The sequence below is a fragment of the Conger conger genome, chromosome 5 (genome assembly GCF_963514075.1).
Source record: "Conger conger chromosome 5, fConCon1.1, whole genome shotgun sequence".
Classification (NCBI taxonomy): Eukaryota; Metazoa; Chordata; class Actinopteri; order Anguilliformes; family Congridae; genus Conger; species Conger conger.
This window is the reverse complement of record NC_083764.1, coordinates 8,432,334-8,504,422: the sequence shown is the minus strand read 5'-3', so window position 1 is coordinate 8,504,422 and position 72,089 is coordinate 8,432,334. Positions and strand designations below refer to the sequence as shown.

At 46.1% G+C, this 72,089-nt stretch overlaps 1 protein-coding gene across 10 annotated transcripts; it reads right to left on the bottom strand.

Moving 5' to 3' along the window:
* Positions 1 to 19,421: 19,421 nt before the first annotated feature.
* Positions 19,422 to 70,225, bottom strand: scml4 (Scm polycomb group protein like 4). Of its 10 annotated transcripts, XM_061243309.1 has the most exons (11): positions 69,521 to 69,959; positions 67,724 to 67,805; positions 65,205 to 65,312; positions 59,966 to 60,218; positions 42,100 to 42,329; positions 38,271 to 38,400; positions 31,282 to 31,482; positions 29,645 to 29,821; positions 21,536 to 21,754; positions 20,714 to 20,859; positions 19,422 to 19,592 (listed from the first exon to the last, which is right to left on the bottom strand). In XM_061243309.1, exons 4-11 carry the CDS (start codon positions 60,180 to 60,182, stop codon positions 19,467 to 19,469), a joined length of 1,446 nt encoding a protein of 481 aa, XP_061099293.1. In that variant the 5' UTR covers positions 60,183 to 60,218; positions 65,205 to 65,312; positions 67,724 to 67,805; positions 69,521 to 69,959; the 3' UTR covers positions 19,422 to 19,466. The 10 variants fall into 10 exon arrangements, with proteins under 10 accessions (XP_061099293.1, XP_061099295.1, XP_061099297.1 ...); XM_061243311.1 differs by lacking the exons at positions 67,724 to 67,805; positions 69,521 to 69,959 and adding an exon at positions 70,105 to 70,225; XM_061243313.1 differs by lacking the exon at positions 31,282 to 31,482.
* Positions 70,226 to 72,089: the final 1,864 nt, after the last annotated feature.

Genomic DNA, 72,089 nt, shown 5'->3' with positions numbered 1-72,089 from the left:
ACCAGCTCATACCCAGCTAGACCAGCTCACTGTATGACCAGCTCATACCCAGCTAGACCAGCTTCATGACCAGCTCATACCCAGCTAGACCAGCTCACTGTATGACCAGCTCATACCCAGCTAGACCAGCTTTATGACCAGCTCATACCCAGCTAGACCAGCTTTATGACCAGCTCATACCCAGCTAGACCAGCTTTATGACCAGCTCATACCCAGCTAGACCAGCTTTATAATCAGCTCATACCCAGCTAGACCAGCTTTATGACCAACTTGGCCATGCTGGTTGACCAGCTCATACCCAGCTAGACCAGCTCACTGTATGACCCGCTTGATCGGCTCAATTTACAAGCTGGTAAAGCTGGCATAGCAGGATCTTACACCGGGGAGTGTCTATGATAGTTTGATGAATGTGTCCCAGAACCGTTAGATGGAAGCAGTGCCCCCGGTCCTTCGAGGTAAAACCCGCTCTCCCGCTGTTTTTCACTGCTCTCCTCTCCTTTTAATATTCCACAGCTGCTCCCATCCCGCACCTATTATCCTCAAGCACAATTCCGAGCAGAATTCCGTAGCCATTCCACATCCATCAATCAAAGCAAATAACAGTTCATCTGGGGCCCCCCCAAAATCCCTTGGAGTGTTGGTGGGGGGGGGCGGGGGGGGACAGCTGTCCCCAGCAGACCTAGTAGAGTAGAGGTAGACTATAGCTGCAGAAATTGGGCGGGGAAAAGTAAAAGAAGAAGAAGAAGAAAGAAAAAAAAAAAAAGGCCACCATTTTGTTTTTTTATCTTGTTGTATGACCATTAGGAGCAAGGCACTGGCGAGCTACCTCTTTGCTTAAGTAATATCCCTGTCTGCTGAGATCAGCGAGCAGGGTTGCAGTTGGGGCGCTACATAGAGTGCGTAGGGTATAGAGAGGGATCCATACGGCAGCTTTTCCAATGTATTTTAAATGTCTCGGGTTAGCAATTCTATTAGCACCGTAACATAAATTAGGCCCACTGAAGAGAATGTTAATTAGTTCTGTGCGCTGCCCGGGACATTAACAGGGGCCTGGCAAACCACCAGCTTGGCTGCTTTCACGGCTCATAAACGCTAACCTTTACACATTCATTTATTAATCTTATCACCCCGTGATCAATATGCGGTCAAACTTCTGCGGGCAGGGCGCGGATCTCGGCGCTGTCCGGCGGGGAGGCGGATCGAACGTTCCCGTGACACGCCGTCGAAGGGGTGACATGGCTCAGGCGGTAAGAGCAGTCGTCTGGCAGTCGGAGGGTTGCCGGTTCGATCCCCCGCCCGGGCTGTGTCGAAGTGTCCCAGAGCAAGACACCTAACACCCAAATGCTCCTGACGAGCTGGTCGGCGTCTTGCATGGCAGCCAATTGCCGTCGGTGTGTGAGTGTGTGAGTGTGTGTATGAATGGGTGAATGAGAAGCATCAATTGTACAGCACTTTGGATAAAGGCGCTATATAAATGCCAACCATTTACAGTGTTATATCGACGTAGGTTTTGTCACGGCTCGAGGATGCGGGTGTGCAGCCGTCGATGCAAACGACACATCTGCCCTGTTCTCTCCAAAACACAGGAGCTTCACACAGCCCTATATCAGTGTAGCCGTAACATAACACACGGTGCATACATACTGGATCCATCCATCCATCCATCCATCCATCCATTATCTTAACCCGCTTATCCTGAACAGGGTCGCAGGGGGGCTGGAGCACACCATTCACTCATATACAATTTAGACTCTCCAATCAGCCTAACCTGCATGTCTTTGGACTGTGGGAGGAAACCGGAGTACCCGGAGGAAACCCACGCAAACACGGGGAGAACATGCAAACTCCGCACAGAGAGGCCCCCGGCTGACGGGGATTCAAACCCAGGACCTCCTTGTTGTGAGGCGGCAGTGCTACCCACTGCACCATCTGGTGCCGCCCCATACTGGATACACCTACACAGAAATGTATGGATGTGCAGTACTGTGGCAAAAGTCTTAGGTACACGTAAAGCAAAATCAGTAAAGATGCTTTCACAAATAATGAAATGAACTGTTTTAAATATTGACAAATGTACCAGAAAGAACAGTGAACAGTTAAAACGAAATAAAATCAATATTTATTCTGACCACCCTACCTCTTTGAAACTGCACTCTCTTCAGTACACAGTGTTGCAGTTATATAAGAAAATCAGCTGGTAGGATATTTCAAACATATTGGAGAACTTTCCTCAGTTCTTCTGCAGACTGCCGTCTGGCTTGCTTCTGGACCTCCAGGTAATCCCAGACAGCCTCAAACTAGTTTTGTTTAGCAGAAAAGTGGTTCATTACTTCAGGTTACTTTATTTAACAAAATCCAAACATATCACTGCAACATAAAATGGTCTGGAAAACGAATGTTTGGAAATCTCACATTTGCCATTTTCGACTGACAAAAAAATCTATATATCTATAATAATATATTTGTAAAAATCTAAGGGTGCATAACAGTACTGTATAGTCCAGGAGGGACCAAATGTACTCTTCTGGAGTAAAAACGTACTCAGAGTTGATAGCTGATATCACCCTGGACATTTCGCTGTGCATAGCCGATACACACACATTGATCCTACACCAGCAGAAGCAGAGAGGAACAACACAAGATATATTAAGTAAAGCCAAGTCAGGTAAATATCCCGATTCATCATTCGCTTCAGAGAATCACTTCAGGGTAAGAAGGCTTTCAGAAGTACAACTCGGTTATCGTATATTAATGGATGAAGTAATCCTACGGGGCGAAACGCATGGATAAATTGATCGGGCATTGAATCATGCCAAAAACTATTGATGGGGTTAGATAAACAATCATATGTCATTACGGGGGAGACAGCCTGCGGGAAGGAGGCGGCAACAAAGAGTAATTAGGGACGCTGAAGCTCCTTTGATACGCCCCGCTGCGACAGGCTCTGTCATAGTCACTTCCCCGTTGATAGCGGATTATATATCTTTTTTTTTTTTGTATTTAACAGAAACTGCTGAATCCTTAACCTTTTCATCTTCTCGCGCTTCCCACGGAATCCCCGAAGCCGGGGAAATAATTCAGCCTCGTTAAAAATGCAAATGCGTCGCGGCGTGCAGCAGTCTTTCCCGCCGAAACCCGTTTAATATTCCGTCAGTGCGGCTCGCCGGGACGGTCCGCAGGAAGCCGTCGATTGGTATTCTTCATTGTCGCACTTCTGTTGAAAGTGAAGACGAACAGACTGGAGTTACGGCAACAAATATGATATAGTTTATGATAATGTCACATTACATTAATGGCATTCGGCAGACGCTCTTATCCAGAGCGACGTACAGTTGATTAGACTAAGCGGGAGACAATCCTCCCCTGGAGCAATGCAGGGTTAAGGGCCTTGCTCAAGGGCCCAACGGCTGTGTGGACGTTATTGTGGCTAGACCGGGGATCGAACCACCAACCTAGTCATGTATCTTAACTACTATGCTACAGGCCGCCTCAGCATAATGTTTTATATTATACCGTAAAATCATGATATTATTTATTATAATGTTCTGCCTGTGGTGTGTGTGTAATTGTAATTGTAATTTTATCGCGTTTAAAAGCTCCGTATTCAGCCGTGGCTGGGAGCGGAAGGGCCGAGCTGACACGTGGTCTTCCACCCTCCCCTGTTAGCTGTCAAACCGCGTTCGATAAGACGAAGTGACTGGAACTCGCCCCACACCGACGCGAAGACACAGAGGTGGTGCTCTGTCTGGAAAATGCCGGCTCGCCTGGGAGCTGGCAGGAGATAGCGTGTCTGAGCCGTGGCGTTAGCCGGCTGTGACAGGGCCGGCCGGAGCGACGGCACGACACAACCTTCATCGCGCCACACGGTCGGGCGGTTACCGCCGGAGAGATACTGTCGGCCTCTCTCATCCGTGCCGCGCTAACTGTCCTGTAGCGCAGCGTGTAGCCCGTACGGTGTCTGAGCCGTGGCGTTAGCCGGCTGTGACAGGGTCGGGGCCGTGACACGACTCAACCTTTATCGCGCCGCGCGGTCGGGAGGTTACCGCCGGAGAGCCGCTGTCCGTCTCTCTCATCCGTGCCGTCCTAACTCTCACCCACCGTGTAGCCTGTCTGGTGCAACAGACACCTCTGAGTGCATCAGAGGAGTGCTTCAGCTGCAGTCCTCCCTCCTGCACAGGGTATTACACAGCACACTGCAAAAAAATGACTTAACGTCTCAAGTGTCTTAGTAATAAGACTTTTAATAAGAATTTTTTTCTCTCTCACGTAGAAAATATTCACTTGTTTTAAGTTACTGGTTGCTTGACATGTGACATTCTCTTACCCCATTTGCAAATCATGAAATTATTTCAATTGCAATATTTTTGTCTTATTTGACAAAAAAAAGTAAAGGAAAATAGGATTTTAAGTCTCAATATAAGACTAAAATACTTATTTTTGAGATGTACTTTTTTTTTTGCGTTTGCAGTGCAGGTTATTCTGAATGGGAACAAAAGTGTTAAATCATGGTAGCACAACCTGTCATTGCATCTGCAACAAAATATTTTAATGGGGAAATGTGACAATATTGGTTCTAGAAGGGCACATTTATGACTACTGTTATATTTATCACAATTTTTGGCAGCTCGAGGATGCATATCTGATGGTTTTGGCTATGGAAGAACACGTCTGACATTGTTCACCAAGATGAGCTGCTTCTGGAGTCTGTCTGACTGGTGGGCCTGGAACGAGAACACAACTTCCACAGCTTGTCTCTTTCCGGTCAACATAACCATCTGCAAATGAAACTCGAAATATCTTCTGACTAAAGCACACACACACAAAAAAAGGCAATCATACGATTTAGGAAGGTTATCCAGCTTCATTACTTAATCTTTGCTGAGCGAAAATTCAGCACACTAATTACCAAGCCAATAATCGGCACACTCTCACTCTTGGCTTTATTTCCATATACGGTCCTAAATGCTAATGTCGGCGTACATCCATTTAGAGACTCATTTTTGGGTTATATTCAGACGAACGTTCAGCTTATTGCGCACATTCTGTCCGAGCCTCGTTGTGGGATAAAATTAGGAACGTAATCAGCAGTCCGCAGCCCAATCCCCGCTCGTTAATTGCCATATTAGAGGCATTTGCACACCGCTCAGAATTGGCCCGGGCAGTGTATGCACATTTATATATTCCATTTTAACATCCAGAAAAGCCACGACGGGGGGAAACCGAAGCATTTGAACCGAAGAAAGTAGGGGAAATATAAAAGAAGAAGAAGAAGAAAAAAAAAAGATCTTGGCCGTGTTCGAACGCAGGCTGGCAGGTTCTAACACGCTAGTTAAGGGACTGGGCTCGAAACCAAGAAGTGCGGAGATTGATTCCAAGATGGTCACTCCAGTGGAGCCTTGGACTACTTAATATCATCTGCTTCAGTAAACACGCCGCTTCGCAAAAGGGGTAACGTGGGAAATGTAGGACGCGGGGGCCACCGAGGACCACGGCGTCTGCCAGGCAGGATGAACGATACATTATTAGACTGGCGCAGGATCTGAGTAACGAGACGTGCATCCCGGAAATTTCAGGTTTGAGTCCCTTACCAGCCACGGCGGTTATTCCGTAACGGTGTTTAGTTATGCCTGGAGAGCCTGCATTTCAGTGTTCGGCATAAACGCCGTGGCTGTAATCCTGATTTTGGGTGCTATCCAGGGCACAGCACATTGTGCTTAAACTATTTTCAACTTAATAAATAAATAAACTAAATAAAATGCCATGAAATTTGACATTTTTCTGAAATAAGACAAAATAAGAAATTTAACACCTAACCACTTAAGGTTGTTTTTTTTTTTTTTACTGTTGCTAATTTGCAGTTAATTCTTGTAAATCTACTCCTCAATACTTCACATTTTCAAATATAGTGTAAAATAATTCTACATTGAATTACTTTATAGATATTTTTTTATGTCACATTGGGGTGGTTTGTTTGTGTGTGGACCTTGCAGATACAGTATATTTTATAGAAGAATTCTCTTGACTGTCTGGAAAAGCTGTGAACAGTATATCCTTACAGTACCATACACTAGGCAGATCTCTGATTAGCATTCTCCCTCCTGGTGCATGCTGGGAACTATGCTAATTTCAGAATGCAATTCCTCAAGTGTCCTCAAGGTGACTCCTCACTTGGAACATGCATAATGCAAATTGTCACAAGTCTTGCTGTATGTATGTAATGAATGGCCTCTTCTCGCAGTGTGGTTTGATTAGTATTCTGAAGTACAGCTGCAATTTTTCTTTTATAGCCCGGTGAAGGGTTTTCTGGAGCTACTGTCAACAAGGGGTTTCAAACTCGGTTCTTAACACCTCGGGTTTAAGCCTCATTAAGACTCTAATCTATTCATGCAATAAATCTGTTTTTCCGGGAATATAGGGCCCATTCATTTGTGTGAATCCACAGTGTTATTCTTTATTGCCTGAATACAGACAAAGTCAGGGCTGGAGTAAGGGCCTTCTGAACACATCTCCTGCAGGTACATGCGCTAAATGAGTGGAATCGGTTGGAGGTGCTGATATTAGTCTTCAAAGACAGGGAGCGATTTCTGAGAATTCACAAAAAGCCCAACAAAGACCGACGCAGCGGTGTGGATCACAAAGCCGAGCGGCAGATGCCATGATTCAGCTGTGCGAGCTTTTCGCCTTCTCCGGGTCAGAGACAGCTCCGGGTCAGAGACAGCCGAGGAAGCAGAACCGGGCTCTGGGCCCTCGTCGAGAGAGGAACGACAAGGGAAGGAGTGAGGGATGAAGATGTAATGGTGGGCGGCCGTGTGGAAGAGACACAGCGATAAAGATATGCAAGGCACTGCCTCACGGGGGGGGGGGGGGGGGGAGAGAAACGCTCCGAGACAGTTTTCCGGATCTTTCCACCACTGTGTGCTGCTCAGACAGCACACCCTCTCTCCCTCCCTCTTCCTCTCCCTCTCCCTCTCCCTCTCTCCCTCTCCCCCTCTCTCCCTCTCTCTCTCCCCCTCTCACCCTCCTTCTCCCTCCCTCCCTCCCTCCCTCCCTCTCCCTCTCTCCCTCTCCCTCCTCCTCCCTCTCCCTCCCTCTCCCCCCTCCCTCTCTCTCTCTCCCTCTCCCCCCTCCCTCTCTCTCCCTCTCCCCCCTCCCTCTCTCTCCCTCTCCCCCCCCTCTCTCTCTCTCTCTCACCCTCCTTCCCTCCCTCTTCTCCTCCTTTGACCTTCTGTCGAGGTCCCCGCTCCAGCCCGGCAGCAGCTTTCAGGCGGGCGGCTCCTCAGCCGGAGAGCGCAGCGGACCGTTGCAGGATGCGAGATTGTGATATCACGCTCCTCTGTCCCCACGTATGTAAAAATCCGCCGTTTTTTGGCGTTTCAATTAACTTCCGGATATTACTCCTCTCCACGGATCTCAGCGGACGCCGCCGTCTTCCCGCCCTGGATGTGTGGGACGGACCGTGAGAATACAATTTTCTCCCGATTTCTTTTACAGACCCCCTCAGTCTCCAGGCTCAAACAGGCCCACATGGACATTCTGGAACTGTACTCAATACAAACTTAGCAATTATTAAGTCCCTGGCTCACAAAAGGGACTACAGCAACCAATCAACGTGAAGGACGTTACCAGACGTACTGAAATGATGATCACATCTTTTTAACGACTAAATCTACAACTCATGTGTCTCTGATCATATCTCAAGTTGATCATATTGCTATATTAAAATTTGACAACAATGATATCTGACATTCTCCCTTTGAAAGGCATGTACAGAAAATGGATATATCCACAGAGGTGTCATACTGACATTCCACGTCCAACAGCAGTAAATTATTTTTTATTAATACGCACATAGTTCTGCATGCAAATCTATACTGACCCACTCAGCAAGAACAGTGGTGCTACTATGAGTCAGGGTATGGGGGTCTATGCAATAGCAAATTTTAAACAGAACCGATTGATTAATTAATGATCCCAAGGCTTTGTGTTGTGAGTGAAATAGCATCAAAGGCAACAACAACAAAAAAAAGCCCCCATCCCTACAACCAATATAACAGAAGTTTGATACATTTGTGTTGTGTGCTGGCATTAAAACACAGGCTCATTTCTCTTCTCCCCCAGTGGGTGGGGATGCTTAGGAAAGGTGGGCGTTTGAAATTAACTGCCATTTCACCTGCATTTCCTGCAGGGAGTGAACTGTAAATGTCAAGACAAACTTTTCTTCTTTGCGAGGTGATACATTCGGCATTGTTTGAGCTGCCTTTTTCCTCGCTTGAATCAGGTTTTTTTTAAATGAAAAAACAAGCACAGTCCTGAAAGCACAATTGTAATCATAAACCCTAAATGCCAATCTAAACTTTAAACTTGTTCAAAGCGAAAGAAATAGAAAATGAGCTTGATATAACGTGGGCGGAAATGTAGTCTGACCAATCAAGCTGTTGAAACGAGCCCGTTTTAAAAGCCAGAGCTTTCTGCCTCTCCTTCCCTTTGTAGTTGCTGCACAATCAACAGTCTTAGAAAATAAGGTTATGCATATGAAAAGCTATTTAAATGCAATTTCTCATGGTACTGGGCACATCTGAAAAATATCTTCTTAAAAGAAAAACCAAAAAAACGTTGCCCAAAGAGGGATTTATGCATTCTACATTGAAGGTACAGTATGACATATTTCCTGTTTCCCTCTCGGTCTGCCGGATTCGATAAGCGACTCCTTGAGCTTTATCTGCGGGTTTTTGTTCCCCAGTAAATCAGTCAACATAATGTTCAAGTAAAATTAAACATCTGAGAAAATAAACACAGCCATGAATACCACAAGAAAAAAAAGCCCAGTGAGCTGGATTTAGAAATTAGGAGCCATTTCATTTTTATGGTCTACGTTGTGAACATACCTCATTTTAGCTTACTGTAGGGTGAGTAACTGCACCAAGGGCCAGTTCCACAAAGCAGGATTACTGAGTTATCTGAATAACTGCACTCAGTAAACCCCACAAAGCATTATCACTCAGTTAGCCAGATAACTGCACTTAGTAAAACCCACAAAGCAGGAATACTGAGTTATCTGGATAACTGCACTCAGTAAAACCCACAAAGCAGGATTACTGAGTTATCTGGATAACTGCACTCAGTAAACCCCACAAAGCATTATCACTCAGTTAGCCAGATAACTGCACTTAGTAAAACCCACAAAGCAGGAATACTGAGTTATCTGGATAACTGCACTCAGTAAAACCCACAAAGCAGGATTACTGAGTTATCTGGATAACTGCACTCAGTAAACCCCACAAAGCATTATCACTCAGTTAGCCAGATAACTGCACTTAGTAAAACCCACAAAGCAGGAATACTGAGTTATATGGATAACTGCACTGAGTAAAACCTGCACTGAGTTTTACTTTGTGCAGTGATACAGCTATCTCTTTGAGGAACTGGCCCCAACAGTCCTATTCTAACAGTCTGCATAGCACAACGACAGTTCGCTTAAAGACAACCTGACTAAACTTCTCCAGGCTCGGGAGATGATGTCATCCTACAGACTGGATGCCCATTGGCTGACTCGCGTTTCAGAGCTGTGCGTCATGTCTCACCTCGGCGACAGCCGAGGACAATCGCTCCGCCGCTGTCGCCACTGTTTGTGATGGATAAGTTACGTCTGAAACGCTGTCTGCTCACATCTCACACTAACCAGGTAGTTCAATCATAAACACACGCTACAATCCAGACCCAGTCAGCAATCGTCAGAGAAAATAGGGGACGCTTCACCGTCAACATGGCTGCCGGTCCCCTCCCACCCACTGAGCCGCCACCTCGGAACTTCATTAGTGTGAATATCGACTGATTGAACGCGTCGGTCCCTTGATTAAAAACCCACACCCTGAGCCAGCCAGAGGAGGTTGAGCTCTCTCCTTGATTCTGGTTCCTCCCAAGGTTTCTTCCTGAGTCCCACCGGGGAGTTTTTCTTTGCCACTGTTGCCCAAAGCTTGCTCTTGTTGGGGTTTAGGTCAGGGCTTTCTGTAAAGCGTGTTGTAACAAATTGCTTGTGAAAGGCACAATACAAATACCTTTGGATTTGGATTTGATAAATAGAGCCGTTTACCTTCCTGCACTACAAGTCCTCTTCGTGAAACAGTGGCTATGGAGCTTCTAGGCGTCTCGACCGGTCCAGGCACAGGGTTTTTGGTGTAATGTCCCACCCCATTGTCTGGTACCAAAAACTGCCCTCACCAGTGTCAACTGCAGCTCCGCAGTTCAGTGTTGAATCGGCTGTATTGTCACTTGGGGATTAATGCTGCTTTCAAGTGGTGTGGGATTCACGGTCTGCATGAGTTTCTCACCGGGAAGGTCCACATGAACACCTTATTATGTCGGATGATCAAGTTGGGGGAAATTGGGATTCCGGATGCAACGTAAATTGGTCGAGTTGTCATGTAATCGCTCTTGCCAACATGGTAGCACAAACAGTCTTGTGTGTCCCTTAAGAGGTGTCATTACATTGCATTACATTAATGACATTTGGCAGACGCTCTTATCCAGAGCGACGTACAACAAAGTGCAAAGTGCATACCCATACCCAAGGATAAGTGCACTGAAAGACCCTAGAGGGAAGTACAATTACAACTGCTACCTGTACAACTAAGATAAGAACCAGGGCGTATTTGATCATCAGAATTTTTATTTTCTTTTTTTTATTATAATTTTTTATCGTAGTACCACAACATGCAAATGTATGAATAATGTATGAACTGCTTACCTAGCCAAACAATGCTTACTTAATCAAATAAAACATCCTAATACACAAGTAAATATCACAGGTAAAGACAACAATTCAGGTTTACAGGGAGGTATGGAGGGACAGGGAAAGGTGCAGCTTGAAGAGGTGCGTCTTCAATCTGCGCATGAAGATGGAAAGAGATTCTACTGTTCTAACCTCCACGGGGAGTTTGTTCCACCACCGTGGAGCCAGAACAGACAGTAGTCGTGAACGGGAGGTGGAAGTTCAGAGAGGCGGAGGTGCCAAACAGCCTGTGGAGGCCGAACGAAGAGGGGTAAGCTGGGGCAGACCCCTTAACCGCTTGGAAGGCTAGCACCAATGTTTTGAATTTGAAGCAAGGTTTCATACAGTAAAGCCATAAGTGACCCACAGCTACAAATTTAAAACACACAGACATTCTTTCATAACTATAGTTCTGCAGCAGTCAATTCCCGGTGGTATTTTAAATAGTCAGAGAATGCTTGCTGTAACTAACTAGAAGGTAAACAGCCCAACAGGATCTGAATATAATTGATGCACAGCCACACGTAAGGCACATAATCAATCATCTCCTTCTCTCTTTCAATTGTCCGACCATAAAGCATGTGACCGCGAATGAGCCGGCGGGTCGAGTCGTGATGTATTACTGATCCAGAGAAAACCATGACATCACTTAACAGCCACAAGAACAATCTGATTGGTCAAGCAGTTGACTGGAACCTCTCTGTGGGAACTAGGCAAAGATTTGACGTTTTGCAGATACTCTTATCCAGACCAGCAGACACAGATTATTTTTCTGTTCATACATACAGATATTTCGCTGAAACAGTTCCGGTGATGTGCCTTGCTAAAAAGCTACAACTGCAGCAATCGAATTGGAAATCAAACCCACAACATTTGAGTTACAAGCCTAATCCCCAATTCCAGGGTTGTCCAATCTTTTCTGAAGAGGGTCAACGTGGGTGCAGGTTTTTTTGTTTTCTCCAGCGGTAAGACACCCAATTCCACTTATCAAGGTCTTGACTGAAGACCATGATTAATTAATTGGTTGATATAGGTGCTGTGGTCAGGGCTAAAACAAAAAACACCTAAAACAAACACTCTTTCCCCCCACTCTAACTACACATATATTACAGTCCCTGCCAAATGGCTGCAAAAATGCCTCTCAAGAGAAAAGCATTTAAATCACGTCAAAGCGGCAAACCACAACATTTTTCTTTTCTTTTTTTTGTCAAAGAAATCCAAGTCCTTGATTATTTATTTATTATTTAAGATTTGATTACTTTGGACAATTTCTTGAGTGTGGGAACCAAGTTGCCTGCGCATGAGGCTTTTAGGCATCCTCGCTATGCGCGCTCATATCCTGCAGCTCCGCGTGACATCCAGCGCGGTTGTGGGTGGTGCGGGGAAATCTATAATGAGCGCTCAATCAAAAGTCGGCTTTGCTTATCTGTGTGTAACCAAGGCCGGTCTCTCTGCACTAGCCCCGGGACAGCTCACGGTGAATTCTTCTTCTTTCTTTCTTTTGCGTTCAAGATCTGTAAATGTCCTCTTCTACGGTTCCGTTACACCCAACCGTTTCTATTATGATTCTTTCCATTGCCTGAAGACAAACATCTGTGCGGCACAGTTATGCCTTTATGTTCTTTGAAGCGAACAGCGTCGACAACAACGTGAACAATCGTGTGTATGGCGGAGCTAGCTGACCCGGCGATCAAAATGCTAAATTTAGCAGAGGAAGACGTGGAAGGGGGCAGCCCTGTTCTTATGTGCAAGCAGACTGTGTTGAGCGTGACACACAGTGGTAAAGTGGAATGTTTTCTTGGCAACTTTCTATTAATATTGCAACCCCTGCGCTGTTTCCTTTACTCCCGAGGAGACGTCTCACACAGACTTTTTAAGGTTTATTTATTTATTTACTGTACGGTATTTTGATTCGAGATGAAACCCTCCTACAGACTGCTTTCATTCCGGCTTTGCAGATAAGGGGGAAAAATCACAGTTATGTTCTGCTGCTTTAAAAACGAGAGGAGGACAAGTTAACGGTCCATGATTTGCATTCAAAGAGTGTTTGGTTATCTTACTTGCTGTGCCTGTCTCCAGATGTAATTGCGCTTTTTATTTAAATAAAGCCCACTTACAGTGGAAACAAGCGGCACTAAAGTGCCACATCATTCCTCACAAAAGGACAGATATGAGAGATCATTTACTTCCTTGATCTGAGTGAGGGATTGAAAAGAAAAAAAGAAAAAGAAAAAAGATTTCTTATTCTATGGTATGGCAACTGGATTGCGGTTATTAAGGAGCAGGTTTGGAGGTCCATGGGCCAATGTTGAGTCCCAGTGGAAACGCTGGCAACTAATAGTCTACCCTTGACTGTAAGTGAAATACTGCGAAACGAAGCCGGTGCTAAATGATTTGAATGCGACAGTGCTGCATCCAGTCAAAACAATATCATTTCACTCTGTCAACAAATACATAAATACAAATTGTCGCGTTTTCGACTTCGGAAAGGAGATGGGCCTCTATCACAAGCATCTTCGGTTGAATTATACATGATTATGAGTTCGTACGGTGCCATTCCTCATGAGATGACGTACCCTGCAGTACTTTTCTGGTGTGTGAATATTGTTATTGCACGCATTATTAAGTACACGAGCGCCATCTATCGACGGATTATCCACATTGCAAACAAGATTAACGTGAGAGAAAAAAACTTGTATTTAAGGTCAAGTAGGTTAACTTGTTATATGTGCATTTTTCTAAGAACTCCTTTACGTAATATTTATTTCTTGTTGTAAGGCGTTCTATACTTAGGACAAAATACCCACAGTGATTACAACAATGAGCAGGGTGCTATAGCGTATAACACTTATATAACACTTAAAAATAATTTTACACAACATGTACTTAACTCTAAGGTTGGTTTTTTTTCAGGGCTGAACTCTGTATTTGTCAGAAATAAAAAGTCCCTCTTTTTATTTTTATTACAATAGAGCTGTCCTTTAGGTCCATCCAGGCAATAATAAATCATATTAAATATAAATAAGCAATTGTAGTCTGTACTGTGGAGTAAATCAACAGTTTAATATATTTTGTAATATTCTATGCACGTCTCACACAGAAAATGATTGGCATCCGTGGTTATCTTTACCGCTGCTGAAGCAGTAGGCTATTGAAAACTGTAATCTTGCATTCTGTGCGAACATTATGAATACATTTTATTTCTTTAATAAGCTCAAGTAAGTCCAAAGTTAATAAATGTCATGCCCTTCATGTTGTTCTTGTTAGATAAACTCAGAGAGTTGAAAAATAATAATACATTGCACCTATATTGCATTTGAAGTCAGCATAGAATTATCGAGAATTCTGTAGGACTTAGTGGTTGGAAGAGGGTAAAATCAGACAACTGTCTTTCAGAGCATTATTTTAGGTGTTAAAAATTAATTAAATTACATGACATTACATTAATGGCATTTGGCAGATTCTCTTATCCAGAGCGACATACAGTTGATTAGACTAAACAGGAGACAATCCTCCCCAGGAGCAATGCAGGGTTAAGGGCCTTGTACCTTAACCACTACGCTGCAGCCCACCCAGAAACATAATAAACCATGTTTCTGTGGCATCATCCCAGGAATGGATATAGTTATGGCCTGAAGCATCTCCTTTTGCCACTGCTTCCTATTATCCCCCCAAATAGTGTCTGTCCTTTCACAACATCACAGGCAGCCTGTAGCATAGTGGTTAATGTACATGACATGACTGGTTAAGGTAAATGACTGGGACTTGCAAGGTCGGCGGTTCGATCCCTGGTGTAGCCACAGTAAGATCTGCACAGCCGTTGGGCCCTTGAGCAAGGCCCTTAACCCTGCATTGCTCCAGGGGAGGATTGTCTCCTGTTTAGTCTAATCAACTGTACGTCGCTCTGGGTAAGAGCGCCATTATGCCATGAATGTAATGTAATCACATTAACCCACCATTTGAAATATAGGTTTTTTGGAATATTTTGCTTTTTGTTTTTTTTAGTGCTAAATTGGCGTTCTAGGTTAGAACTAATTATTCATAATTCATTCATTTAGCTGATGCATTTCACCAAAGTGACTTACAGTTGATTAGATTAAGCAGGGGGCAAGGGCCTTGCTCAAGGGCCCAACAGCTGCGCGTAACTTATCGCGACCACACCAGGGATTGAACCACCAACCTTCGGGGTCCCAGGCCTGTACCTTAGCCACTACGCTACAGGCCGATTGTTCTATCAGCATTAAAGGTAGCAAATAGAGGCTAATGTATTACCTTTGACTACAAGTATCCATTGCCGCTGCATGTACGTAATCATTATGCCCAGCAGATGGCGCACTTTTTATTCCTTAAGCCTGTTCTGTGTATGCCATAGAAGCCACAAAGGAGAAATGTGGAGAGAGAATCCGTATTTGTCTGTGAATAATGGCAGACGTTACGCTAGGTGTGGTGTCCTCTCCGATTAGGTGTACAGTACAATTTGTACCATTTCGGCACCAACGCTCATATCATAATTATTTACCAAGAACGGTAATGTCAGCCTTGGTTAAGTAAAAGCTATTATAATATAAAACGTGGCATTCGTAGATTTAAAGGATAATGGTCTGCCTCTTAATCGACACTGGGCAGAAATAAAGTTGACATTGTAACATTAATTCACTCTGAATAAATGTCATGCACTATTATGATCACAAGACATTTTACTGTCCTGGGTTGTAGAAATACACTCAGTGAGCATTTTATTAGGTTTTTATTTTTAGACATTGATCTCCTGCTGCTGTAGTCTACCAACTTAAAAGTTTGACGCGTTTTGCGTGTTCAGATGCTCTTCTGTATACTACTGTCGTAATACGTGGTTATTTGCGCTACTGTCACCTTCCTGTCAGCTTCGACTAATCTGACCTTTCTCCTCATTAACAATGCGTTTTTGCCCGCAGAACTGCTGCTCACTGGATGTTTTTTCGTTTTTAGCACCATTCTCTGCAAACTCTAGAGACTGTTGTGTGTGAAAATCACAGGAGATCAGCAGTTTCTTCGATACTCAAACCACCCTGTCTGGCACCGACATTCATTCCAGTCACTTAGATCACATTTCTTCCCCACTTTGACATTTGGTCTGGACAACAGCCGAACCTCTTGACCATGTCTGCATGCTTGTATGATTTAGTTGCTGCCTCCACGCACCTCTGTATCCTGAGCCCTTAATGTGAGAATTCCACGAAGAAATAACTCCAGTTTAAGCACTACCAGGTTTGTCTTCTGTGTGTGCCAAGCTTTGTAATAATCTAAGAATCTGTTGTTCTGCAATGTTACTGCAAATTTATAGACTGGTTATGTGAATGTTGTGTTTTTTAACCAAGCAGGTAAAGTTACAGTAGCTATTGAACCATAGCCTACCCGTTAATAAACCAATCCATTGTAGATTCCAAATGATATTTTTCCACTGATATTTTCTGAAGACATTCATTAGCCCACTACCATGACACTATTTTGATTTGCTTTCTTTCGAATTTTTGTATACATGTCCAACCAAGCAGTCGGTCATTACGATACCATAGGGGAGTGGCCACCAATCCTATTCCTGGAGATCTACAATCCCGTGGTACACCTGACTACTAAATATCAGCTCGACTAGCTGTTGAATGAGTTTTGCTTGACTAGGGTTGGAGTGAAAACCTACACAACAGCAAATCTCCAGGAACATGATTGGTTATCATTGCCATAGAGACTATTAACCTGGAACGTGCTACGAAGAACATAGTTAAAATCAAATGTTTTAACAAAAAAAGATATATAGATAAACGCGTGTAAAAATAAGGCCGGAATGTCAAGAGTAACGTGTAATGCTTTATTTGTATAGTATAACGCTCCGCTTATTACTCACATAAGATACGCAGGTCTGTTTTCCGTTGTAATCACACAAATATTCACAACACTAAAGCAAACAAAATAAAATAAAATAAAAATACACAGTCAAATATAGCACCAACATGAGTGATCCATGTAGCAGCCATCCTGGTAATCATATCCAAACTTCATAATCTAAGTAACATTTCTGCTTTAATTACTCTTCACGTGGCTTATATCTAATCATTTTTTAAATGCAGCATTCAGATACACATATCGATTAAAAAAATGCACAAAATGCAATACGTATTCACATACAAGCAAAGCTGAATGCTTTCATACTGACTAGCTTCATTTGGATTTAGAGGCAATTTAAGTCAAGTACTGCGACGGCGGTATTTCTGTTAAAATGGCAAACGCATTGCGAGCACTAAGTGCCTCTGCTTTTAAAGCTAGTTGGAGGAGAATTACGCACGCGTCAGCTTTTTAGCTGAAAAAGTTGAAGAGATCGCTACATTATTGAAACGATAGTGTTGAGGAGATTTGAGCTGAAAATCAGGCCTACCTCTGATGCAGACGAAAAATAAATTCAGAACATCAAAGCAGAAATGTAGCCTGTACGGCTTAAACTGGAAAGGTCTTACGACGGCAAAGCAATTTAACAGTTTTTTGCAAACTTTCCGCCAACATTATATAGTTATGTTTAAATAGTTCGAGGATGTTTAAAAAATAGCAAATTCCGGTTATGTCTGCCAAAACATACTATATGACTGTTCCATGTTTTTTTGATTATACATTGTTACTTTAAAATGACATTATATACAAGTGTACCGCGATACATAGAAAACATCAAGCTCATATATACTGCATATGTTTAAAAACCAAAAACCAACAAATAAAAAAAACTCCCCCACCCCCAAAAAAACATTTCCCTATCTCCTGCGCCCATATTTTCCCCCTATCGAGCCTGAACATGGTAAGGGAAATGGGGAAAAAGTAACTTTCCTGAATGTGTTCAATCAAAAAATTCAAAAAATAAAAAAGTCCAGATGGTAGAAAAATGCATTTTCAAAAACTTTAAATCTACTCCTAACATCCAAATTGAAACATTGAGCTTACTTCGGTACTGGGTTTTTGTAACGGTTGATAGGGTGTTGTGCACATCGTGACTCTAATAACCTTACTTTTTTGAGGTCTTAATAAAGTTAAGAGCTATGAAAATCCAAAGACCACTGTGATAAAGGATAGAACTTAACAATTATTGAATTATGTGCAAGAGTTCAGAACCCCGTCGGCGCAGCCCAGTTATTTCATAAAAGCTGCGCGTTAAAGTTGATTATACATGCCTAACTGTAATAAATTAATCAAAAGATGCAGCGTCAGAAATCGACCATGTATGTTAAAAAAATAACGAACGTATGAAAATATTAAACGACGTGTGTTCGGAGCCGTTGTGTTCCTGGCAGGAGTTCGGTGTGGTTTCCATGACACCCAATAGTGGAGTCTGTAATAGTAAATCACCTGAATGAGCTATTGTCTCGTGTCGTTCTCAGTTGTGCCAACTGTAGCTGCGCTGTGACAGTGGTGTGTGTGCTGGTGACCCAACGAGTGACAACTGAACCCGCCGAGATGTGGCTGGCACGCACTGCTATGCCTTACTGCACCAACAGGGGGCAGCAGAAGGTGAGCGGCTCAGGCAAGCCCCGACTCTTCCGCGGCTGGCAGGGTACTGCCGTTTCTTTTCTTTTTTTTCCGGATGCTGTGCCAACAGACAGACCGCAAGACGGCGCTGACGTCACTGCAGCTCGTGTGGGAATTCCGCTCGGTTTAAAAACAGCCAAAGTTGACTGGGTCAGTTCACTACGTAATAAACAGACAAAGAGAATTTTTTTTCCAACATGAAGGAGGCAGTGAACACTTTCGCTTTCAGGTGCTGGAACCAACATCATTTATCACCTTATGCACTTTTAATTAGCTCAATTCTTCTTCAATTTTTTTACAGTAAGCTTCCTTTCAGTCAAATTTACAATATAAAAAAAAAGTGCTGAAACCATAATCTGATTCCAATGATAACCAAAGTCAGACCTGCCAAATTCATGTCCGTATGATGTCATAGGTTATAGAGAAGGTCGCTCAACCTCTATACAGACACCCAACAAGTCAAAACTAATTACAGACCTCAGGGTTTCGCCTCAACCTGCGAATACCTTTAAACGGGAGACATTTTAGCACCACAGAAATCATAAATCACCAACATCATAATCATCATCACCACCAAGTTGGCTTATACGCACCCAGTTAAATACTTTCTTATTTCATATTGTTCCCACCCCATGGAGGCTGGCAAATACCAGCAGTCGATATGGCAGCCGGGGCTAAATTAAACGGCAAGCTCCGGAGAGTGACACATCGAACTCCCTCTTTAATAAAGCCAACGGTACATTAATATGGCAAATTTGACCGTAAGGGGCACAGGCGTACTTTGAATAACTCAGGGTTGTTTCGACTGGATCTTGGGAAGTAGCACCAGTGTTTTTTTGTATTTTTCTTTTTTTGTTTTTTCTCACGCACAGTACAAAACTCAAACACGCGGAGACAGCGGGGCCTGTCCGCATGCAGCTCCGTCCCCCAGAACAGAACCTTTCAACCACTTCAGCACTGGGTAGCTGCCCCTCCAACTTAAAACTGAACTTCATCCAGTGAATAAAAGGCAACACAAACCCCCCTCCCTCCCCCCCACCCCCGGACAAAAACATAAATACTATTAACTTTGCACCCCCACCCCCCCACCCCGCCCCATCCCCCCATCATTACAACGCTATTAAGTGGAAAAATGGACGTGTTGGCCGGGCCCTCAGAACTTGGCCTGTTTTAGTTTGTCGATGTGGTAGCACAGCTTCAGGGCCGGGCCCAACTTCAGTCCCAGATACTTCATGATCATGTCGCTCTTCAGAAGCAGCAACGCGTACCCGTCGATCTCCTGCGCACACACAAACAAAGGAAGAAACCGTTGAAATGTGGGAATATAAGACTACATAACACCAGGAGGGCAATTCAGCCCATATTTACATTATTGGCATTTGGCAGACGCTCTTATCCAGAGCGACGTACAGTTGATTAGACTAAGCAGGAGACAATCCTCCCCTGGAGTAATGCAGGGTTAAGGGCCTCGCTCAAGGGCCCTACGGCTGTGCGGATCTTATTGTGGCTACACCGGGATTAGAACCACCGACCTCGGTGTCCCAGTCATTTACCCTTAACCACTACGCTACAGGCTGCCCCTATAGACAGAGAAATTCGCAACAAACTATCTGGCATAGAGCCAAACCTTGAAGATGTCAGTCTGGAAGGCCCTAAGAGTCTCTGTCTCTACAATGCAAAGTGGCAAGCTGTTCTGTACATTGACAACCCAGCACTTCAGAAAAGACTTCCTGAAATCCACAAGGATTTCTCCTTGTGGATTTCAGGAAGTCTTTTCTGAAGTGCTGGGTTGTCAATGTACAGAACAGCTTGCCACTTTGCATTGTAGAGACAGTAATTTCCAACTTTTCCCCCCTGTTGCACTTCTTTGTACTATTTCTAAAAAGCCCGCAGGATCAGTAACAGGAGAGTTGGACACTACTAGCTGAAGGTTAGTCCTACAGAAATGTAATCCAGGATTGATTCCCAGCGTTTCATTTCTAAAAACGGCTTTATCGATATAATCATGGGTCATCAGATTAGGCCCAAATCATTGGTATTCCTATTAATTGAATCTGCACGCCCCTCTAGGGACTTTCAGTGCACTTGTCCCTGGTTATGGGTATGCACGTCGCTCTGGATAAATGCCTATAATGTAAAGTCATGACTAGGCTTAATCAGTGTCTGTGAAACCGGCCCATTGTGTCACTGACACAATAGCACCCCCTTGTGGAGAATCTTTAGCCTGCTGAGAGTTTGAGTGAGTTAGTGAGTGAGTTAGTGCGTGAGTGAGTTAGTCCGTTAGTGAGTTAAGTGAGTTAAGTGAGTTAGTGAGTTAGTGAGTTAGTGAGTTACAAGCCAGGTGCATGAGGTGCTTTCGCATGTAAAAGTAATAACGGAGGAACGAGTGAGGGGACGTACGTGCTTCCTGAACACCTCCACGTGGGGCCCCAGGGCGTGGGGGTCGGCGTCCTTCACGAACCACACCACGTCCTCCACGCTCCAGGTGGACGGGTCCTTGCTGGGTGGCGGTTTCGACTCCTGCGACTCCGGAGACGGACTGTAGGCTGGAGGGGAGAGGGGAGAGGGGAGAGGGGTTAGACCCCATTGTGCAGCACCATCACCCAGGCCTGGTGAAAAGTTCCCTAAACCTGCTCCTCAGAGTGCCCCAGAGCCCAATGGCTCTCTTGAGTTGACATTTAACAAAGTGATCCGATAATTATGCAAAAACATGCGTCACAAACATTACAAACAGCCCAGAAAAATAGCCCTATGGACTGTGTTCACTTAGCACTTCTGCGGCCTCACTTCCCGCTTCCTATCCTTACCACTTCTGCGGCCTCACTTCCCGCTTCCTGTCACTTCCCGCTTCCTGTCCTTACCACTTCTGCGGCCTCACTTCCCGCTTCCTGTCACTTCCCGCTTCCTGTCCTTACCACTTCTGCGGCCTCACTTCCCGCTTCCTGTCACTTCCTGCTTCCTGTCCTTACCACTTCTGCGGCCTCACTTCCCGCTTCCTGTCACTTCCTGCTTCCCATCCTTACCACTTCTGCGGCCTCACTTCCCGCTTCCTGTCACTTCCTGCTTCCTGTCCTTACCACTTCTGCGGCCTCACTTCCCGCTTCCTGTCACTTCCTGCTTCCCATCCTTACCACTTCTGCGGCCTCACTTCCCGCTTCCTGTCACTTCCCGCTTCCCGTCCTTACCACTTCTGCGGCCTCACTTCCCGCTTCCTGTCCTTACCACTTCTGTTTCCTTCCTGGAAGGTGCTGGGGCTGGATGGCTGCCGGCACAGGCCCATGGCGGTGGCGCCCCCGGGGAACTGCTGGCAGGCGCGGTAGCCGTAGGGCTTGGGCGGGTAGGGCGAGCTCATGGTGTTGAAGGCCGAGTCGCTGGGGTCCACGGAGTAGCGCTTGGAGTCGATGGGGTCCACCAGGTAGTCCTCCGGCATCGACGTCTCGGCTGGAGAGGGGACACACACAGGAGAGAGGACGGTGAGAAAGTGCAGCAGCCAGGATAATGTCAAAAAGGGAACTGAAATCGCAGAAGTATTTCTGAAAGGCAATCGGTGATAGTCTATTATGTATGTGTTAATGTACATGCTACACACCCCTCCATTCATTCTCTCTTATCTCTCATTATTTGCATGCCCGATTCTGCCGCTTCCGTGTCATGCAAATAACACGCAGCCTCCTGGAAACTGCATTTAGGAGCCATTTTGGCTCTTAAGCCCAAAGCACAGAAGTGCTAAACATTCCGCATCAAATGTGCGGTTTCTTAGATCTCGGTCTCTCTGTCTCTCTGTCTCTCTCTCTGTCTCTCTGTCTCTCTGTCTCTCTGTCTCTCTGTCTCTCTGTCTCTCTGTCTCTCTGTCTCTCTGTCTCTCTGTCTCTCTCTCTGTCTCTCTGTCTCTCTGTCTCTCTGTCTCTCTGTCTCTCTGTCTGTCTCTCTCGCATACACACACACACCTTCCAGCTCATAGCTTTTACAGGCTGGTTAATGACCTGAGCAGCCATCATGCAATCCGCTGCAACAATGGCGCAACCCCCTTCCGTAGAGAAAATGTTGAGCTCTCATATTTTATTTAAAAGGTATTGTTCTTCGCAACGGATGGGCAACTTTGCCAAAATATACTTAACAAGCTGCTCCTGCAACACGACATGTCATTAAAAAGCACTACCACGATTACAGTCGCCTTAAAAACGGATTCAGCCGGACTGTCAAACCATGGGTGTCCTCAATCCAACATTCAGAAACGATGATGCAAATTCAACATTTTTAGTTAAGATGAGGCTATTCCAGCATATTGCTCTCATCAACTCTATAGTGCCACAGGTGTAGAAGTTAATTACGGAGGAACTGTTTGCAGGTAGGTTATTAACCAGCACTTAACTCCTGGCTGGAAAAATAAAATACTAAAAGTAATGTCCATTTTAAATTGAATTGGATCGGAATCCACTCAATTACTTCAGGTTTGCAGATCTGTGGAGCCGACAGCTCTCGCATTTACAAACGCTGTCGATGGTTTTCACGCACAGGCCGGTATACTAAGCAGTCCAGCGTGACCTTTTTCTGTTATTTATACGACTCCTCTCTTCCCCAATTCCCATTAATGACCCATTTTGACATTAAGAAACTCTTTGTCACAAAATCCATACCGACTGTCCAGCGATGACATTTATCAACTGACTCATCAGCCAGTGCCAACAGTAGGCTCGTCCAATGAGGGAGCGTTGCTAGGGGCACAACCCTTCTCATTTGAGACAGACACGGGTGGGCGGGGTTATTATGAATAAGCATTGTTGTGTCACCAGCCGTCCATGGCAACAGAGGATCTCCACGGTGACAGGTCTAGCTGTGTTCTATTCAGAAGGACTGAAGTTCCCCCACCACCTCTAGCCACATTAGCAGCTACACACAAGCAACGGCATAAAACGGCAGTTATTTTTCACATTCACTTTCGCTGAATAATTCATGGTATGAAATTGTGACTTCCAGTTCACACATGCAAGACAGGTTAAATGCAAAGAAGCCATTTTGATATAAGCATTTATATCCCTTTATTAACGCAACACTTTAAGGAATATAAACCCATTTATGATATTAGCTATACAAACTATTATAGGCAATACAAAAATTAGATTAATGTTAATAATACAAAGAAAGAAACTCTGCAAACACAAGGCTCAGTCTTTTTTTTAATAGAGACAACATTAATTATTTCTGGTGTGAAAATGTAACTTCCACCTCACACCTGCAAGACGGGCTAAACGCAAAAAGAAGAAGCTTTTAATATCCTTTTATTGATTTACTTATTAAAGTAACGTCTTTTTTTCAGGGGATATGGAGTGACAAACTACTATAGCTAATGCAGGAATAGAAACACTGCAACCCACAAGGCTCCACAGAGTCTTCTTCTTCTTTAAAAAAAAGACTGAGAGGCAACATAAATAATTTCTGAGGTCACTCAAATATTTACAAAGTCTTCGCATGAAACAATCTCAGAGCAGCCATGGCATTATATATTCAACTATTACCATCAATTCAAATATTCAACTCACTCCAGCCAGGGTCATAAATATTACCCAATTTGGCCAAAGAGGAAGGAAGGTGCTTATTTTTCCAGTTTTTAACCTCACCTTCACAAAACATAGCAGCTCACAATAATATATAAAATAATACAATATCACCACATATCAGCAAGCTGACGGGGAAAGGCCATTCTAAACTAGGGATCGCAAACACCAGTCCTGGAGGGCCGCTGTGTCTGCTGGTTTCTGATGTGTTCCTGCACTTTAAAGTGCTTCATTTAAGACATCGGTTGGCTGAAGTCTCCACACCTTGCTTCCAAGGCTTAGATTGGCTGCTGATCGAAAGGACATCACAAAATTCAGCAGAGACACCAGGTCAGATTTCTCAACGTTTCACTAAATGAGATATTTTTTGCGGATATTTCCATCTTTGAATGACCAAAAATACCGTACAGCATTACAGTTCCCTTCAGCAACAGATATGTGCAGCAGACCGTTAACAATGCCCCACCGCCCCCCATCTAAACCGAACACTGATTCCACGCCACTGAGTGCCCCCACCCACCACTGATCTCAGATCAGTGAGAGAGCGCACCACAGAGACCAGCGTTAATGCGCTCGCCGGGCTGGGAACTGATCTGAGGTCAGCTTTTGAGGAGCAGGAGGTAGGGGGAGCTGGAGGGGAACCCCCTTGGGGAGGTAACCTAGTTTCCGGCAGGACGGCAAAGAGAGCTGCACAACACCCAGGAGCCTGAGGGCCGGGGAGAGGCGATTGGAGGGGGGACAGGTGGCCCTAAAACGGGGTCTCCCATAACAAGGAGGGCCTGGTGACCCTGAATTTGGGGTTGACGCTTCCCAGTATGTGTCGTGTGTGTACTAATGAACTAATCGTCTAATCATTTTTCCCCCGGTCTTGTTGTACTTTGTATCTCCAGCGAGCACTGAATTTGTCTCCGTCTGGGGCTACATTTGTTTACTGCTGCTAGATCACGCCTTGCTTCTAGTCTGACATACTACACTGACCGACTTGGCCTACATTTACACCTGTGAACTAGATATGTTCATGGCTGCATGAGACTTGTGGGTTCACTAGTTCTCTATGACCTTTGGTGTGACCTTGTTGTACGTCACTTGGGATAAAAGAGTACTGTAATGCAGTGTGTGTGTGTGTGTGTGTGGGAGGGGAGTCAGGGGTGTGGATGCCCAGGAGAGTATGAGCCAGGCTGGGCTCTCACAGGGGAAATCGCCCCGAACACTGACTCGCCCATGACAGAATAACCACGGAAACCGCTTCCGGGGCAACCGAGCGTTGCTAGGCAGCGTCAGGCGCCGTGCTGTACTGCAGAGCAAGGCCTGTGTCTGAGTCTGCCGCACACAGAGAGGAACAGGCACACACGCGTGCGCACGCACGCACGCACACACACAGATGAATGTTTGCACATACACAGGCACGCACGCACATGCACACACACACACACACACACACACACACACACACACACACACACACACACACACACGCAAATACGCACGCACGCACAGCTGAAAGGAGAGAACATACACCCTAATCCCTGCACAGACATTTTTATTGGATATTTAAGTGCACTCTGCCACGTTAGTCTCCGATGTCTTACGCTCATTGCATTTGCTTGCGATGCTTTTGGTCTAGTGCATTATGCACGCATACATAATGCAATTAAGGACAACCTGAATCGTGTAGAAACGCTGCTTCTTCAAAGAGAAACCACAGCACTTACAACCGTCAGAACACAGAGGGGAGACGGAGCGTGTTCAGCGGGCAGACAGAGCGTGTTCAGAGGGGACAGTTATCCTCTGAACATCAATACATCCAAGCACAAGCACAAGGCATTGGGTTTGAGGGAGACACAAAGGATCCACACGCTTCAAACCGAGCATGTGCAGACACAAAGGATTAAGCTCAATCTCCCCGGATCCTGTACTCTTAAATTACATTTCTCCATCTACAGACGTGGCTTTTCAACAGACACGGCACGGTGACAGTACACACTGTCAGACAAACCAGCATAATTCACCGTGAATACAAGCAGAAATACTTTACATACAGACTACAGTACTCATTTTTGTGCGTATTTGTGAGTGTGTGTGTGTGTGTGTGTGTGTGAGTGTGTGTGTGTGTGAGTGTGTGTGTGTGTGTGTGTGTGTGTGAGTGTGTGATTGTACGAGTGTGTGTCGGTCAGTACCGCAGTAGTCTGCCATTTTAGTGCGACCCGCAGAACATAAACACTCAGGTAACAAAACGGTTATTCGCTTTCTTCAAGCTAAATAAATTCTCGGCGTGATGTTTCTGGAGACAGAGCGGCCGCACGTATCTCAGCCGCGCGCGATACCCAAGGGCACGTCTCGGCCGCCGCGCAACATTTCCCTGAAACGGAGATGATGCCTTCTGACACATCCCATCAATTTCAGTGACCTCAAACCGCAGCGCGGCGATGCCTCACACGTCATAAAAAGGAGCGCCGAACAAACGGCGGACATTTTCCCATCGAACTGGAGGGATGTGAGATCGGAGAGCAGCGTTGCCGTCGTTGCTATGACTGCCCTGGGAACAGCTGTCGCTCCGTGACGAGACCCCCCCCCGCGACACGCTAACGTCTCGTGTTCTGGAGCTGCGCTGCTGCTAGACCTACAGTGACCCCCCCCCCCCCCCCCCGCCTGTCATGTGACCCACCGTCATATGACAAGTAAAGCTGCACTCCCAGCTGCAGCCAATAGGAAGCGGAGCAGCGAAGCGGTTACATTCTTTAAACGGGAGACTCTTCCTAGTGGGGAATGGAATGCACTGCAATACTGTAAATACAGTATGCTGACTTATTTTGAAAATATAGGCCAAATGATCAATATATTTCACAGCAATTAATTATATTAATATTTCATATACGTCTGTCTTAACAAGCGTTTAAGCTTAAGATCTTTTTTTTTTTGTGTGTACAGCACTGGAAAATCTTGAAATGAGTCAAACTGTCTTGTGTCATTGGCAATATTTTTGTCTTACTCAGCAAAAAAAAAAAAAAAAAAAAAAAAAAAGGTATGATTTCATAATTTAAAAAATATATTATCAATATAAGACTAAAATACTTGTTGAGGTGGACGTATTTTTTGGTTTTTGCAGTGTGCGAGTTTCTCTAGATAAGAGCGCCTGCTAAATATCCAAAAACGTCAAACAAGGCTTCAGTGTGACAGTCTGCATACATAAGAACGGAAGTATGTGCAATGAGAGTGACCCTGTTAGGCAAACAGACGCCGCCTGAGGTTGAGACGGTACAGGAACGGCCAACTGCAGTGAGGGAACGGCGGACTGGCGCTCCGCAAAGCGTAGCCCGTCGACACGCAGCGGGTAACGATGACCGAAATCACCTCCGCTCCTCAGACATAGCCAAGCGCTACCTCTCCGCCGATCACAACACAGCCAACACAATGAAGTATCATAACGGCTTGGCCGCCCTCCGCCGAGCCGAACGTCCGTTTCTTAACCTCTCCCCGGGGGGAAGGTTCCGGCGAAAGTGAATGTAAATGCCGTGATTCCGTCGCGCCAGGGTTTAAAGAGTCTCTGGCCGTGGCAGAGAGAGAGATAGAGAGAGAGAGAAAGAGAGACGCTACCGCCGTCCCCAGAACAACGTTATCAGATGGAGAGGGCCTACCAGCCTCCCGGGGGGAAATGTAATTATTCCCCACAGTGAAAATATTCCCCGGGGAAATGGCGGCTATTCATATTTAAAATAACTGTTTTACCCTTTACAGCCTAATAAAGAGAGGGATGGCGTTCTTCCAGGCAGGAAGATTAATGACCCTTAGACTTTGACGGAGATTCATCCCCCCCCTCCACCATCTCTCAACCCCCCCCCCCCCCCACTCCGACGTGAGCACTCGACACCAATGAGCCAACTGTTAATGTCCTCGACTGCACCTGCCTGCCGCACAGACGCTGAGGTACAGTTAAAAATCTTTATATACACTACACTTGCTCAAATCGCAAACAAACACCCGACTCTCTCAAGACACAGCAACCCCCCCCGTGACACGAGGAACTCGGATGTGACAAAAAAAAAGTACAAAACAAAACAAACAAATAAAACCCCAGAAAATGTCTTTTTTTTTTTCTGGCTTAGGATGAGTCTATCTTCACAGCGTAAGAGGCAGTCTGGGGCCGGGTGAGTAACACAAGGCTCATTGTTTCTCCGGTCCACACAAGCAGGCCTGTGTTTTTGGCGGCTCCCTCCCGTTTAGCTGCAGATAGCTGGTCGGCACCTGGCCCGGCGTCCCGTCTAGGCCGGGGGGTCTGGCACAAGGCCCAGGTGTCTGGAGACCACTTCACAAGCGAGCACAGATACGCCAGGTATGTGAGGAGAGGTGTAGGGAACAGGCCTGGCACCGAGCAAGTGCTCATCTGGGCCCAACTCCTCAACTCCCCAACTCTCACAAAGCCGACCCCAATCAGGACACAACTCCTCACTGTTAGCTCAAACTCTCACAAAGCCGACCCCAATCAGGACACAACTCTCACAAATCCTAACCCAATCAGGACACAACTCCTCTCTGTTAGCCCAAACTCTCACAAAGCCTAACCCAATCAGGACACAACTCCTCACTGTTAGCTCAAACTCTCACAAAGCCTAACCCAATCAGGACACAACTCTCACAAATCCTAACCCAATCAGGACACAACTCCTCTCTGTTAGCCCAAACTAAAAACCGGCTCTCTCTTAGCCCAAACTCTCACAGAGGCATAACTAAAAACCTTCCATAAGCGTGAACACTCACAGAATCTACCGGAATCACCACAAGCCTGTGAGTCAGCACAAACTGTCACAGAGCCTAGCCCAATCAGGACACAGCAAAAAAAAAAAAATAAGTAAGATGAATCATTTCACCACAGTGACACATCAAAATGGGAGCGAGAGGTTATGCTAACGTGCATCAGGGCAGACACCTTAAAGCAAACAGTCAGAAGGAACCCCCTCCCCCTCTAACCTCACCGCCCCGGACAGCAGCCCCAGGGGCCCTCGGCATGTTCAACACCCGCGCGCTCAGCGCACAATACCGCGAAAAGGACCCAGTCCCTCATCCGGCAGCGCCTCGCAGAGAAGCCAGAGGGCCCTGAACAGGAAGCAGGCCTCTGTCCCCGTGGCAACAGGTGAATTACCCGGCAACTAGCCGCCACCCCCCCCCCCCCCCCGACTAACGTTACCGCACAATAACCAAGATGGCATCGCACATTCAATTACAGACACAGCTGGTGTTCCACTGCCCATGAACACCCAGAAATTATCCCAATTTCCACAATGTCACAGCGTCTGGCCTCCCCGGCCCAGGCCAGAGACAGCTCAATTATCTCTGCTTTTTCTTTTTTCTTTTTTCTTTGACGGAAAAATTATTTATCGTTTATTTATTCAGTTAAGTGAGATACTGAGATAAACAAAAAAAAACTGTTTTTTTTAAAGGGAGGTTTCAGACTCGAGAGGTTTAATTGTCAGTGCCAGTATTGCGGGGAAAAAACTACAGCTGCAACACATTTACTGGAAACCACTTTCCATTTTTTTTGAAGAGACCAAAAAAAACAACTAGAGCTCACGAAAGTATGCATTTATTTTACGTATAAAAATTTTTTTAAAAATAGATGGGCGTGTACCCAGCTATCTAAAAAAAAACACTTTTGTCTGTATTTGTTAAAAACCGTTGTTCTGTGGCAGCTCTGGCGGGAAGGGAAGAAGGGAAGGCACACAGAGAGCGTGTCGTGCGCGTGTGTGCGTGTGTGTGTGTGCGTCGACGCTAGCGTACGTACTGGAGTGCGCGTGTCCCTCAAAGTGGTAGGAGGCGGAGTGGGGCGGAGCGATCGGCTGATCGCTGAAGAGGTTCTCGCAGTGCAAGCTGCGGCACAGCTTCTTCAGGAAGCGCAACACGTAGCCAACACTGTTCACGACGGGCAGACTCAGAAGGTGCTGCTTCCCGTCAAATGTGGCTGGAAACAAAAAAACAAAAAAAACAGTGAGTCGGGGGGGGCAGAGAGGGACAATCTGCACACAAAAAAAGCCTCTGATTTAAATTTTATTTAAAAAAGATATATATATATATATATATATATATGTATCTATAAAGTTAATGCTTCCTAGTTTGTTTCATGTACATGTACATTTTGCACACAAAAAGGCCAGGCTGGCTAGTCAGAAGGCCTTGGCTTTTTAATAATATTAATATTAATATTAAGGTTTAGAATGGGGCTCACATTTGTAAGCAAACAGTGAATAAGTTAATTTATTCATACACAGGGAGAACTGAACTATAGATATAGAACTCAAAACAGCTGAGTATCCAAACAGAATGGTATTAGTACTCTTTGAAAAGACAGTGGCACAGGTGCACAGGGTAAAAAGGGGTAAATATCAGGGACTTTGATTGATAATGCAGGCCATGAGGAGCGGGGGGTGGGGAGTGGGTGCAGGAGAGAGGGTGTGGGGACAGAGCTACATACTGTGCCCATTTAGTGTCATCTGTCCATCAAAGGCCATTTATATGTAAATTCAAAGCCTATTACACAACGGCTCTCAGGAGAAGTATACATATAAAATAAAAAATAATCTGTGCGCCGCTGTTCTCACTCTCAGCGTACGCTGATTGCTTCCGAGACTGAATTATTCTGTGTGAAAACGTTAAACGGGGAAATGTTAAAATTCAATTCTGCATTCAATTCCGGCAAAGGGCAGACACACCCTGGAGATCAGTTTTTAAGCTAGCGGTAACATCTTTTTCGTTTTCACCCCGAAACACAACTGTGGCAGCGAGAGCAACAACTGCAATCGATTAAGACAAAAGCCAGGCCGGGAAAAAAAAACTGCGGCTGGGAAACGAATCCGTTCGTATTGCTTTAACCATCTGAAGAGTACAGAAGGTTTTCTTTTTCTTTAAAAAGTCTCTCTTCTTTCCGCCAACGTTCTAGAACGTTCAGTTAAGAACATTCTAAATAACATATCTGCGATCTTTCACCTGAAGGGTTAAGCCGCAGCGAAGAGAATATAGCCGAATATAGAGGAGAATGTTCTTAAAATCCTCCGAAACAGTGATGTACACGTCCTTGGACCGACCGGCAGGTCATTAAAACAACAGAACGGGCTCTGTTATTTTTCTTATTTTATTTTTTTTAACAGCAAGGCGAAATAAGCACCTCGCCGCGTCTCATTTCCTCCGCCACATTCTTAAAGCGCAAACGGCCCCCGCCGAGCGCCGAACGGGGGACGATTTTAAGGAGATGTCGAATACCGGCATCAAAGTGACGTCGCTTGCCATTTCGCTACAGGAGGGTAGGGGTGGGGCTGGGGCTGGTTAGGAGGGGGGGAAATACAAACCGAAAGGGGCGAATGCGAGAGAGAGAGAGGAACGGGCTCGTTAGCGCGACGGGAATGCCGCGGCGTCACGGAGGCGTACCTGAGATCTTCTCCCCGCCGTACCCCTGCGTGAGCAGGGAGAAGACGGCTTTCTGCTGGAAAGCACTGTCAATGCACCCCTGGACGGCCTGCTGCAGCACCACTGAGGGTCTGTCAGGACCAAAGTGATCAGGCAGCTGGTGCACTTTTTTCCTGTCAAGATTAGGACCTGTGTTGGCTTGCTTGTTTATATAAATGCAGACTGCAGACACAACACGGGGAGGAAGAGAAGAAACGCAGAGATATTAGAGGTCAGACATCGGTCACAGGCCACATTTCTCACCCTGCCTACCCTTTTCTTTCTTTCTTCTCTCTTTCCTTCTATCCTTCATTATGAAGGCAGTATGGTTTTTCTTTTTTTTTTAAATCTTTACTCAGTCAGGCAGAAAACATCAGTAAGAATGCTATGCTGGCTGTCAAGCAAAATATATGTTCAGGCCTACAAGACACAATACACTGCACACAAAGCATTTTATTTAACAAATGAATATTCTGCAGAATTCTCAATAATTTCAATAATTAGAATGGGAGGATATGGCCCTCCACTCACAATAGATTCACACTATATAGTGCAAAAAAATTCCATATTAGAAACACACATATGTCATATCTGTGAGAATCTATTAATACTTCCCAGAGAGGCTGGTTAACTATAGAGAAAACCCGGAGTGTTAAAATTCTTCCCCCTCTCCAGACTGATTCAAGTGTGAAAAAATGATAATTATTCCGGCTGAGACACACTTGCCTGAGAGAACTCTACTTCCTATTAGGGGCTTGGGCACACATCCTCATAACGTATGACCAGGGCTGAACAAAGGAAGCAGGGATCTGAACAGCTCTCGCTTACTGTGTGGGCCCCTCTCACTTTTACACCATCACCTCAGCCTGAGCGTGTACACAGCCACACACCTAACCCACGCACGCACGCACGCACGCACGCACCTAACACCCACACACACACAGCCACACACCTAACACACACACCTAACACACACACGCACACACACGCGCGCGCACGCACGCACGCACGCACACACCTAACACGCACGCACGCACACACGCACACACCTAACACGCACGCACGCACGCACGCACACACACACACACACACACACACACGTAACACGCACGCACGCACACACGCACACACCTAACACGCACGCACGCACACCTAACCCACACACACACACAGCCACACACCTAACCTAACACGCACGCACACACACACACACACACACACACCTAACCCACACACACACACACACACACGCACACACACACACACACACACACACACACCTAACCCACGCACGCACACACACAGCCACACACCTAACACGCACATGCACACGCACACACACACACACATACACACACCTAACACCCACGCACACACACACAGCCACACACCTAACACGCACGCACACACGCACACATACACACACACACACACACACACACACACACACAGAAACACACGCACACATACAAACCCACACATACAAACCCACACACACACGTGGACTCACACGCGCATGCACAAACCCACATGCACACACACACACACGCACGCGCATGCATGCACACACGTATACAAACCCACACACACACATGCATGCATGCATGCATGCACACGCACAAACCCACACACACACAAACACATGCACACACAAGCACGCTGTAGCAAACACATATACGCACACGCACACGCACACACGCACACACACACGCACGCACACACACGCGCACACACACGCGCACACACACGCGCACACACGCGCACACGCACGCACACGCACGCACACGCACACACACACACACGGCAAGGCTAAAGCGCGGGGCTACAGCCGTGAACCACAGCGCGTAATCGCGCGTCGTTTCCCCTGCGACTCTGCACATGCGTGTACTGCCACAGAGCCAAAGTGAACGGACTGCAGCCACTGGTTACTGAGTAACGACGTCCCCCGGCTAATGCATGCAGCACCACGACTTCTACAGCACCCCCCCAGGGACGGAACGCCATGACCTCTGACCCACTAGCAGCACGGAGGGGCAAACAATATATTACCACAAACGCAGACCCATGCACTGACCTAACCTCAAACCAGCCACCATACCCTATAATATGTGCTAATACAGAAACTGTATCTATATTAAAAAAGAGCAATATCAAAGCGGAGTAGGGGGCATGCGAAATAAAATAAAAAAAGCACCCCCCCCACACTACCCCCCCGCCCCCTCCACCATGGAAACAGTGAAACCTTTATCTGGCCATCTAATCCGATCTCACGTTCAGTTCTCCAGCCACCAACACCGGCAGTTGAAAGCGCAGTTTACACAAGAAGTCGCCCGCATTTTATGAGGTTTGAACTCAAGGTCACCGCGCCGTGTCTATACGCACAGACCCCTCACATTTTCCCCACTTTCCCTTTAAACACGTACCAACAGATGAAACCAGGAAGAGAAAAATAATGAATAGAGCTCGCGAATCACCGAGAAAGTACCCATTAAACACGCGTGTGAGATGTTCCACCATTTTGTGGGAAATGTTTTACCATTCAGGCCAGACAGGAACCAAAGGGGAAATCTTGAGCGTAATTTCAAAGGCCCGTAATTAATTTGCACATACTGGAGGGTTCCCTTGACGTTATCCGATACTCGTTTGCAGCTTCAAACATTTGTGGGAGTCTTTCAAACTGTTTGTGAGTAAATTTTCTGCATTTGAAAAATGCATTTTATTTCTTTAATGAATGCGTAACAGGAACATATTTTTCACGGACTGCGGCCCAAGAGAAGATGAAAATCTGTAAGATATACAATAAAAAATGTAAATCACGATCAACAGCATTGAATTAATGAATTCCCTACCGCAATGCAGGAGTATGAAGTACAATATCAGCTGCATTATATATGCTTCGTATAATATTTTTGCAGATTTTTCCCTACTGCCAAAAGATCTGATAAAAGCCAATACTCAAATTACTCATAGAATTTAAAGCTAATTTCAACATATTTTCTGAGAAATCTGCACCACATATCCTGCTTCGCGGAAACCAACATTGTTCAGAAAACTCCAAACAACAACAAAAGCACAAAATGGGGGGGCGGTCCACGACACACTCCTCAGCGGAGACGCGCCGTATTAGCATTCACGCGCGAGGCACGAGACCGCGACACTCCTGTGAAGTTCCCGCATCCCTCACTTAAACAGGCAAGCGTGTCATTCCCCGTCGAGGCCAATCGCCCCCCGACAAGCAACGCAATCTGAGAATAATAATCCCTCCCACATCCAGTACCCAGAAGGCACTGCTCCCCTCACAACCCGAATCAAAGCTGCGCTGGGAAAGCGAGGGGGTAGGGTTGGGGGGGGTGGGGGATTTTGGGGAGCCTGCCAGCACCCATCCCCCCTCCTGCCTCGTCTACCCAGTCGGCCTGCGGCTTTGTGCGACGGCTTCCCCCCCCCCACCCCCCACCCCCCACCCCATCAGAATACAGAGCTGCTGTCGCTCCATGCCCTGGTGAAGGCACACGGCACGCGACACACTTTGCCGTGTCGCAGACGAGGCTTAATTTAGGGGCTAATTCCTCGTTTGAGGAGGACGGGGTCTGTGTGAAAGCCCCGAGCACATTATGATGCTAGTCAGCTGCAGCACCGGGGAGGGGAGGGGGGGCAGGGCGCACGGTGAACACAGACTGAAAGTAGTGCTGAGGCTGCAGGGGGGGTTGGTGTTATTGCAGGGGAAGGAGGCCAAAGGGCCTGCGGTTGTGTCGGGTAGCCTGGGAGCGCGTGTGCTACTCAGGGGGCGGGGCGGGGGACACCGTGCGGGGGCGTGTGCGTGCCGGGCGGAGGGTGGAAGCGCCGGGCGCGTGGGCGGCGTAGCCGCGGGCTATTTCGACTGTCACGCGTGAATCGCTAGCGAATCGTTCGTGCGTCGGCTTGCCGTACGCCGCCGGGTTCTTGGAAACCGCCGCTGGAGGGCGGTCGGTAAGCCGGGCGTTAAGGGATTTGGGGCGCTGGAACGTGGGCAGCGGAGCAGCGCTCAGGGGACTGTTCGGGGGGCTTCCCCACCGGTTCCCCTCCCTCCGCCGCCGGCGCTAACCCGGCTAAGCCGGATAACCGCTAACCCCGCCCCCCCCGCGGAACGACATCGATGCCAGGCAGCAGCCAGCCGTCGTCGGGCAGACTCTCCCGGCTCAGGGAGACAAAGAGGGCGGCGGGCAGGGTCCCGGAGCGCGTAACAGACCGAGCGCCAGAAACCCGGGAGAGGAGGGAGACGTGCCGGCTACACCCCCCCCCCGTCAAAGCAGGGGAACGCGAGAACGCGCCGCTACGCGCCGAGGAACACCCGGGGTTGCCTCTCCGTCCGTGAGGAAACGAGGAACTCTCCGGAAGAAAGGGAAGGACCGAAGAGCCTCCGCGCAAATGCGATTCAGAAACAATTCAGTTCGGTGCAAAGTGCCCATTTGCGAATAATCAAATTTACATGCACGCTTTTTCACCGCAGCTAAAGCCAAATGTCTTTGTCATTTCTAAGTGAATCGACTCGGGAAGCGTATTCACCGGAGACGGGATCGCATCCGCCGACGGCGGCCAAGCCCTTAAACCACGCGACGTCGGGGCGCGGATCGAAATGAATAAATGAAAGAGAGCCATTACAAGCTCCTGAGTTCAGCGAGAGTTTAACACCCCCTCCCCCCCCTCCCTCCCTCCCGCGCCCCCAGCTGGAGATTGATGGCTTCCACCGGAGCAGGGCGAGCGACCGGGCCTGACCTCGGGGTCGAAGCCCGCGCAGCCATCGTTCTCCGTTTAATTAAGCGCACGCCCGCGGGGCGGGACGCCGATCAAAGCCGAGCGGGACGAGCGGAGCCGCGAAAAACAGGGCCCCCCCCCCGGCCCCGGGGCCCGCGCGTAAATCACCCCGCCCCGCCCCGCCCCGCCCCGCCCGTTCAGAAATAACCGCCGTGACCTTTCGCGACCGCCGGGGCTGCAGAGGAGAGGACGTTTCCTGTGGTTGCGGGAAAGAGGCGCGCTGAGATCAGGGGTGGAAACGGGGGGCCCCCCGGAGGGGCCCCCGGTTCTCCGACAGCGCGCTCCGGCAGACGCGTCTGTTTGTCGCGCGGTCTCGTCAAACCGTCTTGTCTCTTCACAATAAGCTCTGAAAAAACAAGACCTGGTTCAAAACCAGGGATTGCAACCAGACCTGGTTCAAAACCAGGGATTGCAACCAGACCTGGTTCAAAACCAGGGATTGTAAACCAGACCTAGTTCAAAACCTCGGCTTGCAACCAGACCTGGTTCAAAACCTCGCGCAAATGTGGAAACGTAGGCAGGTTTCAGTCTGGGAAACGAGGTTATGGTACGTTACCAGTGTGACAAACAGCTCTGAGCCCCCCTGAACGAAAAGAGCTTTATTACAGACAACTAATGCAATAAGGCCCAGCCTTAAACAGACCCTGATGCTTGCCAAGACCCCAGCGTGATTGTGTCGCTATGCCATTTCGCCATTCCCAGTATTTGATCCCTTAACCATGTCCATGTCAACCTTATATTGTACAGACAAAACCTTACAAGAGTCCACCTCACAGTCAGGTGAAGTAGTGCTTTAGCAGACTTAATACTTAGCTCTCTGGTACAAAAGGTATAATCAGCAACAGTAAGGCAAAGTTATTTTTGAACTAAAGTGAGATTATGGTAAGCTACTTACACTCAATCACACCAATGACATAATTCACAGCTAATAACTGGTTTAAAGATGCCAAATTTATACATTGTATAAAAAAAAGAACATCAATTTAACGGCTTTTGGAATTAAATCGGCAGCTTTTTACGATGTCATTTTTGTCCCTCTGTTATGCCTTCTGCGATGAAACGGGCTGAAAGGACGGCAAAAAAAGAAAAATCTAATGAATAAATAATGAACATTTCAGAACCGAGAGCACTTCACAAGGCCTTAAAAAGTGACGCTACGTACGCACTCGAAAACCGCAGTGCCACGGAAAGGCCTTACCCTCCAAACACGACTCTTTAATTGAACAGACTCTGTAAATGTCATCTGCAGTAAACACTGCATTTAATGAAGACTCGTGTCAAAGATGACAACACGCCACCCTTTAACACACACACATAAGAGACGCTCATTTAAGCAACTGAAGAAAAAAAAAGAAAGGAAAAAAAACAAGTCACAGTTTCAAATCATTTCCTTGCCTGCTATAAACATAAACATCTACTGTTGGGAGGGGAATTCAGAAAGAGTGTTTGTTTTTTTTTCCCCATTTGTGATGTCAGAAAATGAATCGGATGTGGTGACACATTCAAAGTACTCAACAGAACTTCATACGTAAAACCTGAATAAGATTATTAATGATATATCTTTTGCTTTTTCCACATCACCACTCATTTCTTCCTTTGGCACAGTACGAACAGGGTAACAGCAGGAGTAACAGAAGAGTAACAGCAGGAGTAACAGCAGGAGTAACAGCAGGAGTAACAGCATGCATTATAGACGGTTAAAGTCGTAATGTGGAACGAGAAATGGGTTAGCCCCACCCCTTCAGTAATGACACTGCAGCTTCCAGTCCCCGCAGGGAGCCAATCACAAGGCGGGATTCAGCACAGCTGGGTGTTGTGGTACAAGCTGAGGCAAAAGGTCTTAAGGTCTTAACATGCAGCGTTTTTAGTCTTAAGTCTCGTTATGGCAATTTCTCTCAAGCACAAAATAGTGACCTTGTGTTACCCATCTTCATATTACTGCCCCACCTCATCGTTGAGTTTGTCTTATTTAGCAAAAGAAAATAAGTCCTAAGAATAAGATCTTAGGTCTAAATATAAGCTTTGTTAAGACATTTATTCTTTGGTTTTGTACTCAACTGGACACTTGGACCATTAGTACTCCCTGTTCAGGTCCTGACGGGGATGAACACCTTCGCCGTGTGTACGTTTTGGAGCAGGGGGGTGTGGGGAGGGGTGTGGGGGAGGGGGGCCCGTCCTACCTGTGAGCACCTGGGGCGTGGCGGAGTGCGGGACCGTGGCGGCGTCCTGCGGGATGGAGCTCATGTCCGGCTCGGGGGTGCTGCTGGGGGGGGAGATGGCCAGGGGCGTCATCACCAGGCGGGGCTTCAGCTGTGAGGGGCGGAGCCACAGAGAGGGAGAGTCAGCGCACGCACGCACACACACGCACACACACGCATACATACATACAGACACACGCACGCACACACATACATACAGACACACGCGCGCACACACACGCACACACACGCATACATACATACAGACACACGCACGCACACACACGCACACACATGCATACAGACACACGCACACACACGCACGCACACACATGCACACATACACACATGCATACATACAGACACACGCACGCACACACACGCACACATACACACATGCATACATACAGACACACGCACGCACACACATACATACAGACACACGCACACACACACACACACACACACACACACACATACATACAGACACACGCACGCACGCACACACACATACATACAGACACACGCACGCACACACACACACACACACACACACATACATACATACATACATACAGACACGCGCACGCACACACACACACACACACATACATACAGACACACGCACGCACACACACATACATACATACAGACACACGCACGCGCACACACACATACATACATACAGACACGCGCACGCACACACATACATACACACACGCGCACACACACATACATACAGACACACGCGCGCACACACGCACAAACATAGACACACGCATGCACGCACACATACATACATACAGACACACGACACACATGCATGCATGTGCATGCACACACACACACACACACATACAGACATACATACATGCATACATACAGACACACACACATGCACACACACACACACACATACATATATACACACGCACAAACACGCACAAACATAGACACACGCATGCACGCACACATACATACATACAGACAGACACTCACGCGCGCGCGCACACACACACACACACACACACACACACACACACACACACACACACACACACACACACACACACACACACACACATACATACAGACACGCACGCAGGCACGCGCACACACACATACATACATATATACAGACACACGACACACATGCATGCATGTGCATGCACACACACACACACACACACAGACACACGCGCGCACACAGACGTGCACGCACACAAACACGCACAGACACACACCGGGGAGGCTGACCATCTCCCTCATTAGGAAATAATTTAGACAGAAACTGCCTGTTCTCTGTCTGTAACCACAACAGAGCCCGCCAACTTCGCCTGGGGAGGGGGTAGAGTTCCCCTATCTTTGGCAAAGCTAGAAAAACCCATTAATAAAACATCAATTAGCCTGGATTAGGCCTCGGTGGCTATGAAGCGAAATCAAACAGCTAGCAGCTAACGGCTCACAGAGGCTGTACTGTTAGGCTTTACTGTTTCAGCTGCTCTATCCTGAGTACAAACGTACACAAATGTACCCTCTCTCTCTCACACACACACACACACACACACACACACACACTCACAAACACTCTCACTCTCCCTCACAGACACACAAACACACACACGCGCACACACACACACAGAAATGCTCACAAACACTCTCTCTCTCGCAGACACACACACATGCACGTGCGCGCGCGCGCGCACACACACACACACACATACACACAAACACAAACACAGCGCGCTAAAAGCAAAGAGGGAAATTTAATGCACCAATTTAACGTTCCCGGGACACGTCCCTAAGGTGGAGGGCGTTCTGTGCGTCCATTTGCTGCGGTTGCCGGGAGACGCCACAGTCTGCCGCCATCCCACACAGGAAGCCGTGACTGACATCGCCGAGATGCCAGACGGGGGGGGGGCCAGGGGGGGCAGCGTAGGGGGATCAAGGCTTCTGGCAGGCAGCGCTGACCTTTGACTAGGAATAATGAGCTGGGATAATGACCCGGGGGGTGGGTGGGGGGTGTTTGGGAGGGGAGGGGTCAGTTCACTGCTGTGTGCTCTACACCAATTAGCTCGGAGAGCACATAAACACGCGCGCATTAGTTAACCACCAAAACACCCCCACCGTCACAGCAACCTTCTGTCCTCGATTCTAAAAATACTCTTTCAATCCACTCTTAAATCCTGTCGAGAGCCAATTCAGCAGTCAAACAAGTCAACCACAGCCCTTATTAGCACATTATTATTATTATTTTATTTTTATTTTTTTGCAGGATGAAATCCAAAACACGCGAGTCATGCAAAAAAAAACACCGCCAGCCTTCCGCTTTCACACACGTTTTGAAACCCCGTCACCTCACGTTACAGACATATCACGCGACACACTTAATGGGGAAGGCTTCTGCTCGAAGCGCAGAGTGGGCTACAATATGTGGTTGGAAGCGGGGGGGGGGGGTGTGGGGGAATCTCATTTCCTGATAGCAGTTGCAAAAGCAGCCTCAGTCTCATCTACACTGGCCTGGGGACATTCGAGCACCACCCCACCCCCCCCTGTTTTATTGGATTTAATGAACGATTCCATCAACAGCCACGCCAGACGCCCGGAAATGAGATTCCACATCAGGCCCCCTCAACAGCCATTCGTTTCATGAGGAAAACACCAGCTCCGGGTGACCAACTCTGCTCCTGGAGATCTACTGTCCTGCAGAGGCTTTCACTCCAACCCTGACAAAGCACACCTCGTTCAACAGCAAGAGCAGGGCTGCCCAACCCTGTTCCAGGAGATCTACCATCCTGTAGGTGTTCACTCCAAGCCCAAACAAAGCGCACCTCATTCAACAGCAAGAGCAGGGCTGCCCAACCCTGTTCCAGGAGATCTACCATCCTGTAGGTGTTCACTCCAAGCCCAAACAAAGCGCACCTCATTCAACAGCAAGAGCAGGGCTGCCCAACCCTGTTCCAGGAGATCTACCATCCTGTAGGTGTTCACTCCAAGCCCAAACAAAGCGCACCTCATTCAACAGCAAGAGCAGGGCTGCCCAACCCTGTTCCTGGAGATCTACCATCCTGTAGGTGTTCACTCCAAGCCCAAACAAAGCGCACCTCATTCAACAGCAAGAGCAGGGCTGCCCAACCCTGTTCCTGGAGATCTACCATCCTGTAGGTGTTCACTCCAGCCCAAACAAAGCGCACCTCATTCAACAGCAAGAGATCTTGCTGAGCTGCTAATTAGTAGAATCAGGCGCACCAAAATTGGGGTGAAATGAAAACCAAGGGAAAGTAGATCTCCAGGAACAGGGCTGGTTGCCACTGCAATGGCCAATATAAACTGGGCAAAACACCGGGCTGTCCACTATTTTCATTCACACCCCACAACTTGTGAAACCAAATACTAATCATACAGGGAATAACAAAACAAAGCGCAAGAGCACATGCGTTGATCTCCGCAAAGCCAAATTGCTTAAAATAACGAAGGTGCAAATGTATTGCACGTCTGTACATTTGAATCTTTTCACTAAATCAAATTACAAAAAATACAAATAAAAGAAACTTACAAAAAGAAAATGGAAGGGGAAGCGCAATCATTCAGTCATTAATGTAGTCATACAGAAATGCTTGAAAAGCGGAAGCTGGCGAAGAGTGCAATGACAGCGATCGCACCAACAGCAGCGCTGGCAGTGGTTTGGGTCGACGGCGATGGGACAGAACAGAGGGCTACAGTGCGAACGGGACGCAACCTCCACGGGACCGCAGCCCCGTAAGAATACCGCAAAAGCACCTCCCGCCCCCGCGACCCCGAAAACGCTGACCTTAAATCCTGGCTTCCGCCCCCTCTTCTTGGGAACTTTGAGGGGCGACAGGGACTCGGAGTAGCGGTTCTGAAAGTCCATTTTGGGAACGTTGCGGATGGGCGGTCTCCCCCTCTTCCGGCCCGGGATCTTCCCTCGCGGGCCGGATATGAAGGAGGGACTCATGGCGGGCGATTGCATTTCACTGTTGTCTGTTTTCTGCGCTGATGCTGCAGGAATACTCATTGGACCTGTGAACACAGCGCAGCTCGGTTACACGGAGCACGGGACCTGTGAACACAGCGCAGCACGGTTACACAGGAGGACGGGACCTGTGAACACAGCGCAGCACGGTTACACAGGAGCACGGGACCTGTGAACACAGCGCGGCTCGGTTACACAGGAGGACTGGACCTGCGAATAAAACACAGCTGAGTTACACAGAGGACGGGTCCTGTGAACACAGCGCAGCTGAGTGACACAGAAGATGGGTCCTGTGAACAACACAGCAAGCTCAATTAAACAGGAAATGTGTAGGAGGCAGACACACAGACAGACAGACAGACACACGCACGCACGCACGCACGCACACACACACACACACACACACACACACACACACATCTATACAGATATACACTCATACACACACTGACTTATTATACAGATATACACTCACAAACACAAGGCACACATATTCAGACAACCACACATGCACACATACATGCATACATACATAAACATGCAGATACACACACACACACACACACACATATATATAGATGTAACACACATATACATGCTTGCACTATGCCCACACACTCACCAGCATGCACACAAATGCAGATATGGACTTACACAAATGCATACACACATATACTGACACACACACAGGCAGCACACACGCACGCACGCACGCACGCACGCACACACACACACACAGCCAATTCCTTTTTAATTACAATCCCAGCCTCCAGTTTCAAACACACCAACGGCAGGATGACAAAAGGATGGTAAAAGCAGAAAACACGCTGGAAAATTCACCGCAAGCCTCAAAGCAGATTATTCCCCACAGACAAACGACCTTATACCCGGTTAGCTTTCAAGTACCTCAGTCCGTCTAGTAGTCCAAAAACACCCTTTCATAAAAAAAAAAACAATCACTCAAAACAACAATTTCGCACACAAGGTCGTGAAGGAAATGGAAACAGAAGCCACTAAAACTCACGTAAGATGCTGTAAACACAAACACACAGGCATCACAGGTACCCAGGAAAACGCACAACAGCCAAGCCAATGCAACCGCAGGGAAGAAACAAACCCCTAAATATAGAAACTAGCAGTTTAAACCGCACCACATAAAGCATTTCACCGAGCACAAAACATCGATCCCATCCCCCGTCCTCCAGTCGATAGAGCAACCATTTCCCCCCTCACCCCTCCCCGATTCTCCCCGATTCTCCCCATTTCGGCTCCCGTGTCCCGCTAGAGTCGCTCCCACATTACCTTACTTATTAACGCCGCTAACGACCGCAGCCTCTACACTCCTCTGGCTTGGGTTCCGGTACTTCGGCTATAGGCGCTAGGTTAGGGGTTTGCTCAGAGCGGCGGAAAAGCCATCTTCCCCCCCGGTCTACCGTTCTAGCTCTGCGCTGTCTCCGTCCCCCCACTCCCTCTCTGCCCCAATCCTGTAGCTCGGCGCACCAGCTGCAAACATCTCATTAGGCTAATGCATTCAGCACAGACGCAGAAAACTCCATTTACCGTGGCTACATAGCAATGAATTTCCATTACGATGACAGCTTCGAACCACACCGCGTCCGGGGAGGTGGCCAACAGCTGGCTTCTTCTCCCCTTCCCCCGGAAAATAAAACCCCGAACGCGCGCTTACGCGAAATCAGAAAGAGGGCCTCCGCGAAAGCAAAAGCGGAAAAAAAAGAAAAACAGAAAAGAGTAAGTAGTATCTACCCATGAGCATGCCGATGTTTATGTGCGCCGTAGCGTAGCACGATGCAACCGCTTCCCCCCCCCTTTCCTCTTCCTTTTTTATCATGCAGCAAGGCGAGAGGCGAGACCAGAAAATCGAACATAAGAAGAAGAAGAAGAAGAAGGAGAAGAAGGAGAAAATGGATTGAGCCAAAAACGTACCATTTAAAAAAATAAAGAGTCAGAAGGGGAGAGGGGTTTTAAAAAAAAAGAAATCCTGCTCCAGTTCCTCTCTCGGGTAAATCCCTGGGTAACGGCTTAGCCCGTGCCGCTAGTCCTCTGGCCTCGGCTCCTCGCTGTAGTCTCCGGCTTCCACTGTCACTGCTGCGAGCGCTGAAAACTGTCCCTCTTCTGTTGTCATGGCAACAAGGCTCTAACATCCTACCGTCGACGGTCTCCCTCGTACAGTGTGGCCGCGTACGCGATTTGCACGAAATTCTGGGGGGAAATAATTGGGCTACGAAACAGGACCGCGTCAACCTCGTCCCATCGCTGAAGGAGAACACGTTGGTTGGTAAAGGGCAGGAAATGCCGGTTACGTGTCTTTTATATTAGACTATTTTTTTGTTGTTTTGTTTTCGGTTTCATATTTTTTTAATATATTTTTTTTAATGGCTATAAACAGGAAGCCTCGTTTCCTACCGTCTGAAACGCAGCGTTTGTTCCGCATGGTTGGTACGGTCCTTGAAAACACACGTCTATTTACATGTTATAATGGTTTTCAAAGGCTTCTGTTCCTCACATAAAGGGGGGTGGCAAGCTGCCAATGTCTAAAAACTGAACATGCATGTTCTGATTTTGCATTCTGCCATTTTGCATACGGAGTGAGAGACACAACGGTATTATTATAATTACAATTAAACATAGCAGCACCATCCCATATTATGTAGAACACATCAAATGCATTTTATATTTGGCTAATTACAAGATTCTGATTTCTTCTGTGATCTGCAAAGTCTCCCTTCAGTTTAGGAAATCACGTTCCACACCGTCTGAAAGTTTTTTTAAATGACCATGTGCCATTGTAATAAATAAACGCGTACAAATTTAATTCAGGCCTCAAGACATACTATAGGCCATATGTATTCTCCCTTTCATTAAAACTCCTCCGAAGCACAGCAAATGCGTTATCTTCAGTTGTAACCTATGCAGTGGGTCACTATGTACCAACCAAAGAGTGTCTTTAACATTCTGTGTTCAAATTAATCCTTCTGTTCAAATTGTTCAAAAGGCCAAGACGCCATGTCCCTCTTCACCAGTGCACTGGCCTTCAAGGGGGAATCTGCCTGTGTATATAATAACAATAATAATATAACGATCATAATAATACGAATTATGATATACTTCATATTATTTTGGATTCTGTTATTAAATATGTGTATTATAGGAAGAAGACTCAAAACTAGTAGGGTGTCTTTGGTGGTGTTATTTTTTGGGGTCTTATTTTTCTCTATACACACAAAGAAAAAGCAGAATAAATAAATAATTGTGTCTGTGTGAGAGAGAGAGAGAGAGAGAGAGAGAGTGTGAGTGTGTGTGTGTGTGTGTGTGTGTGTGTGTGAGAGAGAGAGACAGACTGAGAGGGAGAGTGTGTGAAAGCAGGAGAGAGCATATCAAAGAAACGCAACACATTTGATGCGGAATGTTAAGTACTCCTGTGCTTTGAGCTTCAGAGCCAGAATGGCTCCTGAATGCAGTTTCCGGGAGGCTGAGCGTTATTTGCATGGCACGGAAGCAACAGAGCCACGCATGCAAAAATCTGCCCCCTACTCCACATAGAGAGACTGCTTACTTCAGCACAAGGCTCCCCCCCAGTTATCCGTCTAATTACTGGAGATGGGAGCGGCCCAGTTTACTCAACTGTACACTAGGACTAATAATGTAAATGTCATTCTCTTCATGCTAATTAAGTCATTCCGGATGGATGGGACTCCCCTCGTCTCGAGAGGAGACGGTAAATAAAAATTATTTCCCCCCTCTTTCAACTCCGATTCCGTCTAATTTGTAGACAACGGCGCGTCCCAAATTTATTTTTCCGCTTTGTCGATGAGACCACCGGATGAAAAGGATGTTTGTCATTCTTTGCTGCCAGTCGTGGGGACCCGTGCCGTCAGAGCATAATTAAAGCTGTCAATTTTCTTGAAGATGTTGTTTAGATAATCCCATCATATTGAAAATCCTTTAATGTTGCCTTTATTGCCTCGTACAGTACATTGACTTTTAACTGAATAAACAGACGATGTGTACGACGACTGCCGAAACCCAAAGGGAATGTGAATTAGAAAGAAATCAACGTTTTACGATACAAAGATATACCAATTCCATTTTTAAAAAATCACATTTTCCCCACTTTATGGTTGTTTAACCGAACAGTGCAAGCGCGGAAGTTGAGCGATGTCATACTGATACTTTTATCCAAAGTGACTTACAGTTGATTAGACTAAGCAGCGGGCAATCTGTTGCTTGAACCACCAACCTTCCAGGTCCCAGTCTTGTACCTTAGCCACAAGGCTCCAGACTGCCCATAAAGAACAGAAAAAGGCTCTTCTATGGAGACACATACATTACCCAAGACTTCCAGACTGAGATGGATCAGCTCCCAGGATGGCCATTGGGTCTCTTCGTTGGGATTATGTGGCATAGGGGAGAGTCTGTTGTGACACGGGGTCCATTGTTACCCGATGTTTTTTTTCAGAAACAAGCCAGCCTGCCGTAAATCACACTGCACAGCCCCATACACGTCCTCTTTCACCTCGGATTTCAACGGACCGGTTTTGTGTCAGTTTCATGTCAATTTTGTGCTCAGAAAACGTAATCGCGTAACAATCGACCCCGCGTCACAACAGACCCCTACCGGGTAGGGAACTGGGCTTACAGCTCCAAGGTTGCAGTTTGACTCTCAGCCGGGGCACTGCGTTGCACCCTTGAGTGAGGTACTTAACCTGAAACGGTTCTGCTGTGGGAATTTATCGCTTTTGGGAAAGTCGCCTCGGATAAGAGCATCTGCTAAACGCCTAAAATGCAATAAAAGTATGACTCAGCGCTGATCTTATTGCGGCAGAGCCAGAGGATTTGGCTCGTTCAGAACGACCCGCGATTCTCACTCAGCTGGTGTCTGAACTGCTGCGGGGTAGAGCAAGCCAAGGTGAGCGAACGTGTCGAACCCAGAGCAGCTCAGCGAGAGCTAATGGCTAAATCACACAGACTGCCCGCTGGTCTGTCTCCAAGGCGATCGAACGTGTCGAACGTGTCGAACCCAGAACAGCTCAGCGAGAGCTAACGGCTAAATCACACAGACTGCCCGCTGGTCTGTCTCCAAGGCGATCGAACGTGTCGAACATGTCGAACCCAGAGCAACTCAGTGAGAGCTAACGGCTAAATCACACAGACTGCCCGCTGGTCTGTCTCCAAGGCGATCGAACGCGTCGAACGTGTCGAACGTGTCGAACGTGCCGAACCCAGAACAGCTCAGTGAGAGCTAACGGCTAAAACACACAGACTACCCGCTGATCTGTCTCCAAGGTGAACGCACGCCTTGCACCCGAAGCATTCCAGCCAGACCGAAAAGCTAAGGCCTGCAGATTGCTTTCTTGCTGATCTGCGTTTAAGGTGAACGCATGCGTTAAACCCAGGGCACTCCAGCAAACGGCTGAGGCTGAACCGCACTGACTGCCCGTCGGTCTGTCTGCAAGGTGAACACACGTGTCAAATCGCAGAGCAGTTCAGCGACTCGGCGAAACCACTAAATCGCTAAACTGTGCAGATTGCCTCTCGGCCTGTCTAAAAGGCGAATGCATGCGTCGAGCCCGGAACATGCATTCGCCGCAGAAGCTAACGGCTAAACCGCGCAGATTGCCTGTCGGTTGGTCTGAACCCGGGCCTCCGTGGGGTTCAATAAATCGAGTGACCTGGTGACACACAGTACTGAGGAGGGGGGGGTTAGGGCCCTCGCCTCTCTCTGCAATGCAGCTGGGAAACAGCCAACACACACACACACACACACACAGAGGGAGAAAGTTCACCCCGGCAAGCCTGACAGCAGGAAACACTCTGTCAACATGACGGGCCGCCAACCAATAACAACCCGGCTATTCATTAGCGGTTCTAGCACCCCTGGACTCCAGCTTACAAACTGCCAAACCAAAGCGCTTCTAAAGCTGCAAAACAGAGGAGCTCGGCTCTTACACGCAAGAACGTCATGCAGTCGGGGCAGGTGTGTCGCACCACTGCAAAATGATATTAACTGGAGTCTATATGGTATTAGCATGGCAGCAAAGATATATTAATATGTCACGGTTAACAAAAATGACTTAATGAGGGGGGAAAATAAACCCTGAATGTGACAAGGACTGTAGATGCAGTCATTGGTAGGATTTAATAAGTAATAAAACCCAGTGAATGTTTAACAATTAATAATGGCAGTTTATGGCGAGAGATTCTGGGATGACTACAATATGTGACAAAAGTATGAATACAGATACAGCGAAGTCATGTTTGTGCGGGTGCAGAACAGAAAAACAACGGTGAGAAATATAGTCTGCCCACTGCATCAGAAGCTTTAAAAAACACCCGAAGAAGATTTCAATAAGTGCTAGCCTATATCTTCATCAGGTTCAGAATGACTGCATTGTAGTGCGTTTACAAGTCATTTCTTTGTGCAGTGTGAGAACCTCCCAGTTGATCCAGTCCGGGTCTTACTACAAGCAGGCTAGTGAACAGAGCGAAAGATGTTGTTGGAGGCTTGGATGCAGTACACGCGCCAGACTCAGCTGTTTGTAGTAAAACCTGGAACGGCTCAAATGGACCTCAGCCAGTTCTGGTTTATCCTTCGGAAGCATTTGCCTTAATTTGCTGAAAATTGATATAATCATGCCCCACAACCTTTGCTTAAGAGTCACATGTAAAATAAATACCTATATGTAGGCAGAGGCTGAGGTATCGTCTTTAGTGCAGCCGATTTTCACACTCATTTATAAGTCCCTGTGTGGCTTCCTGCCTGTACTGTGATCACACCTATATGTAAGCCTCTCCGCTTCCCCCCTGAATGAAGGAGGAAGAACTCTCCTGTACTGTTTAAAAACCTGTGCGTAGCTTCCCCAGCAAGCTTTAGAGCCATTTGTAACACTTGCATTTCAGTCTACTAACGAATATGTTCACATGAATTAATTATCACTAATTACCTGCGAGTTACTGGGAGAGTAATGGAATATCCAGATCCATCTCATTTCAAATCATCGTCCTTATTGAAGACCTTTATTAATAAAGAATGAGTCGAAAATCATCATCTAAATAACTAAACTCAGTTCAGCCTTAAACCTATCTTAAAAATAGATGTACACCGATCAATCACAACCTATAATGTAAAGAATATTAATGATTTTAAAGCTACAGTTTAGCGATAATTATTGCTTACATAATAAAAGATCCGTTTTAATCATCCGTAACTCCAGAGAAAAACCGATCATTAGCACCGTCCGTATCTCACAGCTAGCAAATAAACGCGCAATGTTCAACGCAATGAACCGAATTAAAAACGTAATTAATAAACACACAAGAGCACAGAGAACACATGGTCCGTAAAACGTGTCGTACACAAAAACCGGCACGTATAACAACGCGTCAGTTGTTTCTCCTACACTAGATCCAATTTGAATGCGGTAGGCCCACGTTTCTCATTTGATTCAGGGCAAACAGCGGAAGACGCATTACAGCAGGACATTACCAAACATTTAATGCAGAGCGGAGTTCACGATTTGGCGAATAATTTCTTAATCATGTCAACCCCTAGGCAACATGTTTTCCCCCCATTGAGACGTGACACATCGTAGGCAATTGCAAACGCTGAACTCTAAGAGTCCAATTTTGACGCTGAATAAATCCGGAGGAAAAACCACAAACGCAGTCTTTAGGTGAAGCTAGTGGTATTTTGGCCTAGCTGCACTGCACGGTCTGCTGAACGCATGGAACGGTGGCTGGATTGGATTTTAGGGGGTGTAGATCAGAGCGAAAACACAGTAGCATTTCAACAGGCCAAATAATCTGTCAGTGAATCACTGACAGATAGTGCAGATGCCAATGAGGTTCACATAATGTACATCTTCATATGGAGAGCAATTTAAAACCATTAATGCGATCATACAATGCATATGATGAGCTAGTTATCGGGCGTCTGCTTTCAGCTCCTTCACCCTGACTGAATTTGACCTCTCTATGGCGTTCATGAGGCATATCCATCTTAATGGACAGTTGCTTGGATACGCCATGACCCATCAAAGGGGTGATATATTCTACTCTCGCAATTCCAAGAAGCCAAACTTTCAATCGTTGGCTTTCAACAGTCCATTACTACATTATTGACAAAGGTTTGAAATGTTTATTGCACCTTTCAAATGAATGGCCATCCAAATGGTAAACGTAAACACTTACTTGACATTAAATATACCAAGGGCATACTGGTTCATCACTAAAAAAAGAAAAGAAAAAAAGAAAAAAAAACACAGAATGGGAGGGGCAGAGAGAATGAGCTGTACCAATCACAGGAAGATACAGAATGTGGAGAGCGTCCTGATTGGCTAGAACAGTCACAGCTTCACCACAGTTCATTACAGAGCAGAACTCAATGTAGCGCGGCATGGCTGGGGGCGCGTGGAGCAGGTTGTGTGTGCATTAATAACACAAATATGAATCCCATTTCAAAGAGACATCGTTTCAAACTGAGGCGGCAAAACACAGAAACTAAAAGAGGGGTGTCCAGTCCCGTTTGAAAAGGGCCCGGGTGAGGGTGCAGGTTTTTGCTTTAGCCCAGCACTACCACACCTGATTCGGCCAATTAAAATCGCCCTCCTCGATCGAGAACTCGATCGTTCGAATGAGGCGTCTCTGAACACTGGGCTGAAACAGAAACCTGTGCTCTCGTTGGCCCTTTTCGGACAAGACTGGACACCCCTGCTCCATCTTTGCAAGAAACTCCACTGACACGGACAATCCGTTACGCGAGGACCACCGGCGAGTGCAGCACGGAGACTGAAAAATAATATCGAACAGATTCTTAAAGTACCCGGGAGCATTAGAGGGGCAATAAACCTCCCGGTACAGGAGCGGATTCTGCTTTTAGTGAGGGGGGGGGGTCTATTTCTGTCCCAGCATTCCACAGCAGACAGGAAGTTTAAAATAACCAGGAGGATCAATCTTCCCAGCTCACAGGGAATTTCAAACGGATTATTCCAGGGTTCCGGGTGTGAGGAGATGAACAGAATGAGCCAGATTTTTTATTTTATTTTATTTATTTATTTATTTATTTATTTATTTTTTTGGGGGGGGGGGGGGGGGTGTCTCTGTGTGGATTTGTGTCGCCTGAGCATGAAAAAACTCTCTGTAACTGTTGACTCGACTAACAGGTAATGGATGACAGAGATTAATTCTCTACTGGAGCTAAATCTGCGTCCCTTGGGTACACATAGCCACAGAGACCTGCACAGGTTATAAATATTAGCAACCCCCCCTTACACCACACACATGCTCCCTTTCTCTCTCTCTCTCTCTCTCTCTCTCTCTCTCCCACCCCTACTCCTCTCCAAGTAAATTAATTTCTTCACGATATCAAATCACACCTGCTGAGAATTCCCTGTCGTTGCCAGTGCGTTTTTGTTTTTGTTTTGTTTTGTTTTTTAACATAAAAAAATAATGTTTAAGAGCAGGCGGTCTGAAGCCTGGTGTCGGCGGATCTGTTAGGCATTACCGCCGCCACGCACTGACAGGCTTCCCGTCAAGTGAATTACGGCCTCGTTCAAGAAAATTATTTATTCAGCCGCGGCAGTATTTCTTCTCCTCTGCTCCCAGGCGCGACGTCGAAGCAAATGTGTTCAACGTGTCTGAGCGCCCCCCCCTTCACCTTTCCGTCTTTCATGTCCGCTTCGAGACCACGCGGGGAACGCACTTCACGAACGCGGAAGTCCGCCGCACAGAGCGCAGGCAGCCCGCGAAACATTCTTTACGACCCGTGTTTGTGTAGCTACGGCTCCGGCTCAGACTAACCGTCAATCACCCAGCGCCTCTGGGGAACCTGCTCATTAGAGATACCGTCGCCAATTCCCAACGGCCAAGCCCGAGGTCCGTCTACGTCCTCAAATCATCTCCGAATCAAAGGGTGGTTAAAAATCGCTCTTATTATGTGGACTGTTAACGCTGCCAAATCACCTTCTAGAAATAATTTAAATGCTCTCTAATTAAAATGCTCGCTAAATCAAAATCAGCTCAAATAGGACCTAGTCATTACACGCCAGAGAAAGTTCTTGCAGGGACGCAATCACTCACTGCGCATCACAGATAGTATGGAATATGAAACATAAATCCTTAGGTCACCTTGTCTTTCTGTTTCAAGTGGCCAGAAAAGTAGAAATATTAGTTGCTATAGCAAAAATGTACAAAGTCAATGTTTTTCAGCAGTTGTTCTCCGCCATTATGTGTCACATACTGTACAGCCCAGAAGGAAACCTCAGCGAATAAAGTAATCTAAGCAAATCAGGTAACCTGAAATGAACACGTCAAGTTTGAATGGGAAGTTAACTTGTAATTTAAACCTGAAATGGTTTAAATTTCAGTTAATGCACTCACTGCATCAAATCTCAACATTGCGGTAATAAACAATGGGATTTAATGATCTTGATCTTAATGTAAAAGTGACAGCCTATCTGTAAAAACAAATAGTACCATTAGAGTTATCCAACTTCTTTTCTACCTATCCTATATATCCTACTGTAAGCAATAGCTTACATTACATTACATTATTGGCTTTTTGCAGATGCTCTTATCCAGAGCGACATACAGTTGATTAGACTAAGCAGGAGACAACCTTCCCCTGGAGCTATGCAGGGTTAAGGGCCTTGCTCAAGGGCCTAACAGCCCAACGGCGGTGCGGATCTTATTGTGGCTACACCGGGATTAGGACCACGGACCTTGCGTGTCCCAGTCATTTACCTTAACCACTACGCTACAGGCCGCCCCCTTGAGCAATTAGCTCAGTGAATGGCCGATGCATCCGCAAGTTTAGCCTAACGATGGATGACCGAATACATCCAACCTCAGCACTTACACACCTCCCAGCGCGCTGCTTATGAACATCAACAAGCATCCGGCGCAATTAGCATTTTCACACGACCGACAGCCCCCTTCACGGTGTTCCCTGCGATTTCTTTTCTCTCAAGTTGATCCTTTGAGGCTGTGAATAGTTTGTGATGGTGACAGTGTAGCGGGTCCCAGCTCTAAGTTGGCGAGTACACACTGCAAAAACCAAAAAAACCAAGTCGATCTCAACAAGTATTTTAGTCTTAAATTAAGACTTTGTTATTTCCTTCACAGTTTTTGCCAGTGAGGTAAAACAGTTTGACTTGTTTCAAGACATGGGTTAAGAAAAAATTCACATGACAAGCAAACGGTAACTTAAAACAAGCTCATATTTTCTACTTGGGGGGGAAAAAAGCCTTTAAGTCTTTTGTCCAATTAAGTCTTAAGTCTTTAGACTTACCACAAGACTAAAAGACCATCTTTTTCGCAGTGCACCAGATCACCCGTTTGCGCCGTGACTTGAGACGTTGCTCACGATGGCGGTTAGCTAGGCTGTGACCTTCTTTACTGCCCTGCCAAGTGAGGGAGAGGGGCCTCATTTGACACCACAACCGCCGTGTTTATTCTTAAAGCCAAATAAACCACGCGGACTAACAGACGCCTTGCACTCGGCGGAATAATTTGTCGGAGACGGCAACATCCTCTCTCAGTCCAGTGGGAGCCATCGCAGAACGGCTTCTCTGCTAGCAGATATACAGCTTTCAAATACAGTACCTCCGCGTGGAGTGAGCTGAAATTTCGAGTGCGGGAGAATTCGCAGCAGCGATAAAAGTGTGGGGAAACTAAGTCTGTGGGGAAACTGAGCCCTGCTGTTTATAGTATACCGTGTGACTGCCATTACCATTTTATTATTTACCATCATGGAAGACCGTAAAAAAAAGCATTATACCATTTCACCCCAAAAGGTAGGCTAGCCTCCATCTCCACGCAGTTTATCAGGACTTTCTGCCATGTTGAATAAACTACACCGCAGACTAACACTCTCCAGTCTAAACTTGTGGACGTTTGGGGCTTTTGTGATTGTAAGTTGCCAGTTGGAGCGGGGAGTGGATGTGGGGGGGGGAGGGGGGGGCACGGGGGAAACTAAATTAATATCATTATTGCTAATTTTACTCCTGACTCTTCGGAGGATCGGAGACATCCAACATTAATGGGGCTGGCTTGTGGAAACAGATGCGGAATAGCATGAGTTTAGCAGGGACTGGGGTCCTGGGGGGCTGCTGTGTGTGTGTGTGTGTGTGTGCGTGCGTGTGTGTGTGTCGCTTTGTGCTCTAGCCCAACCGCCTTGCTTAATTTACCACACAGCTGCACACACACCGAGCCTGGCTGGCTCCCACATCAGTGCAGAAAGTAACAGCCACTCTGCACACTGCTGCTGATGCTCCCTGGTACTGTATTTAATAAAGTGAGCATTACATTACAGTAATGGCATTTGGCAGACGCTCTTATCCAGAGCGACGTACAGTTGATTAGACTAAGCAGGAGACAATTCTCCCCTGGAGCAATGCAGGGTTAATTCAATGCATTGGGCCCAAGGGCCCATTGGCTGTGTGGATCTTATTGTGGCTAGACCGGGGATCGAACCACCGACCTTGCGGGTCCCAGTCATGTACCTTAACCATGACGCTACAGGCTGCCCCCCTGCACCAAATACTGTGGAAGTGCACTTGCCTGGATTATATTAGCATCTCCTGCGTCAGACCACGGTACAATGCTTTCAAACAAGAATCCAGGCAGGCTGCAACTTGGAAAATACTTCAAAATACACTTTTGTTAAAAAAAATAATAATAAAAAATGCTAGCTCAAGAAAATAAACTGAGCCACTGAAATAACTAAGAACAGAAGTTGGCACAAAATCCTGAAACGGATCAGCCCTCGCTGGACCCCCGTACTGTGTAACAGGGGTGGCCCATCCAATCTGAAAAGGGCCGGTGCCAGGTTTTTGTTTCAGCCCAGCACCAAGACACCGGACTCTACTTACCAAGCTCTTGACTAAAGACCGTAATTAGTTAATTAGCTGAATCAGGCGTCGTAGGACTGGCCTGACTAAAACAAGAACCCGGCCTTACATCGGCCCATGTTGGACAACACTGTATTGTAGTCCTCGGGGTACTCTAGCTGCCAACCGTGGAATGCTAGCTTGATGTACTCTTCAAGAGTTCAATTTGTATCCATGTGATCACTCTAGGACTCAGAACTGTACTTTCCTCTGGGGTCCAGAACGTACATGTCCCTGGGTTTGATTTGCACTTCATTGAACGTCGCTCTGGATAAGAGCGTCTCCTAAATGCCTGTAATGTAAAGTAATGCAACACTGGACCCCCCCGCTGTACAATCACACAGTCGGGGGGGGGGGGAGGGGTCCTGTAGTAACAGGCAGCTGGGCGTGCTCTCTCTCGGAGAGAAGGGGCCACAACAACAGCACGATGTCCGGCACCTGAGCCCAAATCTCCGCCGGGGAGGCGAGGCGTTCGTGCCACAACGGGTCGCGTCCCTCACTACTCCCCCAGAGTCCAGGGCTTAATCAGGGAGTGGGGGGGGGGGGGGGGCAGGAGGGGGGCGGGGGGTTGAGAGCAGAGCCCAGTAAAAAACTCCTCTAGCGTTGCTTCGTTCGGTTCCATTTCTAGCTCTCCCTGATTGTGAGCAGAGAGCAAGACGGTTTTGAGCAATCAATCCCTCTCTTACAGCCCGCAATCTGGCTGAAGAGGATGGAGGGGTGGGGAGGGGCGAGGGGGGGGGGGGGTTCCAACCAGCTGTTTCAACTGGTATGGATCCACGACAAATGTGCTCGAAATTTAGAGCCAGGAATTTTTGCCAAAAAACACAGCGTACGGCCTCCCAAGCCAGCGCACTCATAAAAACGCAGGGAAGGGTGAGCGTGACGGCTGGATGGCTGTAATAAGGCAAAGGTAAACTGTGAGAGGGTACTCAATCACGCCGGTCCTCATAACGTTAAAGCGTGGAAGGAGGAGTGGAAGAGGGATGGATATGGATTGTTTTGTCGTTTCTCCCCGTCACGTCGGAACGGGCTGTCGCAGGAACCCAACCCACATTATGTTCATTCTGGAGGGGAGTGGAGACTACCCATGTGCACCACCCTGGCAACTTGCCAGCCAAACACACGCACGAACGCACGCAGGCACGCACACAGACACAAGCAGCCTACAAACACACACAATATGCACACACACATACACACACAGCATACAGACACACACATACACAGGCTCGCATTCACAAAGCATAAAAACACACACACACACACACACACACACACACACACACAGACAGACAGACATGCTCGCATTCACAAAGCATACAGACAAACACACACAATATGTGCACACACACACACACACACACACACACATTCTGAGCATCTCTGCTCACGCACCTGTACAAACTCCATGTGTGCAAATGCTCCGACCATTAAAATGGTTCAAAGCTCAAAGTTAAAAATAGACCCGTAATGGTTAGAATGATGTCACAATGTCACACAAAAAACCTTGAAGGAGTTCATCCTTTTACAATGAAAGCCATTGATAGCGTTTGCTTGTCAGACTGACCCTGTGTGCCTTGTCGAAAAGTACATCACAACTGCCTGGCCACGTGACTGGCTGGTGCTGTCTAAAACTGAACCGTAGATTTTTTCTTTCCGCACCCCGATACATCCAAATATAAATCATAGAGCGAGCCTAATAGTAGAATCAGAAGACAACACCACACGTTTCTTAAAGAATTATTCAGAACAGAAAAAAATGATTTTATTTTTATCACGTACAGCTTCATCATCAAACAAGCCTCTTGTTAAAATAACTTGAGAAAACGGGATTACATGCAAGTATTAAATATTACATCCTTATGAAATAATAAAAACACTAGGGAACGTAAGAGCCCTCTGATCCAGTCTGAAAAACAGGGAGAAAGAGAGAGACTACACCAAAGAGAAGGGGGGGGGGGGGGGGGGGAAGTACCATGGGGAAATTTTCTAAACTGGAAAAAATGTTAAATCGAAAAATAAAATATTTAATTTAAAATACACCTATGACATTGAGCTAGCCAAATATGCCAATGTTCTAAAGGTTTTACATATAACCTTAAAAATCTTACGTTTTAGCTACACTGTGGCTAAAATTGATAACTAAATGGACACATCTCCATGGCATTTATCATTAATACTGTTCTATAATGATATATATATATTTATTTTTAGTTCCAAAGACTGAGAATGTGCAAATTTCTAAGTCTTGGGTGACAAGCTATCAAATAATTAATTTGCCAGTCAATCCATATCCACTGATAGTCACAATAGCGTCATTTCTTCAATCTTGCGAGGCACCACATTGAGGAAAAATGGAACAATATTATCAGCGTGATATTACAAACAATGAGTGGATATTTACAGAAAAGGTAACGTCACCATGGCAACAGAACGAGAACCCAACACAGCAACAAACCCCCACACGACCAGGTGTGGAAATCGAGTGCTAAAAAACGTAACAGCTACACACCTTCACTTCCTCCTACCGAGCTGTTTACAATTTCATTATATCATCTACTTCCCTGCAGTCCTGTTAAATTAACACATTCAGCTCTCAAAGCAGGATAAAAATGGCGCAAGATTATCAACTAATTGCACTCATGTAAGCACAAGCACAACATATGTACACATATTTGATCGCTCTATAACTGTCTGAGAGAGGAGCAAGAAAGGTCTGGAAAATAACGCCACATCTTGAGCATGTAGCATGTAGCATGTAGAATGTAGAATGTAGGGTGTAGAATTATCACAGTCCTTCTCAAAAGACCATAGCTGCCTAACGGAGCTCTAATTAAAATCTTAATCAATCAATCACGGCGTAATTTTTCTGCATAAGGAGTTTTTGTGAAATCTCTCCTAATGACGGTTTCCACATCAGTGCAGCTACGCATTAAAATGGCTAAAGCGGTCTTGGAAATAAGGTCTTTATTATGCCATATACACTGTGTTTGAAATTGTTTTTCATAACAATGCAAATTATTATTTATATGCATCAAAGATAAATTAAATATGTGCATTTTTGCAGTAAGAAATGAAACGCATCGTTGAAAGTTTCAATGAATCCTTCAACATCAAACTTCAGGTACGTACAAAACACAGGTTTTCACTGGTTTGTTACCGGCAAATATCAGCAATAACCGTTAGAGACCGAGCACCATCAATAGCACTCCTGAGGATTATGTAAATCAGTTTCCATTAACGGACAATAAGGAGGAGACCGGAGATCTCAGTCGAGGCTTTTAACAGCCTCTCAGACACAAGACTGCTGTGTGCACACGCATTCCTGTACTGTACGCTCGCTTATGAATAGTCCTGTGTTCACTGACGATTCCCCCCCATCAGCAGGGGCCCGTTTAGTCATTTAACGCATAGTCATCGAAACCACACTCAAACACGACACACCACAGTCCAAATACAATGTCGAATAGGAACAAGTCATCTGTGACGCAAAGGAGGCCAAGGTGATTGAGCGCAAGATGTTTCCCTGAGTACAATTATGAACAACATGTAGAAGGCAGTCAACACATAAAGTATAAAATACCTGTGCAACAGCTGCATCAAAGAGCAACACTATTTTGTGTACCTTTGACAAAGAAGTAGTGGGGATTCCTGGTTTATCATATTTCATTCCAATAAACGTCGACATCACAAGACCATGCCATCGGGATACTAGCAGGGCAGAACATGGTCTACCGAAAGCTTCTGTTGCATTTGAGTGCTGTGTCAGCTTTTTGCCAACCCATTTGTGAGGGTACTATCGAATATCAGAATAACTTAATATTCCCAATATTGACATAAACTGAAGAATATGAAATCAATCGTAGCAATAACAGCCCCTACCACACGAGAAGGGATGTCTTAACATGCTGAAAAATATTTGTATGCTTTTGTAGTTTGTAGTAGTTCTCCTTTTGGAATGGTCAGATTTGGCGCCCTGACTAAATCGCTTATTATAAATTTACTACTCTCTGAAAATTACAAAATAAATTCGGTAGAGGACATGACAGGATTGACTGATAGGTTCCCCATGCAGAGTGGGAGGGGGGGGTATTGACAAAACACAGATCGATCGCCGACACAGGAGCTTATCGCACAACACAACCAAAGCCTTGACATCAGCTCTGCCGACTGAGGTCACTGGATCCAACCTGCCACAGTACAGCCGTCAATACCCGACCGGTCCCCCGATCGGTAGTCCATAACTGCCATTACAATCTTATTTCAAACCCCGTACTTACTGTATCAAACGCCGCACTTCCATTAAATCAGAAACACAACATGCGGTGGCCCAGAGACCGAACGTGTACAATCCCACCGGTGCAGTAGGCCTAGATCACGTGTATGTGCACGGATGAGTGATGGTGGACATCAATCACATCGCGGGAGAAAGCGTAAATCAGGCTACATGCAACGTCCATCGTTAGCGCACAACATCGATCGATCAAACAATATGCAGAGTAAACAATGGCATCGCAATTGCTCCTCAACGTTTGTTAATGAGCAGATTTTAGTCGCTGAAACAGTGGCATATTTAAAACAAGTTTCCAGAACACACAAACAGACAGAGACAGAGACAGAGACAGAGACTGAGACTGAGACTGAGACTGAGACTGAGACTGAGACACACAGACACAGACACAGACACAGACACAGACACAGACACAGACACAGACACACAGGTAACACAGCAGCCAGACGGTACACACGTGAAGAGGTAAACAGGCCAGCGCTCTTACTCTGTGACAGAGCGGGGGGCGTCCTGTCTCGATCCCGTTCACGGAGCTTGCGGCAGCTCTGTTCGCTCCCACTGCCCAGGTCAACCAGCTGCCAACAGCCTCTGCCCTTGTTGTCACGGCGATCCAGCCTCAGCCGCAGCCTGACGCTCTGCACGCCGAGGATGTTGGGTATCCAGGATACGGGAGAGTCTTCAAGATCCCTGCCCCGAAGTCTCATTCCCACTGCACGGCACGCTCGGAGCACAGCATTACACTGCGGACACGGGGACGGAACACAGGGGGGACGGAACACAGGGGGGACGGAGAGAACACAGGGAAGGGGGGGAACAGGGGGACGGAGAGAACACAGGGAACACGGGGACGGAACAGGGGGACGGAACACGGGGACGGAACACGGGGACGGAACACGGGGACGGAACAGGGGGACGGAACACGGGGACGGAACACGGGGACGGAACACGGGGACAGAGAGAACACGCTACGGTGAGAAGGCTGCCTTGGTGGGGAGGCAGAAACCCCTGACCCATCCACATTCACACTAAAACAATGTGTCACTGTCTATATGCAGGGGACACAGCTGAGAAAACATGGAATATGTGATTAACTCAGCATTTAAAAAAAACACAAATCAAAGGGAGGAACCCTTAAAACTATGATTCATTCTTTACATTCACAGATTTGCAGTGATTAAAATTAGTTTGGATTGGTTCTGAACCATGATTTTCAGCCTTTTTATTATTATTATTATCCAGAAACGCCCAAAAAAAGTTTTCAAAGAGCAGTGATGTCCCTACCACGGCCCACGGAGCCCAAAGTCCATCATTAATGACATCACAACACTCAGGCAAGGGGAAATACACGACTAATGATGGGAATTAACATATCTCTTAATCATGGGGGCGGCCTGTAGCGTAGTGGTTAAGGTAAATGACTGGGACACGCAAGGTCGGTGGTTCAATCCCCCACAATAAGATCCGCACAGCCGTTGGGCCCTTGAGCAAGGCCCTTAACCCTGCATTGCTCCAGGGGAGGATTGTCTCCTGCTTAGTCAACTGTACGTCGCTCTGGATAAGAGCGTCTGCCAAATGCCAATAATGGAATAATGGAATCACCGAAATATCCATGCACATACCCACCCACCACATTCAATTATTATACATCATATTATACAAAAATTATATCAGCAACGATTAAGAAGTTTGTTGAAAAGTGAAAAATAAAAATAAAAAATAAAAAATAGAATAAAATAATAATAATCATAAAAACCTGCTGCAGGAATAATGAAATTCCCAGGATGAGCTTTGGGGGTTTGAAACGCGCAGCGATCCAGAGGCCAAGAGGACAAATTCCACATTCATAAAACATGCAAGCCAGCCCAGGGCCCGCGGGTTATGAATTTAACAACACGTCTGCCATAAATCACTTCCTGAAAGCCCGCCTGCCTTCCTGAACGCGTGCGGCCTTCCTGCCTGAAATCGGCGATAAAACGAAGAACGCTTTCCGCTTTCCATTTTTAACGACTCGTAGTTGGAGAGGACATCAGCCATTTTCGCCGGTCTTCCCCCGACAGCACTTCCGACCTGAGAGAAAGGCTTAACCCTTAACGCAGGGGTGCCCGAGCATGAGCCAGAGATATTAGGGAAATTACGGATGAGGATGTGATCCAAATCCAGCCAAAAATAACAGGGTGTTTCAGCATTGCAACAGGGGCTACCATGACCCGTGTGCACAACTCTTGCGAAAACAAAACATTCACTGTTCATACTTTGCTACACCACACTGATACTATAGTGACACCAAACTCTTCATCAAACCTTTACAGGCAGTCACTGCATCTTATTTTCACACTTCTGCAACTTCTAGAACGGTGGTCATATTTCATTCATGTTCAACATTTCACCGCATCGTTTAGATCTTTTTCTTTTGAAATCAAAAATACCCACGTGTCCCCGCTGCTGTAATAGCGTCATAATGACTTGCCGTGTAGCGCAGAAAATGCTTAATTTCCAACTCCACGCCTACGATCCGTCGCATTCCCGTACTTCTGCTTAACGCGCGCCGGATCTCCGCGCGCACCGAGCTTTTCCGGCCCGAAGGCACCGCTTTCCACGTGTCCGTAATTAGAAATTATTGATTTGACCAGCGCTCCACTTTAATCTAATGACTACAACCCCACACTGCACTGCAGTACGCCGCGGAGGGACCGAACGGAACGCACGACACGGACACAACCGCCGCGTCACTCACGGCGATCCATTAGTGTCACAATCACCAGCATCGAAGGCGGGCCTCCATTTTGAATCTAAAATAAGATTTCTCTCCGCCCCGGAGGGGGGTCCAGACACGCATTCCATTACCTCCGCATCAGACTCAAATGTCATTTTCATTTTTTATCTTGAATTCTACTGCAATGAGAATAGAAACAAAGAGAAAATTCAGGTTTTTTTTACTACTTTATTATTATTTTTTATTGTATTTTTTATTTTGGGCTACTGGAGCTGAGAAGCCCAACGTAAAAACCAGGATTTTGGGGGGGAAAAGAAATTCCAATGGCTGGAAGATTATAAAACTGTTATGCAAATTAGAAGCGCTCCCCGCACAAAAAAAAACAAACAAAGCCTAAGTCATTTGAGGTCAAAGTTCAGGTTGAGTCGGCCATTTTGCCGATTCTCATTACGGGAGACGGGGGAGCGGGGGCAACGTCCGTTCGGTCCTGACAGTCACCTCTTCGCTCGAAGTGATTCATGACTAATCAGCCGAGTTGAAGCGCCGGCCGGCACTCGTTCGAGGGCACAGAGGCCCTGAGGGCGTTTCATTTCTTCCACTGTATGGAGGGCAGACTCCGTGCCCACGGTGACTTTTGTTTTACACAAAGTTTACATCTCCAGTTATGTAGCTGGATATTTAAAATGTGTACTTTTCCCATACAGAGGCTCAACCATTTTAGTCTCAGACTAGGCCAAATCTATTTCCGGGTAACCAGCCCTATAGGTACAGCGTATAAACGCAATAGAACATCAATAATCACTAGAAATCAGTGAATGTATGCTCACTTTCACTAGTACAGCACACATACATTACTTCATATTTATGTCCAGGTGTCGGAGAAGGTTATACTTACTAACAGTCTATAGTCTAACTATAGTCAGTCTATAGTCTTTTCTGGGGTTGATGATACGTCTGCATTGCCTAATTTTGTTCCCAACTGCTCTCATGTAAACCTACTTGAACTAAGAAGCCATTTTCTCAACCGGGGCCCAACATACGATCCCTGTCCAAGGGTCGGGGGGTACCCCCCTCAGCACCCCGGAATCTGACACCGACTTCCCCCCCCCGCCTCAGTGCGATCAGGCTGCACTCCTGGCCCCCGTCTCTGTAAAACCCCGGAACATCCCCGGGGCCTCCGTTGTTGTTTCTTTTGGAAGGTGTGCGGGGTTTTCGTGGGACAGCTTCCAGCTCTGCGAGACGCACAGAACAGCCCAGCGAGAGGGATCACCGTTACCCGCCCGTCGCCTCCCTTTGTGCCGGGCTGACAGCCCGTCTTTATTTATTCCGAAGCGGACACCCCTCGTTCCCCCAGGTAGGGGAGTACACCCACTTCCTGTTCGGCCTTGTTGTTGCCGCGGTGACAGCGCTGCGGTGTTTTTGTTTCTCTGCACAGTGCGTTTCATCCGCTGACGGCTTCCTGCGGTCAGGCATTTTCATTTATTTTATTTTATTTCCCAGGGCCCTGTCAGGCCTCATCTTCATTTGCGGGCAAGCCATATTTAGAGCACGGTGATGTCATGTGTGTAAACTAAGGGCCGGGGCACATGTCCTTTAATCTTTACCCCCATTGGCTGTCATTACGCTCATGAGCTCAACACGAAACCGTGACAGAAACATTCCATCTTAAACAGTTAAACTGACATTATTAACAATAATTCCTCTGATTTAAAATATATTATAATTATAATTTTCTTCATTATTAGTTAGACCCAAAGGATTTTGTTAATAATTACACAAAAAAAATACATAATGTAGATACGACATCACCACAGAATGATGACAATATCATGACTAATCAGGATTAATCATTTAAGACATCAAAAATGTCAGTTAAGAAAACATACAGCGAAAAACTCAATCGTGCAACCATGATGAAAGTAAAATAATGGAAAGACAAGTACAACAACCTAACCGGCACCAGAAAACACAGCTGCACAAAAATAAACGTGAAATATAAATAAAAGGACACAGCAAGGACCCAATAAAAGACAGAACAAGAACGAAAGCGAGCGCTAAAAGCACCACGCTGTCCCGTTCAGATGATTGTTGTGGTGGAGAGCGTTGTAAGGTGCAGGAACCGTGTTTTTCTGATACGAGGAAATAACAACGAGGGCAAGCAGCAGCCTCCGGGGCATTAAAACACACATCATGAAAATCTCATTTACAATTTCAGTGCCTGGAAAATTAAATTCAGCGCAAAACAATAACCGGGAGAGCGCAATTTCACAAAGCCACGAAAAACATTTTCATGCTCCGTACATAAAGCTTTTATTATAATCATCAACGGAAAATTGACGCGAGGTAGTACCGCGCGCAGGCAAACACGCGCGCGCGTATACAGACTCCAAATTATTATGACGGCAAAAACACACCGCCGTTTCTGTTTTAATGACAAGGCTGTCGTCTGCCGTTTTTATGCCTTTTTCGGAGATGAATGAAACCGGGGTCGAAACGCCCCGAGCTTAAACACGGCTAGCCTTTGACTTCAGGCAGCCGAAGGGCGCGAGGTCATCATTTATCCAGATACTCTTTAAAACACTGTCACTTGCCATCTTGTCACGAGCAGGGGAGGCGGCGGGGAGGAGGAGGGGAGTGGGTTAGAGGAGGAGGGAGTGTGTGGGGGGGGGGGGGGGGGGGGTATTATTATTTTGGCTTCCCTTTCACTGTAGGATGTCATTGTTAAAGCGCAAATGGGAAGTGGCCCCCCAAGGCTGAGGCAATTAGACATGCAGGACAAGCTGGTGGCCCTCCCAGAGTGGTGCGCCCCCCCCACCCCCCCACCCCCACCCCCACACACACACACAACCCCACAGCCCTGCCTGAGATTTAGGAGACTGAGCAGAATAGGGACACATGGTTCTAAAGCTACTTATTCAGCAGGAGGAAATAAATAGAGGACATGAGCACATTTCTTTTGGTTTTCTGGGGGGGGGGGGGGGGCGCTGGGGTGTAGAGTTGAAAGGGTACATACCTTCTGTGTCACTTTTGGGGACTGTTACAGCAGAAAGTGTTTGTGAAACCTGGTGGCAACAGTCTTCATTGAAGAGGCGTCATCCTCCAGTGGGCTATTTCTTCATGTCTGCAACGGAGAACGGCACACGAGAGCGTCGGTTTGGAGGAAACGGTGGGACAGAACAGGGCGCAGAACAACGTCCGCTCGGCGAGAACGTACTTAACGAGAGTACTTAAAATGGTGCGGAACAGGAGAAGCAGCAAAAGTTGATTAGCAAGTCACAAGATTTCCATTCAACCACTTATCGAACACTTATCTTGCATCCACCGTTGCAAATTTCGCGCTCATGATTAAAACAAATATCGGTTGCCTTAATCATGTTTAGCATTTTCCCCCTCACTGGATGCTTAGTGCTGAAAGATTTTATACGTTTCAAATTGGAGTTAATTGTAGCGTTTCCTACAATGTTTTTTCTTGCACTCTAAAACAATAAATGAAACAAAGAAATATTTAACAGAGTAGACCACCATAACAAGCAAAAATACATTTAAAGATCTCGGATTTGAGCTTGACCACTGAACCAGCTGCATTTCTTTAAAAAAAGAATTGCTGTGCACTCAAATTAACTAGGAGAACTGTAGCATTTTCATTAATATTTTGAGTGATTATTTAGAGTGGCTCTAAATAAAGGTTTCGGCTCTAAATAAATGTTTGAGTTCTGACTGATGGGCGACGTTGGGCGGACTCGTTTAGAATTCACTAATCACACGCGGACACCCCGGGGGGGCCGCAGGAAGACAGATTTCCAGCCTCAGTGGCTGGAAAACCGGTTGGTGAAAAACAACAGGAGAGGGAAAGAGTGAGGAAGTGACCGAACCCGGCGAGGAAGACCACCAGAGGAAGAAAGCGTGTCGACACACTTACACAGGTAGCTGCAGCGACATGACGAATAGCCGTTTCTTTAACAACAAGGCGAGAGCCTGCGTTGATGGCAACAGCACCGAACGAGGCCTGCTGTTTCCATGAAAAAGGCAATCTCCTAACTTCATCAAGCACAGCACGCCCCCACCAACGGTATGGCTAAAAACGGTCTCATTTATTCTGAGGCTTCAGAATTTTCTTTGCTAAATTATTAACACAACAGTACATACGGAATATTTCTTGTCCAATCCATATTTGGAGTTCGCCAAAAATAATCAGACGTACAGTCCAAAGTTGTGGATTTCAGAATATGCCAGATCAGGCCAGAAAACCACCGTTTGAAACATAGAGAGCCTTGAGCTAGCCAGAAAGCCTTCAGCTAGCCAGTGAGGGATAGGCTATCACCTGATATCTATTAATAATAATCAATGACCGCACTGTGGCCTTCAGAATCTATCCTAACTCAAGGTCAACCCATACATTTCCCAATCAATTACAGAGATGGGCCTGAACCTGCAATCACGTCATTAACTGCCCTGTGCCAAGTGTGAGCATGCTCAGTGGAGCATCGATTTTAAAATAAGCTAATATTAAACGCCTGAACGGTTGACGCTTGTCATCAGGAAAAGTGCCCATTAGCCTTCCATTAGCCTAGACGTCGGATGCGGTAAATACTGTTGTTTAAAAACCGTAGTCTGCAAAGCTGTTGTGAGAATCGGGTCATTTTCTTTTTGAATCAAAGCCTCCTTCAAGCCAAGTAGCCCTGTTAAAGTTTTGGGGGGGGGGGGGGGCATTTGGCCAGCCATGGTATAACACAGCTAAACAGATGTCAGCAATCAACATTAGCCAATTATTTTTGAAGTGTTCGGTCTCTGGAATTTGCACATAACAAGAAGGAACCAAGAACCATTAACAAAGCAGTACTATACCACACACAGAGAAGGACAGAGAAAATTGTGACAGTTTAAAACCCTCCCAATCTACCTTTAAAACACACTACAACTACACAAAAGGGCCCTATCCAACCTTTACACAACACACACACACACACACACACACATAACTAAGACCCAAATGTGGCCAGGTCTTAAAATCAAAGGGAAAATATATGCAGATTTCAAAATATTTTTTTAATTAATGCCAAGGACTTGCACAATTCAATATACAAAAGTCATCATACAAAACACAGCTATCAAATCTATCCCAACTGCTAGAAATATTCCATCTATTTCAGGCTGATTATCAACATTCTAAACTGTGTAGGGTAAAAAAAAAAAAAAACACTCCACAATCCATTCAATTTCAGTAAGGCAAGTAGACAAGGTTTCTCTCCCCAGCTTTTAAAAATGGGCCTATATCCTCCACCAGACATTAAACAGACCTTCATTGATGCTTTCATTACGTCCAAGGATGGTTTATGGGATTTACCCGGCACAGATCCCGTTAGCTGGAGTGCTCCTTTTTAAAGCTCCCTCAGAGCCATGAATGGGGGATTGGTTCCCTAACCCTTTCAGAGGAGCTGAAAAATCTCCAGAAATCTGTCAGGCTAATAATAATTGTTACAAATATCCACTGATTCATCTTGGCACTTAGCCTCGGGGTGTTCCCATAAATACCTTTGTGCCGTTCGCTCAGAAGATCACAGGAGTCTTCCCATGGTGGCGGCCTTCCATTCAAATAGGTTCAATATTTGGGAGTCTGAGGAGGAAAGCCGTTTTTCAACACAGACCACCCTTCCATCACCCAATTCCGACCACAAAACTGATCACCGCAAATTTCACTGTTATAATGCCACGAAATGCATTACAAATGTCCTAGTTGTTGAGAGGGAGAAACAGTGTCCAAAATAGTTCAATAACTGTTTACAGTGTTCAGCAAATCTTTCTGGGACAAAATACACATGTGCATGTCTAGAACAGAGTAAGACATTCAAAAGATAAATATCAAAAGGGAAAAATGTACAACCTTTGAAAGTCACAAAGGCTCCTCTCTCTTTTCTAACAGATAAAATAAACTATTTAAATTATTGAATCTAATAACACGATACAATCAATAGCTTACAATGATCCACTTATTTAGACAATATTTAGCACGAGCAGACAATAAGTGCATTAAGTGAGCAAACAAGCAATTATTAACTGGTAATAATGATTCAAGATTAGTTCATGCGCATTTACTAATGCATGAGGCAAACAAACATTAACGTACAAACTAGGCTATGTTCTGAATTTCGACAATATAATTCAGTATGCCAATGTTTTACGGGCTGCTAATTGAAATGCGCAGGCCTAAACGTATGAGGCGTTTTTTAAAACCAAGCACAATTACAAGTAAGCACAGGCCAAGCTATCATAACATTAATTTCTGTCTCGTTCCTACGGGCACTAAATATGAACTATACCGTTATTTACAGTTAAATGGGTTCATAAAACTAAATATGCAAAGGAACAGGCTACCTGCTGTTCATAAGCCCACCCAGAAGAGTGTAACTGAACATTAAGTCCATGCATGAAATTCCACCCCACATTCAATACAAAAGGCTAGCAAATGTACAGTATATATCTTTGTATAAAAAAAACAGCCTCAAAGCTTAAATACATTAACAATTACACACACAAAAATGCGACCAAATAAACGGATGCTTAATCCTCTGAAGCATATGGACGGTAATAAAGGTGGGGCACGCATTCGTTAAAGATGCAAACATTTCTGATATCATAAATCAAAATCCTTAGATTTGTCAACTGGTTTATTGACATAAGGTAGCCAGCTGACTTGTTTTATAGCTATGTAGCAGGCGTTCGGGCAATTATTATCAATTAAATAGCTAATTGGCGGGATAAAGTTGCAGACTGCACATCGCGTACAGCCAAATAATCCCAAATAACAACTTTATAATTGTGTTGGTTTTCATTTTTCTAAATCGAACATATATGGTAAAATCTGAATTTACTGAGCTGGCGACGTTTCAAAGAGCGAACTGCAGACATTTTAGAAAGCACCAAAGTACAAAGTTGTGCTGGTGTAAAATGAATGCAGTGTTACAAATTCGGGTTTTCAAGCAGCTAACACCAATTGGCTGCGGTTAGCTCGCTCGCTAGCAAATGTAAGTCAACAAGCATGCACGTTTCATGAACGATGCGACAGTCAAAATAAAATTGATTTGGGAACACGGTGAAATGATCCATGCTAGCTAGCTAGCCAGCCAGCCAGCCAGCAGCGAGTCAGTTCATTTCTCCAAGATAAACGACTCGTGCATGATTTGCAATGCAGAGGGTGTTTTCGAGGTCCGCCCTTTTACTACTAATAATGAAACCTGAAGTGACTATTCAAAAGCAGGAAACGTAACGTTAACGTCTTTACCTTTATGCCGTTATAGATAGTCATTTATTTTCTGTCTGGCGCTTTATTACCTGCACAGCGCGTCTCCCCGCTTGCAGCTGGACTGCGGGCTCGATTTTGCGTGTATCCCAGATATGCAGATGCTTCGGCGAGCACCGTGGCCCGGCTATACCAGCCGAGTTCAACTGAAACAAGAAACCTGCAGCCAAGTTACCTTTCACTCCGGGGAGCTAATTAGACCGCGTCGCTTTGATGGCTAAAAAAACCGCATTTTAATGTTACCAGATATGCAAATCTTTTTAAGGAGAAAGACTCCTGTAGGATTTCTGACTGTCTGTAAAACTATTTCCCAGCCACCTGCAGCGGCCAGCGAACCAAAACTGGAAGAGCGCACGACAGCTTTGGGTCAAAAATTATCAACCCCTTTCAATAGCGCAACCCCCTTTTGCTTTCCTTGTGTGTGGGTGACTGCTCGTCGTTGCGTGCATAAAGCTACCTGATAACTACCGAGATATTGTTTAACATGTGAATGACGGAAGTAGAAATTCAGTTCTGCAGCACCTGAAACGTAACGGGGGGGGGGGGGGGAAGTCGAAGCCCATAAGATATCACGATCTTGTGGTGTAGGTTTACTGAGCGCACAAAACAGACTGACCTTACGTATCTTCTTCCACAGTTGGGTAGATGCAGAACTCGTGTTTATGTCGCACAAATTTCGGGAGTGTCGAAGAACGGCCAATGTCTTCAGCACTCCATCTTCTTGCCGGAACATCTGGATAACAGTCTGCCAAAATAAACCAACTGAGCCATCCTTCGATTAGGCGTAACGGGGAGACTTGATTAAAAACTTAATTAAACGATATTCGTAAGGGGTGAACGCGGTTGCTTTTTATTTAGCCTATAGACAGCATTCCCATTATAGTGTAATTAGGCATTCATATAGCCTAGTATATGAATCTCAACTGTACACCTATGCGCAAACTGGGACTGCAGGGGAAAACGTCAACCCCCCAAAAATACCCTATTGAAACAAACCTGGGATTTAATCAAATTAGATTATTAAAATTGTAGTATTGAGATTCTTTTCTTCCACCCTCCGGTGTGTATTCATTTTATAATTTAATTTTGGCCACAGGGAATCAATTATTTCGGTTAGTTCTGTTGCAACTGTGCTCAGCACATAAAACTGTCACCTACCACGTAGGAAAAATGGAAAATAAATCGGTAGCCTACACATTAGCTACACAATCGACGGGTAGGGGTGTATCTATAGAATATAAATTGTCCGTTCGTTTCAATATATATATATATTTTTTCGATTTTCTAATATGATACAAAACAGGGTTTTAGCCTGCAATTATTTGCCTTTATTCGAGATATTTACAGGTTACAGGTTTTTCCAGGGCTGATGATTTAAAAATAACCCTCGTGGGAGAGCAAGAACACATTTTGTGTTGTTGTAGCTATATATGTTTGCGTTAAAAATAAAAATACGGCAGCTATAAATGAATTGTCATCTCCATTGTTCACAATACTGAGAGCTGTAACCCCTACCACTCCGAAGTAGGCTAGTATTTGGTTAGTGAATATGCATGCCAACCTGCTCATTCCTACAATTACCGGCAGTTTTCATTGCCTTTTAAGGATCTAGTGCTGTGCTTGAAAATAAATTCTGCAGAGCTAATATTTAGTTCTGCAAAATGTTACACTTGGCTGTTCTTCTGATAGCCTAAGAAAAACCTTAACCATTTCGTGTGTTGTAAAAAATAAATGTAAAAAAATGACAGTTGTGTGCGCCAATTTTCAATCTTTTGAAAATAAGGATTTTTGTGCCCGTTTCAAGTTGCCAAGCTATAAAACTACTGGTAGCCCAAGCATAAGCGTTTATTTAAAATGCGTTTGGTTTATGAATGAGCTTCAAGAAAATTGTCAGCAGTCATGTTTTCGTGAAAACAAAAATGACAAGTTAACACGTTAATGCATTTCTCTTTTACACACGAGCCACCCTTGAAACTGTCAAACTGATTTTCGGCGCGTGTTGTTTAAAAGCCTTTTCCGTAGAGGCGTCACTCATACCAGAGCGCTGTGACCCGAGTGTCAGCACTTCCGCCTGAAGTAGGCTACGTCTGCAGTAATTGGCAATGAGCTCGAGATCATTATTTTTGTGTGCTGGATACAACAGGTTGACAAGATAATCTTGTATGATCCAGCACCACTTTTATCTGAGCGAGAGCAAAACCTACACATAAACACACTCACTCGCTCTCCCCTCCCTCCCTCCTTCTCTCTCTCTCTCTTGCACACACACACACGTGAAAAACCACATTAAATTGTAACGTAGGCTAAACATGGGTGCTCTACTCGGGTCAGCAAGGGGGGAAACGTTAACACAGAGAAAAGGAAACGAATAACTGCAAGACACCACTCAAAGAAACCTACAACAAGCTGCCAAGTGGAGGAATCCAACCGGACGACAGAGCTCTCGGTCAGGCAGCGAAACACATATCGCGATGACCGCATGAATCACGGCAAGTCAAACACCAGCGAATTTAAGTGGTAAGCTCAAAAGTTTCCATATCACCCCATTTAAGAGAGAGGGGTCATTCTACGGTCATTATAATGAACCAGCAACGCAAAGTT

Bases quoted from the DNA above. Each gene is read 5' to 3' on its own strand.
- scml4 (XM_061243311.1), bottom strand. From the start codon at position 60,182: ATGAGACTTCGGGGCAGGGATCTTGAAGACTCTCCCGTATCCTGGATA. The intron at 21,755-29,644 runs GTACGTACGCTA...TCCCCTCTCCAG, and splicing joins TGAGGGACACGCGCACTCCA to CCGAGACGTCGATGCCGGAG. The intron at 19,593-20,713 runs GTACGTCCCCTC...GTGTGTGCGCAG, and splicing joins TGGAGGTGTTCAGGAAGCAC to GAGATCGACGGGTACGCGTT.